The sequence below is a fragment of the Numida meleagris genome, chromosome 3, assembly GCF_002078875.1.
Source record: "Numida meleagris isolate 19003 breed g44 Domestic line chromosome 3, NumMel1.0, whole genome shotgun sequence".
NCBI lineage: Eukaryota > Metazoa > Chordata > Aves > Galliformes > Numididae > Numida > Numida meleagris.
This window is the reverse complement of record NC_034411.1, coordinates 32957186-33029274: the sequence shown is the minus strand read 5'-3', so window position 1 is coordinate 33029274 and position 72089 is coordinate 32957186. Positions and strand designations below refer to the sequence as shown.

General features: G+C 36.9%; 1 long non-coding RNA gene across 1 annotated transcript; it reads right to left on the bottom strand.

Moving 5' to 3' along the window:
• LOC110397042 lies at positions 37066-56018 on the bottom strand. The gene is made up of 3 exons (XR_002437493.1): positions 55949-56018; positions 41001-41171; positions 37066-40078 (listed from the first exon to the last, which is right to left on the bottom strand). It is a non-coding gene; the product is annotated as an uncharacterized LOC110397042 (long non-coding RNA).

Here is a 72089-nt window from a genome sequence, read left to right as displayed (position 1 = left end):
CAAAATTACCGTTCTAATTCATGCCTGTAGTCATATTCAGAAGTTCACATTCTGAACTCTGTAAAAATGCAGTGACAGAAGAACAAGACAAAAAATAGATTTTGTTGACTGAATTATAAAGAAGGCTGGCCTTGAGAGCATGAACTTTGCTTGAGCTATAATGGGTGCAGCAGTGTATAAAATTTAAACTTTTCTCTGTAGATGAATGTCAACAGTGATTTGCTCTTTTCACAATTGATCAGATAAGTACGATGGTGGATACACATAAAACCTTTAAAAATACCCTTTTCCAGAACATAAGCACATACAAAATGATGACTGTTTTCCTCTTGCCCTTAATGTTACAATGTTGCTGAAGCTTAAAGAAGACCTGAGTTGCACTCAGTTAAGTTGCAATGAGTTAGGAAACCAAGGCAGCTCTTCAGAACAGAATTTATTTTTTTTTTCTTTCTTTTCCACAGAACTTATCCTTCTAAAACACAGTTCAGCAAATAAGAACAGGTTGGGAAAAAAAAAGTCAGCTGGAAAATTTCCGTTTTGAAGGGGTAATGTGTAAAAAAGCATGCCAAACCGTATTAGTTTGGGTGAATCTTCTCAGCAAATTCTGTGCCATGGCCACAGAATACCCCAAAATAAGGAGATGCAAGGCATCCCAGTTCTGTGTCTGTCTCTCTTTTGGGGTCCACAAGACTGCCAGGATCACTCTGTGGGAAGAAGCTACTAGGTGCTGAGGAGGAAGTGTGAAGAAGAGTCTTTCTGTAATTCTAGATGCTCTCCCATAGAAATGTGAGCTGAAAACTCTGGGAGCTTCATTCTACTTATGAGGAATTCGCAGCACTGGAGCAGAGGTTGTCTCCAGAGGGATATAAAAGTCAGCTTTGCCAAAGGTTGTTCTGGAGTGAAATTATATTATCCAGAAACCAACATCTGCAGTCTCTGAAGTCAACTCCACAGCTGAGTCCCATAGCTGGGCATCTACAGAACAACAGCCCGTCTTGTATCCCACTCTCCTGGGAATTCCTCTTTATAAATTTGAAATGATTGTTGCTAGAAACAAAGAAAGAGATAATGAGGTCTATGCAGCCAGCCTCATGTTTCTTTTCTTTGCATTTTTAAGGTTAACATCATTTTTATATCATTTTTATATTTATATCATTTTTATATTTTTTATTATCATTTTTATATTTTTTTCCCTTTGACTGCATCTTTTGTATGTGAACTGTTTCTGTGGGCTGAAATTCTCATTCTGTCAAGACACAGTGCCCAAGGAGCAAAGAGAGAAGAGGCAATGGCCACACAGTGAGATTCATCATAACAGTCTAGGATGACAGAAGGATGCATGCTGGCATGCTTAGTGGCTGGATTTGAAGCACCTACTATAATCCTTCTCACTTCCTACAGTCTTTCATGAGCATGATGACGTATTTTGTCTCAGTTGCTCATATGAGTCTTATTTCTCATTACCATCCTACCTCCCTGCAAAAAGATTCAAGAGTTTCTATCCTTGCCAAGAATAACAACAACAACAAAAAAAAACCACACACACAAAAAACCTCACAGGGAATATAAAACATACAAATGGTACAACTTAAAGCTCTGTATGAAATTGTACCAAAATAAAATCCTAGTGTACATTCACACTAATCACCAACTGTATTCTCCTTTTCTTCTCCAGCAAGAGCAGAAACATCCTGTTGTTATAGGTCATTTTAGTCTATGGCCTGGAAATATTTTATACACTGTGATATGCAGGTGTATTACTTAAAACTAAAAGTAGATAATTACACCATTTACAATAACATCAAAATTCCACTCAGAATTAAAGTTGCATCTGTAAATTGGAAAAGAAAAATAGGGAATATCCAGTATGTCAAAAATTAATATTATCAAAATTTCTCTATCCCACAAAATTATGTGTTTTGAAGTACAGAAGGGTATAGCCATATGCCAAATCTTCAGTATACTTGAAAATACTGAAGAATTTTTCATAGACAGGTATCTGGAAAACTATTCATTGGGGGACATAGGTCTGTGACAACTCCTAGACTCTCAGAGTTTCACAAAGAAAAATAATTCAGCACTAAGGCTTTAAGTATATTTTGCTCACTTGGAAGAATCCATCCAGCTCTAATGAGAACTGAAGTATATGGGAGCTTGACCGTTCTCAGTGGGAAGAGGCTGAAATAATTTCAGCTTTAATAAAATGGGGGCCAAATGTGGTGACTTCTTACGTGGTAGTCAAACATGCTTTTTATGCTAAAGCTGGAAACAGTCATATTAAACCACATGGCTAGGCATCTGGATACCAACTTACATCTTTCCGTGACAGAAAGAGAAGATATGAAAGAACATCTTGCTGATCAAACTTTTACTTACTCATTGCAGATAAAGAACTACCTGGAAAGCACTTAACTGTGCTTTGTTTTGCAGTGCCTGAAATCCTTGAAGACAGTGTATGAAACAAAGGTAATATCACTTGAACATGCTTTGTTTATTGCCAGAGATAAAACATGTACTTACAGGGAAAGAGATGGCATAAGAGAATAGTGTTAGAAAGATAAATTGAGGATGGAAGCCAGTCATTTTGTAACCAAAAAGTCTGAGTTAAACCTTATACTTAGCTTTCTTCACTCAGAGCTTTATATAGAAAAACCGTGGACATTTTCATAGAGTGATCTACTTAATTCCTCTTTTTATGCAAAACTAGGCAGTGGATTTCTTTGGAAAGAAAGTAAAGATTGGACAGATGAGCGTTATGCCAGAAATAAACTATATTGCTACCGTGAAAGTAATTTAAAATCTTTCTTAACATATATTAAAAATCTTAGTATTTCCATAGGAAATGTAAAATAAATTGGAAAATATAAACTAGCTCCATTATCACCCTGGGCCCACAAAACAACCCAGCCTGTAAGGTAACAAGTGAAGAAATGTGAAAACACTGACTTTATAACAAAGGAGCAGTTATTTTCATTGAGGTAAGTGATAACATAAACTAGATTGAGGCAATTTTTGTTCTGCATCATGTAGGAGGAAGTGTGAGCTTAAGGAAGACAGAAGCCCTCATTTGAATAGAAAAATTAGTTCTGCAGAGGCCAGTGGAGACCAGAGGTGAGTGGGGGACAGAGGAATGAGGAGAAAGGACCAGGGACAGAGAATCCCAAGAAGGCTCAACACCATGATCCAGGAAACATCACAGGCAGTGAGATTCCCCTGCAGAAGCAAGTAAAGTCTCATCAAACCTTGTTTCACCATCACATAAACATTACACTCCTGGTTTGTGGTCAACACACAGTTAATTTAACACATCCTGAAGCTTTGTTAATGCTAAAGTTATTACATCTGATGACTGCCAACTGTCTGTGTGTCTGTGCTTTGACGTCTCACAGCTGACAAGATAGACATCCATCCTGCTCTAAGGACTCCTGTGTCCAGGACCTTCAAAAAAACAGTTGGTGTGGGGAGAAGATCCCACCCCAAGCTCCCGCCAAGTGCTCAGAGGGATGTAAAGCAAGGAGAACCTGCAGCTTTCAAGACGTGAGAGAAATGTATCAGGAGGAAAAGAATGGTGACATCTAAACACTACAAAGGAATGGTATTACAAGTGTCTGTGCAGGTGGAAAAAAAAAAAAGTGATAAAAACACCAGCCAACTTCTTTGTAGAACATTTCAAACACTGTCATGCAGGCTGAGGCGACCGCACCTGCCAAAAGGGTCAGCAAGCTAGAAATTTGTTTAAGGCATATGCATTCATATTTTACATTGAAAAAAAAAAAAGCAAGCAGTATCCAGGAAATTCATCCCTGCGTTAGACATTCAGCTCTGTAGGACTGTTGCTCTGCTGAAGCAGTCAGGCTGCCTGAATTTGTTGATCAGATTCACCCATGGACAACATGATACAGGTGCAGGCACAGTCTGTTTTCATTAATATCACAACGACTTGCCAGAGGAAACTAGCATGAGGCAATATCCAGCAGGGTTAAGATAAAAATCTGTCATGTTTTCTACAGATCTTACTCTTGAGAGATGTCTGCCCCCTAAAACAAAAAGAAATCTCATTAGACTTCAGGATTTTTATCCCAATAGCTGTTATTTAGCTCTTAGGAGAAATCCTGCAAGACAAATGAGACTGACTCTGGTTGAAAAAGTCCCTGAGAGCACACTGTCAAACCAGTTAGATTGCATGAGAAATTTCAAAGCACAGGCAGTGGATGAAGCATGTGACAAAAAGCCTGACATAGCTCAGGTCCCATACAAAACCTCTGTGAATTGAAGGAATGACATTAACTCTCCTAGACAGGGAAAAAATGAATATGAACAAAAGACACCTCAAGGGTGACACCTGTGACAGCTCCGGGATGGGTAAGAAGTGAGAGCAATCAGATGGGACACATGTGGAGGTTGCATCTCAGTGGGACAGTGACTCTATCTGAAATTAACCTCTATGATCTCTCAGCTTCTTCTGTAATTGTAGATAAGAGACAATGCTGAAGAAAAATGCAAGGAATTTGCCAAACTACTATCAGATTAAACAGTTGAATGCAAACATAGAGTTGTCATATTGGAAATTTAGAAATATGGCCCTGTGCATAGTCACTTACCTGTTTTATATGCACAATATAAATAATGAATAGCAGTTTGGATTTGGCACATTCCCATGAAATGTCACTTTGACTTTTTACTACTTTGCATGAATACATAAAGCAGTAAACTCTAGAGGCAGCTCATGGTAGCTGTGCTAGCTCTTGCTATTTGTAATCTCTCTTGAGATTACCCCTGTTGGTGACTTTTCTGCTTGATATCTCTGAAAATACCTCTTGTAGCATTTTTCTTTTCATTTGCAAGTAAATAATGTATTTAGGTAACTTAGTTTTCTGTACTATTTTCTTGCAAAATTGTGTCATTTTAATCATCTGTAAAACAAATATTTCCTCTTCCAAAGGATTGGGAACTTGTAACAAATGTCATGGTGTTTATTATTAGTCTTCTGCAGCACTCTCAGGCAAGAAACAGTGGACAAAGCTGAAAATGATCTCTGCTATTTCCCTGTGCCCCACACCCATGGGAGAAGCAGCAAATCTAAGGCAGGCTCCAAAAAAAGCCTCTCTGAAATATCTTCTCTCACTCTTCTTTCTCAGTCACTTACCACTGTAGCATTTAATTTTTCTCACAGTTTTGAGATTGTCATACCTTAACTCATTTCTCATTTGAATTAATTTCATCTTTACAGTAGTCAACTTGTAATTTCTTTGGTACTGGTCAAACCAGTCCTTTATTTCTATTACCCATTCACCCTTGACATTATTATTTTTTGATTTAGTAACACCTGATTATAAATCAGAGCATATTAACCCACTGTCTCTCTTTATTACACTCAAGAAATCAGTGAAACCTTCAATGATTGCGTTCCCATTCTCCATGTCAGTTAATCTTTTTTCCAGGGAAATCTCCACTGCTCCAATTCTGCCAATTGAATAACAATGCCAAGATATGTGATATGAATTTCATTTCTACAAAACATGCTGCTGCTAGAAGTTAGGTTCAACCAACATGTTGCTCAGCTATGATAATGCATCACAATGGAAGTGGTCTACAAAACTGTTCATAAAATCCAATCATTTTGTTATTCAGATTCCAAAGTTTATTCCTTCTAGGAGAATCATATCTTCAATTTTCTTGTCTCAGAATCTGTCAGTTTTGGACAGGTAATCTCAGGGAATGGGGAATGGCATACAATATGACTGGTGAAGCACTGTGCTAAGACTTAGGAGACCTAGGTTATATTCTAGGCTCTGACACTTCGGATGATCTTTGGGAAGTTTCTCACTTTTCCATGTCTTATCCCAAGCATCTTTTTCCATGTGTGTGATATCCTCATCAGTAAAATACCCAGAAAGACATGGAGGAAAAAGGTTTCTAAACTGTCCTGATTTCCTTCTCATTCTTTCTTGACTGTTCATTGTTTTTAACAGCAGGACTATTACAGTGAAAACCACATAAATCCTAACGACCTGATGCTAGTACTAGTGATTCTTCAGATTGTCCCTTAAAAAGCATTTTTTTCACCAAAATTTTCTTGGAATTGAAACATTCCAATTGCCTTTGCACACAAATGAAATTACCTTCTGCTTCCCTTTCCCTCCTTTATGTCAGCGTCTCACTCGAGCTACCCGTCCCAGATAGTATTTCTGACTCTCTGTGATTGAACCGTCTACTAGATATATCCCAACATGCCCCACTAATGTGTGAGGGAAACTGAGAAATAATTTATTTTACTAAAAGTTTTTATTTCAACTTCCTTTATAAACCAGCCAGATTATGGCCTCTAAGGGCCAGGTGTTATCTTTTTTCAAGACAGTAAACACATCAGAATTCTTGTTATAGCAACACTGAATCCATGGTCTATTTTAGGGAGGCACTTATCTATTAACCGTTCTTTGATCTAATTTAAGGATTTTTAAATATATATCTATAACATTAACAAATCATAACATGGAGAAATGTGGAGGAATCAGTAGTACATAAGCATGTTTCTTTTATGGCAAATTCCCCTGAAGTTAAATGAAAATAAGAGAAAAATCACTACCTGTATAATTAGATAAAGAAAACTGACAGGGCTGGAAATAAAAACCTTGCAGGAACTAGGCTGGATGAAGCAGGGTATACTTTATCAAGATGAGAGACACATTTTCTTATCCTGTTACTACAAATGATAATAAAGAAAAGTACTTAGAATGCTTAGAAACATAATAACATAAAATCATTACAGTTGGAAAAGACCTCTAGGATCATCTAGCCGAACTGTCAGCGCGACACCACCACGCCCAGTAACCCTGTCCCCCAGTGCAACATACACCCATTTCTCAACCCTCCGGGGACAGTGACTCCTCCACCTCCCTGGGCATCTTGTTTCAATACCTCACCATGCTTTCTGAGAAGAGTTTTTTCCTACTATCCAACCTGAACCTCCTCTGATGCAGTTTGAGGCCATTTCCTCTCATCCTATCACTGCTACGCGGGAGAAGAGGCTGACCCCCACCTCATCACAACCTCCCTTCAGGCAGTTGTAGAGAGCATTAAGGTCTCCCCTGAACCTCCTCTTCTCAAGACTAAACAATCCCAGTTTAGAATAAAACAGTCCTGACAAATTGAAGATTTTCTTTTCTTCTGCATAGTTACTCTGTGGCTGAAGTCTGAGTATCAGCTATTCCCTTTCCTTACAATTTCATATTATATGTGTTATCTAAGGTCATAAGAAGTGATCCAATCACTCTTGTGTCACTGATCTAAACATTTCATTTCAGACTCACAACCTCATATAAGAAAAAATGAAATGAGGGAAGTGACTTATACTTGGTCTCAGATAGGAGCGATCTTGTATTTACGTCCTCTAACGTGGACTTTGAGCCAGAAATCTTTATCTATTATTTAAAAATTATTGTTCTTTTAAAAATGCAACAGATGTTTTGATTCACTTTGCTTATGCATTTCTGAAGCTGAAATTTCTCGTTCTAAATTGAATGTACCTGACCAACAACCTAAAAAGAGTTCAGAACTGAGGGATACCAACAGGGTTTAGATTCAGCAAAGAGACACTATAGTACAGGGGGAGTCTTTTCTTCACTGTGCTTTTCATGAATCAGACAGTAATAATGAATGGTAAATAATCTTTTTTTAAAAAAAAAGTAGTATCTTTAATTTAAATGAATTACACAGTCCAATCTCTATTTCTCATATACCTTCATGGACTTCATTATGACCATTAAAAGGGAAAAATAACTCTTCCTATAATTTCTTACTCTCCTACTTTTAGACTAATCAAATTAAACATAATTTATATCAACATGATTATCTTAACTAGAAGTCATTTTCTTCTGTGCTTTTTCCTGTGGTTTTGTTTCATAATCTGTGTATAAGCAGTCACTGTTTTTCCAACACGGAAGGTTATTTTCCAGGCACTACTGATTTTCTTATCCACACACACATGGATACAGGCTGTTTGGCAGATTTTTCTACTTATTATTTAGTTGATTGTTTAGTGCTTCTGGTGAGTCTGGCATATCTAAGGCCGCAGGAGTTCTGCTTGTCTGTATTTCCCCTGTAGCCTGTTGTGATGAGGAAGGCATTACTATACCATCTCTTGCAGGGAACTTTCATTTTGCCAACTGACTGCAAAGAAAATCTGTTCAAAGGATCTTATAATTGCTTTGGTTTAAAATACATAGATGCACAAAAGCAAAAAGGGTATTTATACTCCAGGAACTGTGTTGGGGGAAAAAAAAAGTGAAGTAGTAATAAACTCCAAGTAAGAAGTGATATATCCTCATATACAGGTCACTCAAATACTCAAACCCGTGATTTCTTTAATTTTAATTTTCCAAAGGCTTTTGGGCTAAAGTCCTGAATACGCTTGGTTGCTCCCTGCAAGACTTGCACAAACCAAACTGAGGTAAGCTACTGGAGGGCTGATCCTTTCTATATTCTCCTTTTAGATTACTTAAATTATATACAGTTGCTATGAGTAAGATTTTCTTAACCCGAATTTGTTTGCGCAATCTTTCCATTTGTTTTGCTGTACAATCTGTCATAACCACTCTTTATTCTTCCAGTATGGAAGGTTATTTATAAACACTGAGTCCTTATCCATTTTTTTTGTTTGATTGGTCACAGTTTTAATTGATTATAGGATTACTAAGTAAGCGAAGGAGCTGCTGGCAAAGGTTGTCTGTTGGTGGGTTGACATCATGTAGAAGACAGAGGAGTTGCCATGACTTGTGCTTTTTTCATCTATACTATTCACACTATTTGTGAGGAAGCTGATCATTTATAATCACGGAATCATTTGAATTGGAAGGGACCTTTAAAGTCCATCTGGTCCAACCCCCCTGCAATGATCAGGTACACCTACAGCTACATCAGGTGCTCAGAGCCCCTCCAGCCTGACCTTGAGTGCCTCCAAGGACGAGGCATCCACTGCCTCTCTGGGCAACTCGTGCTAGTGCCTCACTGCCCTTACTGTATTATTCCTCCTTTTAGTTTGAAAATGTACAGAAAAAACTCCTGGAAAGCCAAGAACAGAATGTACACATCCAGTCTGCTGTTTCAAATATAGGACTAATATTTGACTGATAATTACTAAAACCAAACTTGCTAAAAGGGTCAAACAACTTCAAGTTTATTGTGGTACTGAATTCTTTGAGTATTAACTGCAGGAGTGAGTGTTGTACAAAGTATGCTCCCAAATCCTCAACATTCAGAACAGACTAGCCTAATAGCAGAAGAATTCCAGTATTTGGGGCACACCAGAGGAATGTCAGTATTTGGGACAGACCAAAGAAATGCCTGGTTCAGTAGTCTCTGTCTCTGTTACTTGAAGTGGAAGCTTTTGAGCATGGAAGAAAAATGGGATTCTGTGTTATTTTATAACATAACATTACAGATTAGATATGGTTAGATGTGATGTTTGATACAGTATACCACAGCACTGGGGAACTTCTGAGTATGAGGCAAATCTTCTGAAACTAACAGCTGTTAGAAATACAACCACCACTGCTTTTATCTTTTCAGTGAGTCATTTTGTCTTCATGTAATAAAGTGATTTTTGCATTTGTTTTACAGAAACAGCTACTGTGCACAAGCTTTTTTTCAATAATATTTAACACACAAAAGCAAAAAAACCTAAAAATACTCATATCTCAAATACAAGGCAAGATATGTTAATTTCTACTCTTGCATAAATATTAAAGCACCCTTATAGGAGCTTTAAACTTTAACAGCTTATCTTCCTTCAGTTTTGCAATTTACCTAACATCCATAAATAAATTACCTTTGGTCTTGGAGCATTTAATGAGTGTTTTATGGAAGATGTATGAACCACTGAAAAAAAGGAGAGGAACTTGTAAGTGTATTACATTCATAATCAGAGAAGTTATGACCTATGGCCATTCCCAATCAAAGTGTACTTTTGAACATTAAACCAGTATAAAATGCAACATAAAAACTATGTGATTTCTCAATGTGCTTTATAACTTTGGGGAAGTAGAAAAGGAATGAACATCTTTGAGGCTACTTCTTAGAAGCTTATAAGGCAAGCCAAATAAGGCAAACGTTTCTATAATGCCTGGCCAGTGATATATTTGAACATGAAATCTTGCTTTTAGAACCTGTCCTGATAAATTTACAAATGTAAAATTACTTTTTTTTTTTTTGTGAAGGTTGAAGCTTTTGTAGAAGTGACTATCACAAGCTTTTCCTTTGGGCAAAACCACTTAAATAGCTTTAGCATTAAAAAAAGGACTTTGTATTCCTGCCCCATGACCTGAATTTGAGATGAATAATCCTTTTCAACATTTTCATAAATGTAAATCAAATGCCAAGCCATAGCAGCAGTCATTATGAATAATTAAAAAGCATTTAGCAACTTTGTGGCTGAAGATCATTGGACTGGTGCAGCTTTCCATGACATCAGTTTAATGGCACCAATTATTCCCATTGGTGTTATACTAACACTATGCTGGCACAGGAGAGCAGAAACAACATTTGCTTCTTCAGGGTACAAATGGGTAAACACTTAGGGTTGTTAAGTGTTTTTTAAATCCTGTAGTTGTCTACTTTGAGGCTCTTTCCAATACAGTTGGTTGATTCCTACAAGGGTGAATGTTTCTTGGGACATATTACCTAAGAGTGTACAGACACATAATATTATCTCTACTGCTTTACTTAATTGTACATTTTATCCAGAGAATTCCTCTGAGCTATTCATCTCTCATACTGACGCTGTTTAAACTTTTTCTGTTCTGTCTCCCTATCTAATCCTCGTAAGTACTGACTCATCACTGTGCTGCTTTGGCTTTCTACTACGTGCAACTTTGCTGTAATACATGGACATAAATGCAAAAGCAGTAGAGTGATAAATCATATCTGTAATGCATGAATTATACTTTGGGTAACACATGAATGCCCCAAGCAGTGCTAAACACATGGCTTTAGCATTTAATGTCCTTTTATTTATACCCCAGTATGTAAATTACATCTTGTATTAATTACTGTTTATTTTACCTCAGAAAAATAAATAAACGTAATCCTCTATACTAAATTTTGTTTTAAGCACAGGATTTTTGTGAGTTTTAATTCTTGAGAACCTTCTCAGCTTGGACTTTAAAAAGCAGCAAGTCTTTCTATTCTGTCTTGGTGACTAGCTGGCAGTGCTGCAGCAGCAAAAAGGTTTTCAGTAAGTTAGATTGCTTGGCTCAGTTCTTCATAAGAAACTGTATAAAACACGAATCTCTCCTTTTTTTAAAACCCCACATTCACCACTCTGCTTTTTATGTTGCTATGCTTCAAACAAACAAACAAAAACACTGGAGCAATCCAGTAACAGCAGGCTTCTCCTTGAGAAGTGGAGAGGAACCCTAATTTCGTCAGCTGCATATGAAAATATTTTGAGGAGAGAAAATTAGAGTTTCAAGTGAGACACTCCAAGACTCTTGGCAGAGATCTTATTAAAGATAAGGAGAAAATAAAATATTAAGAATCATAATATTGAATGCCAAATTTTCCTGAAGGCTACAGCTAGAATCCGAACAGTCTAGAAAGGCAATATTTCACTTGCAATTTGAAAATGTTTCACCTGGGGAAAAACCTTTATCTGTCACTTCAGATAGCAAAAGAATTTAGACTCTCTTATTGAGCTTACTCTCATCTTTACTCTCTGTAGATATTTTTTTCCCAAAAAATGGAGTCTTTGTTATTTTCTAATCCTTCTGTTTTTCTCAGATGGTGATAAGAACCATATTATGAACGAAATCAGGAAGCGTAAAGGAAATATTTCATATCTAGGGGAAAATACGTTTCTCCAGATTTCACTAAGGCAAAACAAGCCCAAACAAAGAAGCTTATGATTCTGAAAGATTCATTTGCTTCCTTTAGTATGACTGCTCCAGGGTGGCGGGGAGCTTTTTTGGGTTTCTTTTTTTTTAATTTCCCTTCAGCTAGAATATGATTAATTGTTGAAAGAGAGAGAAAAAGAAAGGTGTTTGTCTTTGATTTAGATGGTGCTGAGCATATTTAGTGTCTCACTCTATAAAAACAGGAAGTTCAAAAAAAAGAGGTATTTTCTACCACTCCAGTGATGGGCTGTTATCTGAAAGCTTTCTTCCCAGAACAAATATTGAAAGAATTGTTCCACCTCCCCTCCCTAGGACATTCACTTCACTGACATACAGTAAAGGTTTCAATCTAATGAACAGTTTTATCAGGATTTGCTGTTACGAAAATGAGTACCGAGGTTTGCATTTATTGCACTGCTTAATGGGACAGAAAAAGAATTGTTTCTCATTCTTGTAAAGTGACATTTTCCATCATGCAGTGATCTCTGTAGAGCCTGCAGCCAGGTTCAGTTCTGCTTTCAGGGTGCCACTGGGGAATAAAACTTGCACAGCACTCCTTGGACTGGTCAGCTCTCCTGTTTCTTCTCATGTTCCCTTGGCATCCCAGCTCTGTCTACAAGGCACTAAGTAGGCTGTACCTGATCTTTCCCAGGAAGGAAAACATGGATGCACTGGCTCATAGGCCTATGGGCAGGAAGAATAATTTCTGGAAGGGAGTAAGAAGTCTGAAGTAGATTTATTCCTGTACAAGTTTGCTTTCATTTACTGAGGTAATGACAGCTGTGAATTTGCTGTTCTACAGCAATGCTAAAACAACTGCGGTCTGAAGGGTGGCACAGCTGCCTTTCTGTCAGAAGCAGGCTCAGCCCAGGCCTTCCTGGTGGGTTCTGGAAGAGATTAGTCCAATGGCACAGCACCCTCCCAAGATGAAATGACTGTAAGCACCAAGGGAGTTACAATGTGTGAAGGGCCTCGGAACACCACTAAAGCAGCAACATCAGAGAGAGAATCAAGCCCAGTTTGGTCCTTTCAAAGAGATGTATTATTTCCAGTGACAGTAAATTGCTCTTTGAAACAGTAGGAGGCAACTTCTGTAACTTGCTAGTAGTTCTTTGCTAGTCTCTCATTTCTGCAACAGGGGGTGTTATTAATTAACACATTAGCACATTATTAAAAATCAGAAAAAAAGATTCATTCGTATTTGGAAAGCGCTCCTGGGCAGTTAAAAATAAGCTGAATACCTGACTCTTCAAGAACTGGAGCCCCAAGTTAGCACCTAAAGATTTGATCTCTTTTTTTCATACATCTTTTTGTCTCTGCACTGATGCCTGTCCTCATTTCAAAGTTTACAAGCAGTAGCAAAACTTCCAACTTCATGCTGCGATTGTATAATTTGTCAAACCTGAGTAGATGCTTTCAAAGACATTTGCTCAAATGATTACAGCCACTGTTGAAAAACTCTGAATACTGAATGAACATTTTAGTAATCAAATGCAAGTAATGCCTGTTTTCTTGCTAACTCTTCTTGTTTTGTTGTCTACAGGGAAGAGTATTATTTTATGAGAAGTTAAGCTCAGTAAATTCATCAGCATAACCTGATTTGCCATGTGGCTGCAATAAAAGCAGTACAAAGGCCAAAAACAATTTTCCATTTATGCACATATTTAAAGTTAACCTCCAGCCTTTTCCACTTCACTAGAGGTCCAGTAAGTACAGTACATAACTTTGTGCCTTAAGCTTTTAGATGGAACTAATTTAATATTTATTAGTTGCTTTTCATGGTACAGTTACCACTCATCACAGTTGAATGTATTCTTCAGATCAGCTAATCATCTGATTTGATCCTGTATCGTGGAAAATAGATATATTGATTTTTAAGCCTTTTTTGATCATTGAGAAGGCTGAGGAAAGAGAATAATTGTTTTTTTAAGACTGTTTAAATGAAGGGAGGAGCTATGTTTAATCAGGGCCAGAATTTTGGAGAGGATGCCAGTGTAATGATTCCTGTTGGAACTGGTCCATGTGTAATACCGTGGTCTGACCCCAGTTAAGTACACAGAGCAAGTCTCATCTAGAATGAAATTAGAGAAATGAGGGTAGTTACATTAAAGAAGGGAAAAAGCTGATTTGCGAACACTTGTAGATATGTTTCTGCTCCTTGACTCTTACAGCTACCTATCAGATTTTATTTCTTCAGGCTATTCACAAGTATTCACACATTCCTTCTGTGGCTTTATGTCAGTAAAAACCTGTGCTTTAAAAACAGAAAATCTCCTTCCTGACCTAATACAATGTGTACACAAATATATTGGTGCCCATTAAATGGGCCTTGTTATGACATTCAGGAAGGAGAGAGAGTTGATTAATTTTTTTTTTTCCAGGCATTCAGTCTTAATCCAATCAAGGCAGAAAAAAAATCAGAAACAAGAAAATGTAATTTGCTATTCAGGTGTTCATAACGTATGAGAAATAATGGGCTCTTTGGTACTTTCCTCTAGCTCTGTGGGATTTTGGTTTTGTTCGAGCACAGTGCTTGCTGTAATAACTAACAGACTATAACCTTACAGGCTGTGTTGTACATGTGTGGACTTACTACACACTTGGCATTCTAACTTTTCTCATATTTCTTGCCATTTACACTTATATTCAAAGTTCAAATATGACTTGCTTTCCAAATCCAGACTTCTGTTACTTTTTCCTTCTTCTTAATGCTGCTTTTAGAAAAAAATCAATTTACATACCATTATTTTTCCTGATCCCTGATTCCTCAAAGATATTATTCAAATTCAGTAAATGGATAACTGAACGTGCTTCTGTTCTTAACAGTGTACTCACTGACAAATCTAAGTCAGTGTCTTGTAGTAGGGATTGAAGCTGTTTTTATTTCACGGTCATAACTAGTAATTTATTTTACGCAGGGTCATTCTAGTTACATAAGCAGATCTCTTACAAAACTAAATTAAGTCATCGCTGAGGAGGAAGTCTTACCATTTTACTTCACTGGGGATAGGCTCAAGGCTCTTGAAAGCATTTTTTCTAAGCCCACAAGCTATCAAAAGTCTGAAGTGGAGTTTGAAGTGGCAAATAAGCAAGACAGAGGAATTACAGAAGGCCCTGTTGCTCTCCCCAGAGGGGAGAGCTCAGCACTGCCCCTCCGCTCCCCGTGAGGAGCTGCAGCGGCCATGAGGCCTTCCCTCAGCTCCTCTGCTCTAGGCTGAGCAAACCCAGGGACCTCAGCTGCTCCTCCATGTAACTTCCTGTCTAGACTCTTCACCATATTTATTGCCCTGGAACAGTACAAAGCCAACTGATGCCATTTTTCACTAAAGGAACAGAACGTATGGATATCCTAATTAACATTCTTCAGATGTCTGGAAGCATTATATATCCATTTGGGAGAGCAGTAGCATAGTAGTTGTGTCCTACATGACTAAGAACAGAACAAAGTATTTTGTCTTACTTACACTGTTGATTTTTCATCTTTTTACAGTAGAATTTTTTTGCTTTTTTTTCCCCCCATTGCTTAAGACTTTATTGTGGAAGTTGACAGGAGTATCCCTATTGATTTCATTAGAACAAAGAGATAATTAAAATAAAACTTAAGATTTCACTCTTCTTGAAAGCAATTATGACATACAGGTTCCTCTGAGGAAGCTGTAGTCTGTTACTTCTATCTTCTTACACTAGACTTCATACCTTCTGCACTTATTTAAGAGATAAAGGACAGAAAAAAATAAAATGAAAGAATAAAACACATGATACTTCCACAGCCTACTGCATATATATATATACATACACACACACACTTAAAGTATGATTTATTAAATGGTTTCCACAATCCCCATATGAATTAGATATTCTGGAACTTAAAGCTAAGGATCTATTATAAAACAATATATGTGGAAAGTGTATGTAGACAATTAAACATGTTTAATTAAAAACCAACAAATAGGAAAACAAGAGTTTTACACAGTTCCTTATCTGAATGAAATAAAATACTGAATATATATATGTTTTTTTTTTTGAGGGGAGGGAAGGGGAAGAGGACATATGGGAGTAAAATGCTTTGTTAAAATTTCACTTACTGTAATATGCAAATGCAGAGACAAGCTTGAAATTAATTAATTGCAGTTCACCACTGTATGAAATCAGTAGTTACCAAAGTCCTGAAATGAAAACAAATCCACCTAGCTTGGCTAATTTCTGGTATGTTTTGAAATGACAACACAGGACAAGAAAAGGGGAGAATCTAGGTGAAATGAGCTCTTGGCCACACAGGCACTTAATTTCACAGCAGGTATATATTATACTGTAGGTATAATTATATGATTCAGTGTATTAAGTGGCTGGCATTCTCTGGCATCCCCTACTCTTAATCCAAAAAATTACTTAAGACTCAAGCAGCTGTGTAAATCTGTGCCAATGTCAAAAGTGCTTATGCAAATGCAGTGGGCAGAGTTATCATTCCCCAGTGAAGTTTAGGAACACTCAAGCATTTGGCTTGATTTGTTTGCAATGATATCTGAAAAGAAAACATTTATACCAGAAATATTTCTACATTTTCCCAGTGCTCAGTTGACATTTATGAGGCAGAGGATATTTTCTACTAGAAGGCTTTTTCATTTCATTTACACATTATTAGAGACTAGATAAAGTATTTTCAACACTCTATGTGGAGGTTTTGACTAAGGATTCCTGGAAGTCAAAGTCGTGACTCAAAACTAACTCTTGTTCACTCCTGCATGACTCTCAAGTGAAGACACTGAAATCTAAAATTTCTTGTACTTCTGTTTAGCAAAAGTATTCAAAAGGATTTGTTTACTTATTACACTGAAAAATCAATTACTGAATGTGCAATCATCTCTACTCTGTTCCATCTCCATTAGTGTTACCCTTGAGTGTTATCTGTTATTAGATATTACTTGGAACAAAGCCACTCAGCTCTGCCAGCTGTGCCACTTATGATCAACACCGGATGATATCTTCCTCCCTTATACAAACGTGGGGGTAAGTGCTTGTTTTTTCCCACTAAGATGACATCTCTCCAGCCATGCCCTCACTGTTGTAGTAACATCAGCTTCAGCTTGAACAATATTTTGTCCCAGAAGTTGATAATATTTAGTATCCAGATACACAGGCTGTTCTAAACATATTCATTTAAATATTTGACTGATGAAGAAATTCTCTCTTTGGAGAAAGAGAGGAGGAGGCTTGTCATCTTGCTCAGAAACACCCAGCTCTACCAGTGGAGTAAGAAAGGGTGTAGCATATCTCTGTCTTGACCTAGCCATAACGAAGCTAACGTTTGTGATCTTTGCTCTGCCTAGATCTTCACTCCCTTTAGAGATTTAATGAATGCCTTCATAATATACAATAAGGACAGTTGTAGCAACCAGAAAGATCAACACAATGGAAAAAGCATAACAAAAGAGGCGGAAGGACTGGCAGGATAGAAAGGTGCCACAAAGAAAGGGAAGTAGATCACTCACCCATATCAGAAGACTCTAGGTTCACATGGAAAAGCTTCCACTACGGAGAGATCCCCAGAAGGGGATCCTTCCTTAGTGGCAGTCACCCCTTAAATGAGGCCTAAGAGGGGTGAAACCCGACTCCACCCCTTTTGGTCTCACAGTGAATTGCCTTCATCTGTGCTCCCAGGGCTGACTGGGTCTGTCCTCCAGGTGGTTCAGGCCATGGCTCAGCAGTTCCCATACAATAGTTAACTCCTTTCTTGATATGTGTCTCTGGAAAAGACATGCTAACATCGCATCCCAAGACTGCAAATTGTGATGAAATTAGAAATAACACTAGGCAGTTGTTAAGAGACCATCCTTGAATCCTAAAGGCTTTGTTATATGCCTTTCACTCATTGTATAGATCCTTCTGTTGTGGATGAGGACCTTCCTGTAAGTTAGTGCTTTATAATGGTAGAAGTAGAAAGCAAAAGTATCAAGGTGTAATACGCTTTTCAAGATGGATGATATATTTCAAAATATCCTGAAATTATCTTTGATCAAAATTTTTGTCAAGTGCTAATCCAAAAGTTATTATCTGTGTTTGCTTATTGTGTTTCCCATTAGTTCAGGGGCAGTGGTAGATTTCTTTTCAAAGGATTTGATTCTAACATTATAATTTCTTTAAAAAAAGAAGTTATCTGTCCCCGTCATATTTTGTATTTGCGAAATCAAAAGTGCTCTGTGTATTTCAAGTCTGAACGCTTGTTGTTCATGTCAAAAATGAGACTGGGATTATGAAAAATACCAAGGGGAAAAATGAAAGGTTTCCTTTTAAAATGAAGACCCACCAGAAAGCAGAGCAAAATCAAGAGAAAGATTCTTGTTGACTTTTCCACAGATTGGATCATTTGGATAATTTTCTAGCACAATGTATTTTAAAGCATGTTTCAATATGGGATGCTAATTTTTTTCTGATACACTATATTTTTGAAATAATTAAATCTATATGCATGAAACAAATAAGTTAGATATCATTATTTCAAGAAATGTAAAACATTTTTATATGCCCTTCAGGTCTCTTTTCAGTGTAAGTTTAATGTGGAGGCAAATGTGAAAGGATAACAGTATCTTACTGTTATATTTTAGTGCATTTATCACAGTAGGTAAGAAATTGCACCCCAATATATTAGGAATAACACAGGACAATGAACACATTTCATATTTTTTTAATACAACTAAAACTGTGCCTGCTGTGTTAAGAATGGGGTTTGCACTTGAGCTGAATTAATTATGCTGACTCATTATCAAGGGTGAGGAGTGAAATGCCTTGTTTTAACATTGTGCATTTGTAACTTATGAACTGCATTCTTTTCTGGAAGCTCATTCTGCTTCATAGCAAGCACATTTGCCTCTCATTGACATCAGCAAAAGCTCTAGTGGCAAATATTAAAAATTAAAACAGAAAAAACCCCGTAACTAAACACCACCAAAGCCAACACCAAAACCAAAAATATTCTGCACTATTCTCTGGCATATCAAGTCTCAAATAACCTTCATAATCAAACACAAGATTCTACCTTTTCAACAGTTTTAAAATGAGATAAATATAAAGGATACCTTTAAATTAATTCCTAAGTTATCTTCTGCTCCCTGCAGCAGCCTTCCTTGAGAGGGCAATCACATCGGTAGAGAAGCGGCGATTTTGGCAAAGGCTATTTAGAATGTTAATTAAAGCCCTAACTGTGCTTTCAGTCTTTGTTTGTACCCTGCTGCTTACATCTGCCACATATTTACCATTCTCCAGCTCAAAAACACACCTAGAAACATCATTGCTGTCTCTAGGAAGCCATACAGAATTTAATTTTCATTTGATGAATCTGGTAATTTCTCAAGGAAGCATCCGGTCTCATTGTAATACAGAAATGTCCTTATGGGGTACTACCTATATCCCTGTGATCTTAGGGCTCATTAGAAAGTAGGGTATTCTGAGGATAATCTTTTCCATATGAAAAGAAACAACCAAAGTACCATGGTAATGTCTGAATGTTTTGTAGGGGAATATTTCCCTGACTGTTTTATCCTCTGAAGAAAACAAACAACTCTGTGTACTGCACTAGGACCCCATGGTCTTTTCCTGGGGAATATCAGGGAGTAGGACAGCAAGATCACTTTTGAAAGACACTGGAGCTTCAGGAGATAAGGTCCATAAAAAGCCAGGGATATTTGCAAAGGAAATGATTCATGGTGGTTGCTGAAGGCATTTTTTTGTGGTGCTCAGTGTGCATTGAAACTCTCTGGTCTGAGACAGTTTTACTACATGGATCTGTGCTTAAGTCTGTGCCTTTATTCACAGCTCAAGATTTAGGCTCCTTAGTTATGGTCATTGTCTCCCAGGAGGTCAGAAACATGAATGTTTCAGAGCAAGGTAACTGAAATGAGCACAGAATTCAACATAAAACTTGGAGTATATTTCAAAACATAAAGAAAGATACATTTTCAACTGTGCAATTACCTGGATTGTCCCAATGAAAAAATATTAATCTCTGTGTGTGTTAAAAAGTTAAGTCATGGCCTGTGTTACTTTATCTAGACATAGGCCTGAATACCTTCTTGTTGGCAGGAGACACTAGGTTTCTTCTCTCCATAACTTTCTGGCCCTTTCGTATCCATCCATCTGGCAAGAGGAAGTCCACAGTTTAATTTTTCTTCCATTTTCCCATCCTCTCTGGTCCTCTGTCGCCTGCTAAGGAAAACTGAATGACTGTTTTCAACAACCAGTGGAGTTGATCAGATCTGCACCTTCATATTGGTTCTTGGTCCTTATGGATGAAAGTAAGAGCAAAAGAGAGGGAGCTCCATTACACTCCTCCTCCAGCAGTTCTTGCCAGGACTATTTCAGCTCCAGTTATCACTCCTGTCACATAATAGCAACACAGCAAATTCTTCTGATTTCCTGTACATAAAACCCCTGAGAAAAGTAGTGCTGATTCCTCTTCTTTTCAGAGAGAGCTATCATTGCCTGTTTTCCTGTATGATGCCTATAGGATTGCTCTGCTTCATTACTCATTTCGTGGTTGGATTTTAAAGCAGAAAGTCAGTTAATAAATCTCAATCTAATGAATCATTCAAACCATCTAGCCACTTGGCTGATGGCTCTTTTCTCCCAGTGACCATTTTTCATAGCAATATTTTATATGTTAAGATATTTTGGTCTTTGGATCATAAAAAGTTGCTAACCAATGTATTTATTTATCCCAGAGGAAAAGGATAGTCTGCTACTTTAAAACATTTTCACATTTAAGAAAAAATAGTAAATAAGCAAGCAAACAAAAAACTCTCTTCCACTCAGGTACTATAAATTATATTATATGAGATATAATTTATCCTTTCAGTGAAGATTTTTTTTTGTTTCTTTGCTTACCTGTGAGTTCGATCTAATAGCTGCAGTCGAATTATTATCTTCAGACTGGAAAGTATTTACAGATAAGAAACACAGCTCCTACTTTGATAATATATATATATATATATATCTCCTTGGTATCACATTTTACTGTGCAGAGTCAGAGCAACAGGATCTTCTACGTAACTATCAGCACCCAGATATATTTTAGATTGTTAGAAATGCAGTATAATTTCCTGCATGGGTGTCCGCATGGTGAAAACCTGAATTACATCTGGACATCTCCTTCAGCTGGGGTCATTCAGCATCTAGGAGAATCAGATCCATGAGTATAGTGGAATGCCTTTTCCTTGTTATTCTGTGGGGTCTTATGTTTGTTTTGTTACTGCTTTGTTTTTCCTTAGCCTCTGAGATTTGATGTGGCAGAAAGAACAGGAACGTTTCCTCTGAGAAGCTGTTTTTGAAGACCTATCACCCCTGAAGAAGAAATTAATAATACATAAAACCTACTAAGAAATGTGAAGAAGGATTAATACCAACAGCTCCCTACCTAACTACACCGGCTGTGCTGTGGGTTTTATGAAAGCCGGTTGTCTTTTAAAGAGCAGTATCATTAGCTGTCATTGCTGTTTCCACTTACTTTTCACTTCTGCCAAACCTGAGAACTGCAAGAATGATAGTAAAATAAAATGAAGCACCCATTTGTCATTGTCTCTACTCCTAACAACATGTCCCTGCCATATTTCTAAAGCTGTAGCGGATGATATGGGGCAGGGAGCCCTGTAGCTGGGAAAGAAACCTGCGCAGCTTGGCCACAGTCACATCACAGGAGGCTCAAAGGTTTCTCTGGTCTTGTGACACTTCCTGAGATATTTGCAACTATATTAAAAAGCCAAATTGAAATTTTTATAATAATCATGTTTTCTTGATCTATGAGGGCTGTAGATAGTAAATAGTTTTACCTGACATTTCCCCACATTTTTTTTCCATATGAAAAAAGCCTTGTTTTCTTTACAAATTTTTCTTCATTAGAAACTTTTTATCTGGCTTCTGTGATTGTCAGGGTGATATAATCAAATGAGTCTGAGACAGAATTCTTATCAAGGACATGTAAATTACCATTTGGTCAGCTCCTAAGCTCCAAATAACCCAGGACTTAATGGCACTGTCCCAGTGGAGATGGAACACGGTACCTATGGAATTGGATCCCAGATATGGCACATCAGTCACAACCTAGATGTAAAATTTTAATCCAGATTGACCTTACTTTTCCCAAATACCCTGTTCTGTACTCACACCAAGCTATGCTACAGGAGATTTAATCATGCTTTGTCTAGCTATGTCTAACTATGGACTATTTCCCTCCTGGTACTGAAGCTGATGTGCAGTTTGGCATGGAGATCATGAGCTTTCCTCTTCAGGGGAAAAAAAAGAAAGATGCAATTGCAGTCCGTATTCTCTGGTATTTTTTTTTCAAATTTCTTCGTGGTCAAGAAGAGGTGAGGCCACAGAAGCATTGGACAATTAATGTGTGCAGTCTCTGAATATCTCAGCAGCCTCAGAGATATTATTCTCTCCCATGTAACTCCAGTCAGTATACCAGCATTGTTATTGGCTGTTTCCATAAAACACAAAGAAATGGTAAGAGGAGGGAAAAAAAAAAGTCGATCAGCAAAGAAAATACGTTCCTACTTTATTTTTGTTCAGATCAATTTTAGGATCAAGTTCTAATCTCTGTTTCATCAGTACAAATTTACTCTTCCACTGCAACCTTACCCCAGAAAACTGGAGTTTCTGTGTTTTAGTTATGTGACTGAGAGAAGAACTTGTACCTCTATGATTAGAAGTTATTTTGTATTTCAGTTGAGTTGCTAATTCTTTTGGGGACATGGCAATGGATTAGTTGAATTAAACGAGTTTTGAGAGGCAAAATGAGTTTTACAGTGATTATGAGTCAGGCCTATAGTTTATTTTGATCTCTTTTGTTTCCTTATCTGCAGAAATCTGAAAACATAAATACTGTATTGTACCTACCAGAAAGATTTTACAACGCTGACTATTTTTAAACTTGTACTGAAATAAAATGGTTCTGTATTTTCTCTTATGTACTTGAAAGTGTTATGTGTTTTTTTTATTCATTATACTACATTGTTTACTTTCCTTGCCTGGTTGGTTTTCCAAAGTCCTACAGTTTTATCTAGATAAATTACTATTAGCATGAAATTTTTTCAAGGGTTTTGTAGCACAGCTTCCTAAGGGAGCATGGCTTACATGATCATTTCTCTGTGTGTGAACTTGAAAGTAAGATACTCAGAAAAAGAAGCTTTTGAAGCTATTAGCTGGGATTAACTGAATTTGACATAGTAGCTAGGTCTTCAAAATTGTTAAAAACCCATGAGTTTGTGGAAAGTTGTCTGAGGAAAGGCTCAACTGGAAGCGACATATGTGGGCAGCCCCTGATACTACCTGAAATATCAGAGCATCCACACAAGCAACAGTCATCAAGAAAACTTGGTACTCTTCATTTATGTTCTTTGTGGAGCTTTCATTTTTTACTCTTATATGTGAAAACTCATGTTCTCTTCCTATAGAACATAGTTGTTTCTAATGCAAAACTCAAGCATCAAAAAAGTGAATGTGCACCAGATATCCTCACAGCTTGATGCAATCTGTCTTTTAAATTAATCATGAGAATTAATGGTAGCACTGTGAGTAGCGTAAAATGAAATTAGAAAGCCCTTTTCTGCTGAATTCCATGGCAAAGCTCCCTTTGTGTTAATTCTGGCATAATTTCATTCTCAGAGAGTCAAGGGTAGAATTTCAGTGAGCATTTAAAGGAAAATTATCCCATATTTCCCTCCAATGAACCAGGGTTGATTACAGTTACAGTGTGTGTGGTTTTAGATTAAGCTGCTTAAGGCAAAAAAGGCAGATTTTGTGCCTAGTTTTAGCAAGAAAACAGACTAAATTTGGTGGAACTGCTCTGCAGTGTAAATGAGACTAGCCACTGGGTTATGCTGGTCACTCTCATGCTAGTATTAAATGTACCAAACAGGGTGATTGCACTGGGCTGTATAGCACAGAAAAACTTGCCATCCTTAAGGCACTTTAATCACGAATGTATGGTATTTTCATTAGCTACAGCACAACCTGCTCTGAGTTATGTGCAACAAAAGGCAGGCATTTTTGCTTACTTAAGGAGGAATTAAATACGTTAAAGATATGAATAACTTAGTTGTATTTAATGGGTGGACTACTCATTTTCACTGAAAACTGCTATTCTGGTAGCAGAGACAAATGCCATCAGAGACTGATGACATACACTGTGCTTTGCAAGTCAAAGCATACATGTTTACAGCATTAGAAGAGTTACAGCGAAAAGGTATTGGATGGTTTCAGCCCCATAAAACCAGAAAGGGTAAAGGCCACAATGAATAACTTAGATACATCCTAGAAAGAGAGATATGCAGTTCTAATATTTCCCAGCAACACAGAATACATGTAGCTGTGAAAGAAGGCTGTGATTAAGTTAAGCTGCGGTCTCTCTGAGAATCTCTGATGTATGTGTGCATGAAATATACAGACATTATGAACATCTCCTTAGAGTCCTGGTACTGAAAGGGACACCCTTCTGCCATCAAGTCCATCATTGTGCTATTACATGCAACCAAACTAAATAATTTCTTTCACAAGCTGCTCAGACTCCATCTTAAAATTGCACAGCTATTCTCTTCTCCACACATTTCAAAAAAGCTACTCTAATGCACTTGAGTCCATGGAGGACTGCTCCAGTTCTCAGGAAGGCTCTTCACCTTGTTTCTAGTCTAAATGTGTTCATTTCTGCCCATTCGTCCATCAGCAGCAGACTCTAGCTTGAAGCACTGCTATCCTCTGATGTTTCACGCAGTGCAATTAGATCTTTCCTCATCTTTCATTTAGTTAACAAAATAAACCCAATATCCTAATGTAGGCTAATATAGCCTGCCTTTATCCACTTATTTTCTCTCCTCACAATCTCTCGTTTACTGTTCTCTGATTCTTAAACTGCTCAGCTGTCTAAGGCTTTTGCCTCCACCAGTCACAATTCTTGGTCTACTCAGAAAATACAAACCAAGGCAAGCTTGCCAAGCTGTGCAGCTTCAGTTGACAGCCAGACAATCCACTAAGCAACAGGAAAACCAAAACATTCACTTATCTCAAGGAGGAAGGATTGTTCCTTTCTAGGAACAAGTCGTATGTAGACTCTTCTGCTCATTGTTTGGAGGGCCTTGGTGAGCCATTGGTATGAATTGCACCACAGGTTATGACTCTGACTAACGTTTTGGAAAGTCTTTGGTAAACATGCCTTACATTTTTGCATTATCTACTGATGCTTCTTTAAATATTTATTTAGGATATTTTGTGCTTTCCTATCAGCATCAGAATAGGTGCTGCAAAATAATTTGCCTTAATTCTTTAATTTCTATAATTAGGAAGAATTTGTATCCTTACCATTGTTCAAAAAAAATCCACAGGGGGAAAATAAAAAAAATAAAAATAAATTCATAGAATCATCTTGACAAGAAAGGGTCCTGAGATTTGACCTTAGAATTAGAAGTGTTTGTAAGCGTTACTTTTTGCCTAAGTACAACTTATTTTCTTTTAAATACCCCCTTAAAAAAAAACCTAAAAAAATACAAGATTATTTTTATTATGAAGAATTGATTTTGATTTTTTGAGTATTCTAGTTTATGTCAATGATTTTTAATTGATTATTTATTGATAGTTATGAGTGAAATTACTGATTTTAAATATTAAACATTAGCACTGCAGTATCTAAATTTCAGAAAGTAGGTAAGGCCAGGGTGTGATACAGAAAATTTGATCTAATCCTGTGTTCACAAAACAACGTTTCCGTAATCCTTCAAGCTCTACTTAATATAATTTGATTCAGAAAGGGCTAGCTCTCACTGGTATATGCTCAGGTATATTTTTATTACTGAAAGATAGTGGCCACTATGGTAGTGTTAAAATTAAATTCAGCTACTTTAAATCTGTGGGATATATTCTGAAGAAATTGTTCACAAAACTTAGGGGGGTAACAATTAAATTATTAGATAAAAGAATTTGTTGAAAACAGATTAGTTTAATGTACGTTAGTTACCTTAGAAATGCAAACTTCTATCTCTACATCACTGCTGATGCAAGGTTATGATTTTACTTGAAGTGTTTTAAAGCACAAGAGATAAAACCGAGTCCTTGACACTGATGTAGGTATCTTCCCTAGACACTTTTTCTTGTGATTTTTCTGAAGGCAAAAGATAGAAGAACTACTTTAATGATATCAGCGTGTTTAAAATACCTTATAATTCTGCTGCAGCAACTTAATGTTTATTCCTTCTATATCCAGTTGTAAAATGTGCTGCCTGAGGCTCCCAGTTCATCCCAAGCAGCACCAGATGAGCTGGTTGCCGTTTCCTGATGTGCCTTGAATGTCTATCATGCTTCCTTAGCACTCACTCACCCTGCTTTTCTTCTCAGCTAAGCCAGCTGATAACTCTGTTGGCTGAATCATTTTAACTCTACCTGACAAAACAGAGTTGAAAACACCTCTTTTAGTAACTTGCTCTGTGTATTACGGGCTGGATCAATTCATTGAGTGGAGAAGTGTATGCAAAGGCAGAATCTGGCCCTCAAAAACACAAGGAGCCTTGGAGAGAAAAGCTGTTGACTTGTGTTTTGCCCTATATTGACATGTGTTGAGGGGCTGCTCCATGGCCCTTCTGCTCCTGCCACTCTTCAGCACATCAGCTCATTTACAGCCAAGGAGAGTTTAACTTCTGCCACTGCTGTGAGCAAGTAATTAAATATTGAGTAAATATAGTTTCATATTGCTTGCTTCCGGGAAGCTGTAGAGATGTAAATGAAAACAGGATTTGGTCCTTTTAACTCAGATGGAGCCTTGTAAAGAGGCACCTGAACATCTTCACTACATGTTTATATTTGCAATGTTTTCACCACCACCAGCAAGAGTAAACACTTTCTTTAAATATCTTTAATGGTTTTCTCCTACTGTACAGTGAACTAAGGACAACCATCTCTTTTCTGTTGTGTTTGTATCATTAACAGTGCACGTCTGTTCTTCTGATGTGATTAAGATCTGATTTGTACCAGATGTGATTTCATAAGCAGTGTTCATTCAGAGTCATGTCTTCCAGTGTATGTTATAGCTACACATTTTTGAACTATTTATGCCGACAAAAACTATTTCATATTATAGCTTTCATTTGCAAGCTTAAGGAAAGTTATCTTCTGGCGTACACACTTAAGAAAATCATTTATATGCAGTTAAAAACAGACTCTGTGTAGCAGATGTGATTTACTGCCAAAGCAGTTCAGAATCATTACTAAGGAAAGTCAGTGTTTTCCCTATAATTGCAATCCTACTATGATACAGAAGTACTCTTTTGGGGCAGATTGCATTTTAAAAAGATCGTTTCTTGGCTTTTTCCTTAATATCTCCTTTGTTCATTTCTTTAGAAAATTAAATAAAAAAGTAGACATTTGATTGAGATGATTCCTGATATTTTTAATTGGTGAAATCTCTGCTTATTCTATCTTAATTATCCTGCCTTCATTAAGAATGAAATTTAACTTCTTAAATAGAGAATGCATTCTTTATAAAGAGTTGTCTATGCCAGCTACATTATAAATATTGCTTTCCATTTCAAAATTACACTAGTGTAAAATATATTCCATTCACTTAGTAGTGGTATAAAGATGATTAAGTACATCAAACCAGCAGGAGCTGGTGAGAGTTATAAATATGGCCATATAGTAATAAACATGGCCACGTTCTTGGCTGACACAAATTAGAGTGTATCCAATGACATCAGTGTAACTTTGCTACAGTGCAGAGAAAATACTGGAGAACAGCTCATGGCAATGTGCTGTATATGAAATATGTGAGGAATTAACATGACTGTGCCTGTCTTTGCTGTAAGGAACTTGCCTTGAGATTCTCTTCACTTCTTCCAGCCTTGATCTCTTTTCTGGTTTCTGTGTCCCCTTCTAATCCCCAGCCTATCTATTTTACACTCTTAACAGAGCTGTGTATTTTAAGTTGTCTTGCACCCTGGGGTGTCGAAACTTAGGTTTTCCTTTGCTGCAGTGAAAGAGACACAGGAAAATCCTTTTGAGATAATACTTGCTGTCTAACCATCCTCTTTCAGCAACAATATAGACAGAAAACTGCATTTCAGAGAATAAGCCCTTCAGAGGCTTTCTCAAGTACTTTACATTTTATCATAAATATGATGAAGTCAGCTAAACAGAGCAATGGATTTTAAAAATGAAATATGCTGTACCCCATAAGTGGAATTGCTTTTACAAAAGCCCATAGGATTAGATTCTCAGCTGAGGCTTCAATGAAAACACATTAGAAATCTAATTACCTGGGCTGCTGTGTTGATTGTAGATGATACCAAAATAACAAACCAATTCTGTCTGACAAAAATCTCACAAACTAATGATAGTTTCAAGTATTGGGCTTATGTTTGCCTCCTTATTCTGAACAAAACATGAAAAGCTATCGTGTCAATAACGCAAGAAGATTACATTATCTGCTTCTGAAATTATTAATGCTTGCTGCAGAATGCCTAGTTAAATCAGTCAACAGAATCTTTCCCCTGAAAGGATTTGTGTTGCCAAATAAAATCTGGTAATGCACATTGACAAATCATTTTTCTATTCAAGATAATGCAATTAAAGTTGATTTCCCATTAAATTTTCCCCTTTTCAGAAATCAGCAAAGAAAGCCCTGCAGGTTCAAACTTTAATTATTTAAATACTTATAAAATATACAGCTTGTGAGGTCTGGATGAGCAAATAAAACGAGAATGCTGAGCCCAGGCATTTCAAAACTCTTAGGCATTTAGAATAATTATTAGTTAAACTTGGAAAGCATTCTGAAAAAGGGAAAAAATGCCAGAGGGATGTGTCAGAAACAAGGAATCATTGTCTAACTTTATTACTTATATTTTTCACTTGTTAAAAACTATGAGGAAAAGAAAATTAAGGCTATATTTGAGATTACTGATTATGTAAGGTAATGCAGAATACCGTAAGGTAATCAGTAAGAAGTATTTTCTGTTGTTAATCCAGACAGGTTTCTTACTGGCTACATTTTTCAGCTAGGTTTACTGTACCAACATTGACTGCATGGACAAGTCAGTGCCTGAAAGCACCAATTCTTAGATGCAGTTAATGAATTGAAGAATAAAGGGCTTTATCTGAAATCTGGCCTTAGTGCTAAAGTTGTCTAGATCAGGATCCCAGTACATTAACATGTTTTACCTACCTCTTTCCTGCTTGCCTCCTATTAAAGCTGGTTGTCGTTCTGTCCCTATTGCTTTGCTCTCATACAACAGGCATTCCGAATCTAAGACTACCCTACGGCTGCATGAGTTTGATGTAGATAACTTACATGCTTAGCAAGCCTCCACATGTCTCTCAAACTAATTCCTGAGGAAATGGTTTTCAAAACTAAAAAATTTTCTGGCCTTGTCAGCAATCTCATTATATTTTCACCATGATAGGACTCATTACTGCCATACAGGAGCTAAAGAAAGGAATGTTATCCTTCCTTCCACAGAGGCAATGGGTGGAAGAGTGCACTAGTGATTTATGTAGGGGAATTCAGATAATTTGGCAAGAGGGGAATTCCCTGAATTTTTTTTCTTAACACCTAGGCATCATTGGTACCTGTCGTGTTTTTAGGGCTTTGGCTTTTGTGACAGCATTACATCGCAGATCTCATTATACCATGCCATAGATACTGAAGCAGTCTTAAAAATAATGGTCACTGAATAATAGAATAACAGAATAATAGAATTATAGAATTATAGAATCATAGAATGACTTTTGTTGGTAGAGACCTTAAAGACCATCCAGTTCTAATCTTCTCAGCCATGGGTAGGGTTGCTCCCCACTAGATCAGTCTGCCCAGAGCACTGGGCAGATGAGGGAAGATGCAGAATCACAATCATTGCATGTAATCAAGGTAAACTAATGGGAAGTGTGTAGGAATCTATGAATACCAAATTCTAGTGGAACAAGGAGGTAGAGTAAATTACCCAAGTGATTATCTCTGCTCTCTAATATCTACTGATATTGAGTGTCAGCAGAAAGAAAATAAATCCTGATGCAACACATGAAAACATTGTTCAGTGAGTACAATTTTAAAAAACAGTGGACTGAAATCCACTGTTGCTTACTCCATATCTAGTTTATTAATTGCACTGACGTGGTGTGGGGAGAAATTAAGGGTTGGATCATCCCTGATTTTGCTCACATGGAAAACCTCTGTGAGAAAGCTACAGGGTGGGGTGGGAGAGCATATTTCCAGAAATTGTCCACCCTCTCTTCAAATATTCCTTTGATGATAGTTTCTCCCTGTGGAGCAGGTCATGAGAGACATCTGCAAGTTGTCTGGGAGCAGAGGGGTAGTCATGTCCTAGCCAAACCTTCCCAAGTGGTACAACCCCAAGGTTTGGTGTGGTTGAATGTGTTCCAGGGCTACAACACTCCCAAGATAGATTGTTAGTTCTGTTCTACTCCTGCCCCTGAAATCCCATGAGGGGAGTGGAAAGGAGAGCTATTTTCATGAGTGGTACTTTTTTCTGTTTGTTTCTGAAGTTTTTGTTTGTTCTGAGATGCAAGGGTGAGGGTAGTGGAATGGAGGTAAGTGAGAACAACTCAGAAGAAAGAGAAGTAGATGAGGGAGCATGGAGAAGGCTGAAGGTGCATAGAACAAAGGGGAACAAGGTGGGCATGAGATGGGATATATCTGGATATATATATCTGGAAAAGAAATGCCAGCTGCAAAAAAAGGAATAAAAGTCAAGGGGGATAATCTTGGTGGAAGGATGGGGCAGAGAGAAAACAAACTCCAGCTTTGGAAATGTGTTCAGTATACTAAAATAAATAAAGTGAGGTAACACTGAATTTTGTAACTATTGCTAAGGACAAGAAGTCATTCAGCCTACCCGGAGTCCATGATTGAAGATGTATTCAGGGGAAATGGACAGCCACTCTTACAAGCCTGGAAGCCTGGCTGTGTCAAAGGCAGCCAAACCGCAAGCAGAGACTGGCTATCAACTTGTGACAAATTGGAAATAAAATCAGATATTTCTAGAAGTGGTCTGGGCTTCTTTTACCATACTGGTTACACCATGACTTGCTTCACAAATTTCCACCAGACTTCGATGAACATTATGCTGTTGGAAACTGCTGTCAGCAGTCATTCCCTCAGAGCAGAAAGGAGCTCTGGTATTATGAATAATGCTGCCAACAGAGTTCAGGTCCTCTGGGAGCTCCAGGGAGGGTCTCATCTTTTTTGAATTCTAAAAGTCGCAACATAAGATTTTCAGTGTACTTTGCCTCATTCCAGTACTCCCAAAGATGGGTGAAACTGTGGTAGGTTGTCATGTGTGGAGAGGAACTGTGAACCCTTATGTTCATGCCTGCTCTGCCACATACTACTCTGAAAAGATGTTACAGTGTTATCTGCAGAATAATTCCTGTGGCACAGATCATTGGTGTCTCATGGTGAAGCTCATAATTTGATTTTTGCAGACTCATTTTGTATTTCACTCTGTAAAAATCAGATTGAGTTTTGTCTGAATGAGCTCGAGAATTTATGTCATGTCATCTGGAAGATTTATTGTACCTTTTTCTCACAAAATATTTAAGTCTAGTAAGAAATTAGTTCCTATGGAAGATATTTACTGCGCCAGATTGCAACACATTCACCTGTGCCATTGCTGCATAGGCTTCTTAATGTTAGTACAAAAGCAGAGTATTTTTTGCTATATCCTCAACCAGATAACAGAAAAACAAAAGACCTGCATGCCTCCATTGAAAAGTGGGATGCCATCCTCAAATCTCCAGAAATTACAGAAGTTAAATTTTTTTACTCTTCAGTGTGTTACAAGTGTTGGAACACAAGATGAAAGCATTCACCGTTATTTATGAGAAATTCTATCTGAATTCTACCTTTGCTCCAAAGTACTTCTGTTCCACTAGTTTCGTGGTAAGCAAGCAAACACTAACAGTCTTACCATATTTGGTTTTTTGTTTGTTTGTTTATTTGTCTGTCTTGTTTATTTTTATGCATAAGAAAGTGCTCTGAGTGAGATTCTGGCAGAACTAGTGTCAATGGAAATATTATAATTGATTTTAGTGGAGCAAGGATTTCATCTGTTATATCCTAACAAACTTCTTAACAAGCCAAAAGCTACTTCGTGAACTGGCTTCTCTCAGGGCTGTGCTTCAACAGAACAGCCTAAAAGAAAGGCAGCTTTACCTGCCAGTTTTTCTTTGTGAAGATAACACTAAAGAATAGGTGGATTAATATAAGACATCATTGCAGTCCAACATGTTGCTTCTGTCAGAAAATTGTGACAAAAGTAAGCATTACTAATTAATAACTGTTGAAATTAATAGCACAACAGCTTTCTTAATTATTACTGGGAAAACTTGTGGGTTACCATGTGATAAACATTTGCTTATGCAAATAATTCACATAAACCACTACACAGCTGTTAAATTGTTAAATTGTATGTAATTAGACTGAACTCTGCCCATCTGCTAAGAGGATTCCATAACCCTATAGAATAAGTGACAATGCAAAGCTTGCCTGCAAAAATTAGTGACAAGGTGTTTAATCAGTGCCAAAACAGATGTCCATTTGATTGTAAGTATAGATGCTTGATATATGTATTTCTTGATGTATGTCTGAAGAAGATAGGTTGCAATGAGAAGTAACCTCATGAAAAGGGACTAGATTTACCTTTTGTAAATATTTTGATTTTTGCTCTTGCAGTATTGCTAACTTTGAAGCATGGATTTCTTTTCCTTTCTGCACTGTGAAAACGGAAAGCAGACCCAGGAGACACTCAAAATTTCAAGAAACAGCTTTGACAAATTAGCATATGCTAATATTAGAAATGCTTAGGAGTCCTGAACACTAACCGAACCTTAGTTATCATTTTCTTCCTCCCTCTCCCAGCATCCTCAGCATCCTATGGTCCATAAAGACCACCATTGTGGTCTGTCAAGATGATGAAAACAACATCTTTATTGAAGATTTAGCTAAGCAAATGTACTGAAATAAAATGTTTGGTATGCATATAGTATAGCTATGCATGCAAACTTTGAGTATTAATGAAGTTCTGTATGAGAGCTTTATCTGAGTGAATGTGCTCCCAAGAGCCCCTTCTTCCTTGACATTTCACCACTCCCTGATCCCAAGCCTACTTGCAAAAGTCCCTCCTGCTCCTGGATGTTTTTTCCACTTCTCTGCCCCAGCCTCCGTCTCTTCTTTCTTTAGACCATCTGAGGATATTATTCTGGCACTTTGCTTTCAGGAATTTATAATGATATTTGACCTGCCTAAGGCAGCAGTTGCACATGAGAAAGCATACTAAGAAGATCAGGAAGGGAAAATTTAAAAAATGCCAAATATGGAAAACATACATATTGTTCTCCAAATGCAGTTTCTTCCCTGACTTCATTCTGTGAGAACAGTGACATTTATTACTAAAAAATTATCTTGTATTACATCTGTAATGGAATCTCATTAAGAGACTAGACTTAGTTCCTCAAAATTTGTCCCAGCTACTTTTTAATGTGCCCTAACTCTCACCATGAGTGAACCAAAGTACACAAAGAGACAGCTCTCCTTAGCCTCCAGTGAAATTTTGTATTAATTTAAAACATGTAGCCAAGGAAAAATAGTGTTCAATCACCATTAAAATTTAATGTACTTGCATAAGCATTTCATAACGGTGTCAGGCTGAGGATACGGAAGTGTAGTGACAAATGTTCAAATATGAAACCTATATTTGTTCTTTTCTTTCTCTCAAACAGAAAATGAATGTTTAACCTCAAGGTTGCAGCATCATTATTACTTTACATTCCTTTTTCATTGCTCTTTCTAAAAGTATTTATAGGGACACCTGTCTGTATTTATACAAACATATTGTATCCATATGTTTAAATATAGCATTAGGCATAGAGTTAATGCTTAAACAGACTTAAGTGACTGAAAAGTCTGCCTAATTAGTTTCCAAAAGGACTATGAGATTTAAGTAATTTAAGTGTTATGAAAAAATTATTTTTGAGTTGCTTGTTGGAATCAAACATGGGATGCTGGTTGGTGATGTGAGCTCACCTCAAGAGCATGCCTTAAGAGCTACTTCTAGAAGCAAAGGGGGATTGCCTTGGCTACTCCTTGGAGTCAGGATGAGCTATGTCTTTGGTGTTGCATCTGCCCCTGCATTTCTGGGTTCAGACGCCATATTTGCATTTACGAAAACACTTCTGTCTTGTCCTGTTTGGAGTTCTCTGTTGAAGACAAAGAGATGTGAAAGGGAACTTAAAACCCTAAATAACTGCTCTGGAAATAGTAGACCTCATTTTCTGTTGCTCTACATGAACCATGATTCCAAGAAGTTTCCTACTATTATCTCTTTTCTTTGCTTGAGTGTTCTCAGAGTTGCATTTGCATGCTGAGGATTCTTGGGACCAGACCAAAAGAAATAAGCTTTTTTCCTATTGAAATTTTTGTGTGGTATTTAAAGTGTTGTTTTTTTTTTTTTTAAATAGGAATTTCATCATGTGAACTACTGTGACCACAGCAGAGTTTCTGAAAGGAGAGGAGACAGCCACTATGCTCTCACCAACAGCTCAGAAATGGCAGCATTGTAGAAAATCCATACGCACAGTCTCCTAGTCATTGCACAAATCAAAAGAGTCGTTGGCTATTCTGGCTTTATTTCTTAGTTTGGGGGCTTGCTTATTTTTGGATGTATGATTTTGAAGGTCTCCAATTGTACGAAGAATGGGAAGGAAAACTAATCTTGCAGAGATCTAGATGTGGAAATCCTCCACTTCCACTCCCTTGTCCTTCCTAACACTGTGTTTTTTAGTAGGAATGCAAAGAACACCAGCCTCCCAGCCTCCATGAGACATAGGAGAAGGAATTTCACCTTTAGATCTGCTTATTTCTTCTCCTGAAGAAGTAAAATTTTGCCTATAGTTAGGGGGACTTTGGAAGATTAAGGTAAACAAGAGACTGAGTGAACAGAATAAAATAATTGTTTGGTGCCTGAAAGTATACTCTTCTTGGGGAGGTGCACAGTCCCAGGGCTACTTGCTTGCTCTTACAAAAACTCCACTGTGGTTCTACTTCTCCTCTGCCAAGCTCCAGCTGGTGCCTGGCTGTCTTGACAGCAAAATTTCCCTTGAAGTTATGGTTGCTTTTAAGATCCTCGTGAACTGAATGCACAGTATTAGTGAATAAAAATTTTTAATCAGATTTTTTTTTGAAAGCAAATATGTGATTTCTTTTTTAATAGGAAAAACAAACCTGTGCATAAAAGCTATACAACCAGAGGACAACCAGGGATGTCAGACAGTTCCATTTTCCTCTTTGCACAGGTCTTCAGTAGCACAAATATAGGAAGTGATCCAAGATAGATAGTTAGAAAAACAGTTACTGAATTGTGGATTTTTTTCTCTGAGTCTATCTACACAGTTAAATTTCAAGTTAGAAAATACATTGCTTCATGTTGCCTTGATTATTTTTCCTTCATATTTTTTTTAATCAATTAGTACTCTTCCTTCAGAATCACTGCAGACATGTATTTTCCTCTTGTAAATTTGCCCTTTGTCTGCTATTAGCATTTAATTACTCTGATGTACCTTCATCTAGAGTTAGATAAGTAATTTTTCGTTAAATCAGAAGAAATGAAAGTCTCAGTCTGAGCAGTGCATACCCTGCTAATCACTATAGATAGATCTTTGGTTTCACCAGGAAATTTCAGGTTCAAAGTACTAATAAATCACTTTGAAATTACTCCAGATGAAATACAACAGGCATGTTTCTACTAAGTTTTTTGACAATTGTTTCTCCTTTTTCACAGACATCTATACATTCAGCCAAAGTGTATCTCTACCTAATTTGCAGACTTTTCAGGGAAAAACAAATAAACAAACAAAAAACAGACAAAGCAAACAAAAACAAACCACCTTTACTTCCTTTGAGTTGTTCCTTTCCTTCTCCCCTTCAGTTCACAGTTTTCTTTCTTTTGAAAGAAAACACTTCGAGATACCTACTAGGTGAAGACAAAAGTTACTTTCCACCAGCACTCTTCTCTATGAGGTGCAAGGCATTCTAATAGTGTGTAGAGAGACTTCAATATCTTTTGAACCTTCAGATGCTTGCAAACTCTGAGCCCTGTCACAGTGACTCTCTAGTGAGTACACAAGTGAGTCTTCCCCCTCAACCATTGAAGGATGGGGAATTTTGAATTCCACAGGAAAATCTTTGAAGCTATCAGACACTCTGGCAGTGCTGTGTCACATGTGCAAGTCAGGGGTATGTGAAAAGAGTTCTATTCCTAGTGGTAAAATTAAAAAAAAAACATAATAGAAGTAAAATGGAGGAATGGAACATTTAGATCAAAGATAAAGCTGAAGAATGATCTCAGGGCAGAGTTCATATCTGAAGGACAGATTCAATAGAAAGTGTTTTACTGTGTAGAAATGAGAAGAAAGTTCTTTTAGGTCAAGGAGCATAAGGAAGTCACACTTGCAACCTTTTCTTAGCTGAAGGATTCCCCCAGGAATCCAGGAACTGTGAGGGCAATGAAGTTCAAAGTCCTTGCTGGACTTGTGATGCATAAACTTCAGAGAGTTGGCATCAGTCTAACACATCATTGAGGCAGCAAAAGCCACTGGAAAAAAAAAACTGATAATGGTTCTACTGTTTACATATACATGTATGGCATGTTAAATTTTCATTGAGGAGCAAGGAAATTTTCATTTTGGAGCATCTTATTGTTTTCCGATGAATTAACACAATGATTTGCCTAACTGATGAAACAGTGAAGCCTTGCCAGAAAGTTCAGTGAGTTTATTTAATTTCATCTGGGAAAACTGCTGTCAGTTCACATCACAGCTCTCCAGTTTGAAAATGCATCATACATCTGGGATAAGATCCTGATCTTGCTTTCACTACGTGCCAGCTCAAACCATTCCTTTGACTGCAGTAAAACAACGATGACACTGTGGTACTGAGAGGAAATTTGGACGCTATCACCAACAGTTTGCACAGATTTTTGTTTGCTTCCCTGTACATGAACAAAAGACTGACTTTTCATTTTATTTTTATTTTTTTAATATATTAAAAGACAGAAAATATTACTACCCCAACAATGGAAGTTGGATATTTTTCTTGTTCTTGAATGAATACGGAAGTATATTCACAAAGCAAAATGCCTTAGACAATTGCCCATTCCTTCAGTATGTTTTTGGAAAGTCTATGGTATTTTCTTTAGTAGTAAACTCCTCTTTCCATGTTTGGTCCCAATTATAGACAATAGACATGAGAGTTCAACTAGTTCTTTGAGACTGACAAATCTAAATCACATTTTAGTCTGCCAGCCAATTACTTAAAGATAGGAAATCAGACCCTCTTCTTTATCAAAGCTGTAAAACTGAGATAATCGTGGTTTTTTTTTTTGTTATTCAACAAGTTTTTTTCAAGAATCAGTTCCTAGCCTTCCTCAGAAGCAGCACAGCAACACTAGTGATCTCAACCAAGTGTGGTTAACTCCATATTTGTGTTCTTTCCTGATGTAAAAATGAAACCTGTACAGTCTCCTGTGAGTCCTGCCTGAAAAAAAGAAATATGATTGCAATCAAGGAATGGAGATAAAAACCTTTGGCTAACGTTCCGTCACCATACTTTACTGGATAATTAAATATGTTCAAGATTGTCTGGCATGGCCTGAGATTGTTTAATTTGGGAAATAACAGCAAAGATTTAGCTCTTCAGAGCTCTGATATCTTGTTAAGCTTCCTGTATCTTATCCGTCTTCCTGTATCTTATCCATCATCCTGTTTACCCTGAAAATGGTTGAACTGAAGAAATACAGCATCCTATTCTACTCTGTTGACATTCTGATGCACTGACTACATCCAGGGCCCATTCAGGAATACATCCTATGCACATCTGAGCTGAGGACTTTTAAAGGGTGCTATGTCATCTCCAGTGCTGTTTCAAAGTCAAGCAAGAGCTTTCCTTTGCCATTGCAATGAAGTTGCATTAAACAAGTGCAATTGTACTTTAACTGTTTCTAGTCATTATTTGCAGTTATTTTCATGAACTTATTTTTCTGGGTAAAATACATCTTCAGTTCCACCAAGTTCAGACAAGTAATTTGATACTGCTTGTAGATGAAGAAATGTAGATTATTGCTTTACCTCTTCAGGGTGGCAAAGAAGCTGCATACCCCAAGTTGCTGCAAAGAAACAAGAGACAGGAGGTCCAGAATATATATTATCTACATTGCAGCAAACATGTCATTGAATGATAATACTATGTAGAACTGAAAATAAGTGGAGATTATTTCACAGGGATTTCTTCTTTCAGAGGACCTCTGCTTTACGGATAATTTTTTTTTCCATGAGTTAATCAGAGACTTGGCCCTATATCTTTGTGTCAGAGGTCTAACTTGCACTAAGTTCAAACCCCTCAGATTCATGTCTGACAGTCACAGCTCCAGGCAATTTAGCTGTTTCAGAAAAGTGCCCAAACCTTTGAACACTTCTCTGCCTCAGACTTTAACCTTTTTGAAGTTCACTCAGCCTTACTACTATATCTAATCTGCTCATGAATATTCATCCAAGGTAACAGTAATTGTGACGCTATTGTGTCACTTCTAAATAACGAAAGGCTCTTCAGCAACACCTGTGAAACTTGCCTGACTTTTAAACTAGGCATAGCTACCTTTTTTATGTTTATATTTTATTATATCACAAATACCGCCCTGGGACCATGGTCAAACAGATGATTTTGAGAGTTACACTCTAGAAGAACGAGGAAAGCATAAAAATATTCTGCAGGGAAAGGTAAATTAGGAAGATTGGTTTCATTAGAAGGCATATAAGCTTTTGTGATCCATCTGTTGGCAGTAGCTCTCCTTATTAAAGAGACCTGGATGATCAAAGCATTGCAATCTGGAAAATCGGAACTGTTAAATATGTGTATTGGAGAAAAAAAGAGAGGAAAAAAAAAACCCAAAACAAAACAAACAAGCAAACAAAATCTTGAACAAATTTAAAGTAGAACAATCTGTGAGAGGCAGAAGTTAGACAAAAACAATACTTGCATGTTCTTGCATTTTTTGCAGAGAGAAAAAATAGGATCTTTCCCATGCAGGCTATTTCTATTTGTCTGGCTAGCTAGAGTTATGGGAGATGATGACACACACTATTTAACCATCCTTCCAAGTTGGTACCCTGTGGGGCTTCTTCTTGCCTTCACTCTCCTTTAATCTTATTTCTATACATCATACATCTGAAACTTCACAAGTTCATACAATAGGATTGATTGTAGAGAATTCCACAGATTCAAAGCAAAAGAGAGAAGATCTTGGCATTTTTCATGACTAAAGGGAAAGAGTTAGATGTACGAAAGAATATCCATTCAGGGATGGTAATGCTGTTGGTTGGAAGATGTGAAAATCATTTAGGTTAATGGTATGTAGCTTCAATTTTCAATATATGAAATGGTGCTTTGGGAAAATGACTGTTAGAGAAAGAGAAGTGTTATGCCCATTGTAATTTCTGATGAATATTTACATGGAGTTAAACAGAATTACTTGAAATAGAGAGATGTGCTAAAGCATTTTAGATAGCACTTCAATGGGCATGTGAGAGAAGCAGAATGAAAAAATATATTTTTTGAATACACTGCAAATAGCCACGTTATTGGGATGGGGTGTTTAAATATTCTACAGGAGGCTGGATGCCAAATCTATGAATGCTTTAGAACTTTGATTAAGCTTAGAGAAATTGAGCTTTAAACTCTGTTAAAACGCTGTTCTTCAACACCCTCATTTTAGACTCAGAACAGTCTTAAAATACAAGCTCTTCTGGATCTGCCAAGATGTAGAGCCAGAGAATTAGCATTAGGAAGAGTAAAACCTGTAGTATTTTCTATCCCCAGGCACTCGTATTAGTCTGTTCCCATGTCTCTATCTTCAGTATCTGTAAGCCATGTATGTTAGCATAGATTGGAGACAACAACCATATAGGTGACTTCATTGCAAAAAAAATCCAATCTGCTAGGACTCTATATGGAGGAACTGGGGAAGAGTCGCTTCTTATAAATTCTTTCTTCTGGCTTGCAGAATACACATATGCTCTGGCCCCAGACTGTCTTCAGGCTGCCCCTTCTGGTTGTAGGTAGCAAACAGTTCAGCACAGACTCTTGGGTGAAAAACCTGAAAGATCCACAAAGGACAATGCTCTAGGTTGAAGAAACATGTGCAGTAAATGCCCTTAAATTCCTGATTAGAAGTCCTGTGATAAAGCATTTCATCCCTTTCTTGCAATCTCATCTGAAATGGACATCATGAAGGTAATCTAATAAATATTTCACAGTTCAGTAATCTTTTAGGCAATGTCACATGAGAATAAAATAAAAATGCACTTTTGAGCTACTACAGTGACATGTCTCCAACATGCTTGACATACAAGACACAGATCATCTCTTAGATGATTAGATAACTGGGTTATTTTTCCTCTTTGATGTCTAGCAGCTTCTTGCTCCCATTTTGAGTTCTAAATGCATAATGTATAATTTCTTCACTTAGTTCAGTGGTAAGGTCTGAAATGGTTCCTACAATCTTCAATCAAATATGAGTCACGGACCAAATCTACCTTAGACACACTGTAGAGCTCAAAGTATACAGCTCATCTTAAACGCAGTAGGAATATTTCTGTTGACTCCAATAAAAGCTTTCAGTATGTTTCTTGGAGGAAAATTAATGTATCTCTGACAAGCCAACATTAAATCTTTCAGTCTTGTACAACTTTTCCAAAAAAATTAAGTAATTATTTTCAAAGCATAAGTGGTGTTTTTGGTTGCAACAGAATAATAGTAACACCAGCATGGAGTCATTTCAGCCCTCTTCTATTTAATTGTTCTACTCTGTGCGTAGAACAATTTTTTCCTTGGATATTTTTTTTAAATCTGAAACTTCTATTAAGCAGAAGTAAGACTTTAAAACAAGTAGATGACATTTGCTTAAATTGTTATTTTGCATTTCAAATGGTGGAACTGTGTATATCAATCTTGAATATTGTTTAATACTGCATGATATAGAAATGGCAAATAAAAATTGTTTTTACATATGCACATACATGCCTTCCTGCGATGTAATCTGTCCAGTTTCATACAGCTGCAGTTCATGAAGCTTGGGAGAAGAATGCCTTGAGAGCAGCCTTGCAGAGGAGGACTTCGGACTCCTGGTAGATGAGAGGCTGGATGTGAGCCAGCGGTGCACTCCTGCAGCCCAGAAGGCCAGCAGTATTCTGGGTTGCATCAAAAGAGAGGCGATCAGCAGGGATAGGGAGGTGATTGTCCCCCTCTGCCTTCATGAGGCCCCATCTGGAGTACTGTGGTCCAGATCTGAGACCCCAACACAAAAAGGACAGGGAGCTGTTAGAGAGGATCCAGAGGAGGGCCATGAAGATGGTCAGTGGGCTGGAGCACCTCTTCTGTGAAGAAAGGCTGAGGGAGCTGAGCTTGTTTAGCTTGGAAAAGAGAAGGCTCTGGGGAGACCTTTTTGCACTCCTTGGTATTTGAAGGGATCTTATGAACAGGAGGGACACTGAGTTTTTACTTCATCTGACAGTGAAAGAACAAGGGGAATGATTTTAAACTAAAAATGAGGAGGTTTAGGTTAGATGTTAGGAATAAATTCTTTACTCAGAGGAAGGTGAGGCTATGGCACTGCTACCCAGAGAAGCTGTGGGTGACCCATACCTGGAGGCGCTCAAGGCCGGGTTGGATGGGGCCCTGGGCAACCTGATATGGGTGGCAGCCCTGCCTACAGCAGGAGTTGGAACTGAATGGGCTTTAAGATCCTTTCCAACTGAAGCCTTTCTGTGATTTTAATGAAATCCATAACACATAAGCTAATATTTTATGTAAATAAAGTAAAACACTATATCATAAGATAATAACAGATGGAACAGATCTGAAAAACACATGTACAGTCCGTCTCCTTTTGAGGAAAAACATCCTGCTTGATTTTAATGCTTTCGATCTGGTTATAAATCTCTGAAGCTTCAGTCCTATCTCAAAGCGTTACAATGAATTGCAGCTTTTCCAATGATGTTTTAACATTTCGATCAAATATACCATTTTACTTTCCTCTTTAAGCATCAAGTTTTCAAGTTGCATTCATACCACTTCCTTTTAACACTGTCACTAGATTATTTTTGGAGCTGCATTTGCAGGAGAAACTTTCAATGAATTTTGAAGTCACTGTTTAGAATAATGTGGAGCTTTAAGGTTTGCTGAAGTAAGTTAAGGTGAGAACAGTTTTTTTCTGACACAAGAAAACTGAAGCCAATTAGCATGAAACTATCAAGTATATTATTTTGAAACTGTTCAATTTGTCCATTATTCTGAATTTACTCTTATACAAAAACAGAGATTAGAGAGGTTAACACATTCCATTAGCAGACTATATACTGATCAGCTTTTCTGACATGACCAGATTCAGTTGCAGACCTTCATCAAAATAAAGGAAAAGATCATACACTTTTGTCCAATTTCTGTATTTCATTTCCCTCAAATTTGGTAGAAATTCTAATATCATATTTCATCAGTACCTAGATTTCCTTGTCTTAACTTTCTTCCATAGTTAAATTAAGCACAGAAACTCGGAAATATTTATGAGGTTCATTGAACGCTGACATCTGCTCACCAGCAGCAGGCATTTGGAGGATTCTATATTGTTTTTTATGCTAATTCAGTCTACCTTCAATTTCCATCTTTTGTTTTACAATTATCCCTTCATATCCATGCATACTTTCATTCATTTTGCAACAATACTGAAATCCCATAGTCCATGATCTTATCAGTTTCTCTTTAGTTTAATACTGCGCTGAGCTGAAATCTGTTCTGTGATAAGAATAATTCAAACTCTTCAGTCAATTTGAGTCAATCATTCCACAAAATCAATTTGAATGGAAGAGAAAAAACTGAATAAAAGCTGACCAGGGAGTTTAAGTATTTGTCCTGAAGTATGCAGAAAGATATTTTCAATTTCTGTGCACATAGAAAATTAAATAATATAGAGTGAAATAACATGTACAGAGGAATTGTCCATGATGAGAGATTTATATATTCATAATGCAATGTGGGAAATAAAATAAATCACCTTCTGCAGTAGATAATTTTCCCCACACTTTTTCTAATAGTGACACTACACCAAGTTCCACAAGGCATTCCTTCCATTATCATTAGCAACTGCAAATTTGACCTGGGCAGGAAACAGTCACAAAGTTGTCCCAGTAGTACAATATATTTCTCAGAAAACATCAATTTAGCGCAATCTCGAAACATGTGAAAGAAATTAATTGACATAGTAGTGTTTTGATGTATTTGATTTCATATCTACGAATGAGTTAGTTTAGTGTTTCCAGAAATAGGAGTAAACATCCTTTTAAGCATGAGGTAGCTGACAAAAAATAAAATGGAAAACTTTCACTTGTCAGCTAGATTTTTTGTAAGAATCACTTAATGGTTTCTAATAGTTTTTCAGCTGACTTTTTTTCTTTTGAAGAAGATTTCCAATCAGAATTTTCTATCAGTGTTGGAAGTGATAAAAGTAAACAGGTAATTTTTCCCATTCTAACTTTTATGGCCACTGTTTACTCAAAGAAATAAAATCATTTCTACTTAGCGACATACACCTTTGGTTTTCTTCTGTTTTCTGGTCCCAATAGATTTTCAAGCAATTTATGTTTAGTTCCTTAAAGAAGAATGAGATTTAAAAAAATTCAGTAAATTATTTATTTTATTTACTTGTGAATACAGCAAAAGTATATAGATCTGCTCAAATAATGGACCTTGTATGTTTTTGAAACATTAATTTCAATGCTCTCTCAAAACCAGTGAGAACTGAATTTCATGATAAAAATCTTTCTTAAACAAAAAGAATATTTGGAGACTTTTCGTCAATTAAACAAAACAAACAAAAAAAACAGTTTTGATAAAATAATTCCACATAAATTTCACTGAAATGAAACATCACTGAAAGAGTGCTGATAATAAAATATTTTCTGGTAAATAAATAATTTCATTAAAACAAAAACACACAAGCTCACTCACTACTGGATTTTCTTTTGGGAGCACACACACTACTTGAAGTGCAGCCCATATCGATATTTATAAAGCAATCACTTCATCACGTACTACTTACCACAGACCAAGAGCCATTTTTGCACAACTCTTCAGATGTGCTTCCAATTAGCAGTCTGCAAGAATGCTGTTTATCAATCACACACTCAACAATCAATAGCTGAACCTGTGTATGGGAACATAACTAACGACTGAACCTAGATACAGCTCAGGCTCTATTGAAAATGAGATATGAAATTGTGATGAAATACGAATTCTAACACCTCTGTAAAACCCTATCAATATACAATTAACTTTGAGTTCTTTTATAACTATGAGGAGTTAACGACATTTCATCATCTATATCTATACATAAAGCAGGGGAAATTATTGCCATAGAATCATTTCCTTGCCTAATTTTAATTTTTGTTCAGCCTCAATCTTTAGCCTAATCACTCTTAATTTTCCTCTAAAAATAATAATTTTGTTTGGTGTAAATTCTGATATATTACTCAAGAAAATAAGTTTTAATCTTAGCATACTACATTTGCTACAAAAATATTTTTTCATCAAATGAAAATCAATAATAATTGGCATAGATTGCCTGATTTGTTATAGCTGTTGCCTATCCTGTTAGGAATTTTGCATGTCCACTGTGCAGCAAATTATACTTTGACTTAGACACAGCCGTTTCCTTTTATTAATTTTGTTGGTGCCATAAGGACTTTGCTGGTAACTATTCTGGCAGTAATTAGTGAACCATGAAATTGGAATTGCTAGTTGAACCTACGATGCTTTTTCGTGGTAGATTTGGAGAAAGTAAAGAGTTTTGTTCTTAGATGGAGATGATTCATCTCATACTTAAATAATTTTGAAAAGTAATGATATATCATAAATCAGTTTCATCATTGCTGAACCATCAAATGGTCTAGGGGATATCTTAAAAATTCTTTTATGATTTTATGCAATGAGGTAAAGAAAGGGAAGTTCACCGAAGACAAGACATTAGAAGTTTAGGTGAAACGGAGATAGCTCTCCATTTATATCAGGGTTGGCAACCCTCCCCATGACAGGGAGGTTGAAACTGAATGGTCTATAATGTCCCTCCAACCCAAGCCATTCCATGATTTTATGATATTAAGGAAACTACAGGTGCCACAATACCCAATTGTTGTTCAGAATTTCTATCAGCAGTTTTCAGTCTTTCACAAAATTACGCATGTGGGTGCTACTAAAGATGCAGTTTAACTTAATTCTCCACAGAAGACAAGATGTCATGGAACTGCTTCAAAGAATGTCTCAAAATACTTCAAAGATCTGCCCTATATTTTAATAAAAACAAGTTAGTGAAACAATGAAGCTCTGAGTCAGAGTCTGCACGTGAAAAGAACATATTAGAAACAAAATTCATTTTTCTTGACAGAGATACTGTGTGGGGAGAGAGGAATTGGAGGATATTCTTATGGATACATTTGCTTATCTCACATCCAGAAATTTATTTTAAAATATGCTCATCCAGTTATTTGCATCATATCTCTTTGGCAAATGATCATCAGAAAGCAGGTGCTATGGCAGTAATCATACTGGCAGTGCTGTTTTTCTGATCTGTGTTTTTCTACATTACTCAGACTAGTTATTTTTAGACTTCAGATATGTTCTTGAATAATAGTGACATTTTATTAGAATGTATCTTAGTAGAATGCATTTTAAAAATATCCTATTTTTTTTGCTACAAGCACTGTGGGTGAAATTGGTAAAGCAGCTTTCAGGAGGAAATATGCATTCTTTGAAACAGACTTATTTAAATATTTATGTATAACAGAATTTAAACATGAAAATATGAAGAATTGGTAATAAAACTACTAAATCTTGCTGTGGCAAATACCTCATGACAGCATCCTTGTCTATCCTGCTATAAATCTAATAGCCTCTACTTTTTGTACTTTGTCTTCAAAAAAAATTCTAAATAATACTCTAGATATGTTGACACAAAAAGCTTCTGTACACATGTTCTCACAGAAGGGAACATTAAGGACATAAAGTTACTGGACATCATCTACTGACTGTTCCAGAGCACTATAACATAGAAATTCACGTTCCACATTCAACAAGTTGAGTTTTTGACTGTTGATTTGGTTTGTTTTTTTGTGGGAGAGGAGGAAAGAAAAAAGATGCCAAGGCAAATGAATTAGGAGAATCAACTGGAGAGATATTATAGTTAATTGAAACTCCCACAATATTTATGCAAAAGAAAAATGCCAGATATTCAACAGCTATAAATCAGCAGTTTTTGTTAACATCAATTACACTGATTTACAATACGTATTTTTTTTTTTTTTATCTTCTATTGTTATTATGAAAAGGATGTTTGAGGCTGGGAACATACTTTGAAAGATACATCTTCCATTAGTCAGAATATCTCAGCAAAACTTCTTTTGAGGCCATAATTTCCTTAGTTGCTGAAAAGAATCCTTTAAGTTCCCATAGTTCTGTTCTCTGAAGTCCCCACAGAGTTTAATCATCATGAGCAATTTCACAGTTCATTGACAAACGAGAGAGACATATCATAATGCAACTGCATACAGTACTGGAAGCAAACAAAAACAGAACAGTAGCACTATTACCAGACATACTAAAGAAGATACAACTCTTCAGAATATTCTTTTGCCTTAGTAACAGAACTTATTTTTCCATAATAACTCTGCTTTCAAACTTAAATATGCACATAAATACTGGATTATTATTATGAGTGATTATTTCTTCTTGGCAATGATCCCAAGAGTCACACTTCTACCCACGTAGGCTAGTTTTAGGCACATGTAACCCAGACATCAGTGAGGTACCCCATGATTTATTATTAGGTAAATATGATGAGTATTTCAGTCTGAATATAAGCAGTTCACACTGGATTCAATAGGAATTTTGTTTTGCAGAATAAGACCTTGAATCCAAGTCAACTGATACAGCAAGCACTTTCTGTGTTGCTCACACAGGAGCTGAGGATGCTCAGAGATCTTTGGGATGAGCTTATCACCTTCCAGGACTATGCTCTGATACTGATGGGAAAAGCTTCCTTAGATCTGTTACCACAAGGCCTGGCCATTAGAAACCATGGACATGCTGAGCAGCAAAACAGTGATGGTACTGGAGGTTTTACTGCAAATATCAAAGAAATGTAATGAGTATCAGCATGGGATAAGTTGTACAATTGTTCAACAAAAAAGAGGAAGACATGCAGATTGCACCACAGAAGCATGAAACCAGATACAATATTTCTGTGATTATTTAGTAGTTTATTTTATGACAGCGACAGCCTTCAAAAATTAATGGATGCCTCCAAGCACTCAAGTAATAGTGCTCTCAAAGCTGTGCTAGCTGCATAACTCAGTGAAATCCATGGGGGAACCTTAATACAAACAGAACCCTGGAAAATGTTGTGGTCAGCATCAGAACACCCAAAACTGCAGTAAAAATGGACAAAATTTATGGCAGTGAGTGTTTCAACTTACAGTCAGCTATTAGATGGGATTGTTCACATCGCCTTCTTCAGTGCAGTGTAATAAAAGTCAGCATTTTATTTACATCTGTATGAGAGGAATATTATTTGGGGAGCAGTTTGTTAAATAGCTGTAAATAGCATTTTTACTACCCCCTTTGCATTGCTCTATATCACTTTGTTTTTCTGGAGAAGAGTGAGCCCATGCAGCTCTGCTGCCTCCTGCCACTGGCTGCGGGATCCTTTCCAGGATTTCTAGGGAAGGCAGAGTACTGGGCTTTCTGTGCTCCTGCTGTACTCCTATTCACATCAGCCTCTCAGCTCTTAAGACAGCTGGAGAGGTAAACAGCTGCTGAATACTCCCCTCCACAGTACTTCTGCTTTTTTTTTTTTTTTTTTTTTTTTAAATGGTGCTCAGAATCCCCTATAGCTAAACATAAATGAAATCTTGAATTTCAGGTCTCTCTTGTTCCTTTATTTGCTGTTACTCCCCACATTTCCAGATGAGGCTTATAACAATATTCTACACATACACTCTTTACCTTTCTTTTTATCATTTTTCACTCTACTTCCATCTATATGTCCTTTCATTCTCAGTGTCTCTTTACTCTGATGTTCCCATTGATATACCTCATCTCTGGGTGGGCTGTTCATCCAAGCAAGATGCAAATTATGTCACACACACAGAATAGTGAGTACAAACTGAATCAATAGCCTGATAAGACACTGGATATACTGTCAATGTGAACCTTTATGGACATGCAAAGAAATATAGGACTAATGTGACAAAAATAATCCTCCTTAAATTTGATGTATATACTTTCTTTTAATCTACATCCAATATCCTCTAGCTTTAAATGGGAATGATAATAACGTTGGTACTGCTGAAATGCACCTCCCCTCCCAAAACAGAAAAGCCAACACCCTTAAAGATTCTCCATACAACAGTGCACCAGCTTTGCCAGAACAACTTTTTCCTCTGGCACACTGATTTGCAGTATTCTCCAGGTTTTGTATTGGTCTCCTGAGCTATACAGTAATGAAAACCTAGAACTATTTGTAACAACCAGTATAAATTTTATTTATTACTAGGTACTATATTATAGGACTACATAGAGGTCACAGTCAATGTCTTATCCCCTTGAGCAAAAGACTGTACAAATCCCTAATAAAGTATACTCACTGACCCTGAGATTTTAAATAAACAAGATGCAGTGTGAAAGGAAGAAAGATATGTCGGTCTTATTTACATGCGAAAACTGAGAAATTTAAGAGGCTTACCAAAACAGAAAGATTATCCACACAGAAGTCTGGATTTGAAGCAAGTTTCAGAGAAATTTTTTTCTCTTGTGAACTTGTCAAATACATTTGAACATTTTGTTTTTGAAAAGAGAAAAATGAAAAGTAGATGACAGAATATGAGAAGAAACATATTAAAGTAGCAGAAAAGGAAGAAATATTTACAAGTTTCCAAGCAAAACAAAAGCCCAATTACCACCGGCTGTACTCAAAGAGCTAGAAATATACAGTTCTCTGAAAGACAAGATTTTAAAAGCCTACAATGCTTTTTGGAACAGGACAAAACTCGGATATTTCCAGTGCTGTTAAAGCATTCTCAGTTTTCTTGAATTCAACTTGAGAGGTTGGAATGGTAATACTCAATTGAGATGTTTGATTAAAATGTAACTGCACTGCCTCAACACCTCTATGCACCTACACCATATATTGCCATGCCTGTCAAATGTATAAACATATCCAGTAAAAATACTTATATTATGATGTCAAATATCAAATGGGGGATCAGAACCAGATTTGCATGAGAAGACAAAACAGCATTTTACAGAAACAAATGGCTATACAAATATCAAGCAGAAATATTAGTATAAATATGAGCAGATGCCATGTTTTCCCTTGAATGACAGCAGGGAGTCTCCATTCTCTGTCATTTTTCAAATTGACAAGTAGGACTGACTCCAGCTGGACCAGATGTCATCTGGAATTGCCAACCAGAAACCAAAACTGTCCAACTGCACAGACTTTACTAAAGACGAGCACAGAAGTAAGGAATATGACAGAAACAGCTGGCAAGTCCAGTGCTCTAAGAGTATCGCATCCAAATGTACACACAAACACAGTTGCCTGTACAAGCAGTCTGTAATATTTGTGCTGTTGAGTGAACATAAGCAGAACTGCACTCCAGCCAAATCTATGGTAAAAGGTAGTGGCTTTACTTTTTTTTTTTTTTTTTAAATTCCATGGCAGGGGTGTTGGAACTAGACGATCTTTAAGGTCCCCTCCAACTCAAGCCTTTCCAATTCCAACTGACCGATATTGTGTGTACATGGCTTGTTATTCTTATTTTAATAGAAATAAATCAATTTCATATTCTCTTATTTGGTCTAATTTCCTCAGAAAAGTATTTAAGAAACCAACTAGCTCTGTTTACTGTTGTGCGATGGTTTTTATTAAAGCATTTGGAGCTTTCTTTTATAACCACAGTAAAGATAAAGACAGGAGTCTATATTTTTTCTTTAGTGTTCCCCTTTTGGGACAGGATATATTTCAACAGTTTTATGCATTTACCAGCTGTATTTTTACTCTTTTTCTCTGTACACAGAAAATAAGTGACAGAACAATTTTCTCCATACCTTATCTAAATAAGAAGTGAAAGAAAGTCTTGTGCAAAATTTACTAAATTTTTAGCCAAAATCTCTTCCTATAAGCTTGCCTAAGTGATTTGAAAACGTGAAAATCATTGATCTTAGATTTTAGTGGATAGTATTTTCAAGCCTAAATGACTGAAATATTTCACAGAAATGCGGTGAAAGAATATTTCACCATTTAATAATATTCATTCAGAGGTCAAAAAAGATCTGGAAATTAGTTTTGACGAAACAATGAAATACATATGAAGCAGAGCTCCCTAGTAATGGTGTGCATGATGGCATCTCTCAGAGACACCTTCTGTAATTTTCTCTTCTGTACTGAAATTACATCTAAATACATTTAACGCAGGAAACCTTTGTTCCCACCACTTGGGCCATTAAATACATTCCTAGCCAGAGAACAAATTGGCAGTCATGCTGCTTTATATTTCAGAATCCTGAAGTCCCTGACTTCTCTGAAGTCTTGAAATCCTGGTGCTGGAAGTACTGTGATGAGGCTGTAACCAACTGGAATTTGCCTATGAGAAGTTTACTAAATACCCCTGAAGGGACCACAGACATCCAAATGAGGTAAGTGCATTCTATAGTCTTTCTATTTGCATCTATACCAGAAAGGAATTTAAGAGCCCTAATTACTTCTGAAAATTTTATCCTGATTTTCACTGGTTTTCAGTCTCTGAATCTTCTACCCAACAGTGATGTTTCCAGTAAATACAAATGAAAGCAACTGTAACTCAAACTGAGGAGCAATCTCAACATATCAATGAAAGATCAAAATTAATAAGGTCTTGAGAAATGAGAAAAAGAGATGAAATCACATGAAGGCAGCGATGCTTCACTACCTTTTCACTGTCCCATTAGTGAAGGTAAAAGGCTGAATAAAAGTGACCAATAATCATATGAGTTTGACTCTACCTTCTCGTTCACTTAATGCAACTCTTCAGACAGACTCTACTTTCCACCAAGATCTGTAAGGTGATAGATTTTAGGTTTATAAAAGGTCTGAAGCTATGAATATTAAAAGTAATAAGCTATGTTTTAATATTTTCACTGAACTGATATTCACTTGTAATGCAGATGTAATATGCTGCAATATCATATCTATCCAATACTGCAAGTGCTGAGAAGAACATTTTTATCCTAGGAAGCTAACTTGCTTAATGTTTAGGAATTTCTCACATTATTTATATGATTTTAAAATTGGTTTGATGGGCTGACACATTTGCCACTGAGAGTTAGCAATAATGAAAGCAGAAACGTATCTTCAGCATGCAAATAAGGGTATGGCCTTAGGAAAAGGTAATAAAAAATTCTAAAGATTCTCCCGTCTCTTCTTCAGAGATACTTTACAGGTAGACTTCATTCACTTACAGGTAGTGATCAGAAGGATCTGCAAGTACACCATGTCCCTATTCTGTATATACAAAAAGATGGTGTCCTGAATGTATGTGTGATAAGTTCTTTACTATATAGTCTGTAAATCTTTAAACTGAGTCTACCAGACTCAGGTCAGTTGAGTATTTGGTTTTCTGCTGAAGAACCTAAGCATTTCCTGTTCAAATAAAAGCTACACTGTTCATTTCTATTACCTATTTCTACACTATTTTTTGTTGCTACCTTTTTGAGATAAGTTGACAACCTCTGATACTGTGCTTATGAATTCTCTTCTAGCCTTGATGAGTAAATACAGTAAGACAAAAAAAAGCAGCACAAACATCATCTTTCAAAGAGTTAACTCCTGAGGTAAGAGCAGAAAAAAAAAAGCAAGAAGTCTAAAAGCATTTGAAAGTTCTTGTAATATTAGTTGTGGCAACATGATCCAGCAACACATTAATTTTCATTCAAATGAGATTGAATATATGCAGGGTTTATTAATTACTCAGTTCTAATAAAACTTTTCCTTGTCTTTGCTTCTACTTGACTGTCAAAATGAAGAGCTCTATGGTAAAAGCTTCTGGCTTGTCCTTTGACCTCTGAGAATATCAACATGAAAGCTCTATCACTGAAAGGTTAACCAGTCTGTGAAAGTACAGGCCCCTTTCATTTTTTAATACACATTATATAGCCTGACATTAAACCTCTTTGGGTCCGTCAATCAATCGTAACTCAATGCAAATTATGGGTTGGGCAAATCAACAACAGTTCTGACAGCTGATATGCTAACAGTAATTAAATTGCTCCAATAATTTTTTTTAACATTAAGTTCATTCTCATTTGACAAATCTAGAATGACTTTTTAACAAGGTTTCTGATACTAAAAAGCATGCTTTTTACTAAGGATAGAGAGGAAAATTGGAGTCTACTTCAAATTTTATCAAATTAGATTTTAGTTGCCTTTTTCTTCAGGTTTTCTGCATTCTGTTTTGTAATCTCTCTATACTTCTAGGATTATTCTGAGAAAAATTATTTATAAAGGAAGGAAACTCAGTGATACAAAGTATTATTTTTGTATGTTTTCAATAGAAAATTATCTAAATAGTAGAATATCCTACTAACAGGGAGTTAGACGATTAGGAAGGCCTCAAAATGTTAAGGCCTCTATTTCCTGCATGGGGAACCTCTTGTTTTTTCTCCCTCCCCTTTAATGGGAGGAAGAATAGTAAGAATTATATAAGAGGCTGTGTTCACATTACAAAAACTTCATCTAAATTCCAAACTTTATATTCTCATACTTAGATTGGCTCATCTCGCTATATAATACAAGGGCACCAATGTAGCAATTATTTTGCATACTTCATAACTCTTCTGGTTCCGAGTTTTTGCTAGGTTTTGACTGAAAAAAATCTGTCCTATTTCCCATCACCTAAAATATATTAGAGAAAGGTAGAGGAAGATGAGAGAAGAGACATGTATTTGAATTATAACCATCTCTATTTATCTTGCAAACTGTTAACTGGTAATAGTAGAAAGCATATTTTGAAGCTATTCTGCAATAATTTTGTATTCTGAAGCTCAACATTTTAATTAGAAGTGTCTGTGTGAACTCTCTGATTTAGTGTATTTTACTTTTTCCAAGGTTTTTGAGGAATTAGAGGAGAAAACATCTTTTGACAGTTGAAGAGACCTAACACCACCACCAACAGATGTCTAAAGGCAAAAACAATAAAAAAGAAAAAATAATTAATGTATGCTCTGGAACAACTATTAATTTGTTCAGAGTATTAATCATTGGTGTGACAGATTGTCAGTTTCTGACTCTTTACATCTCTGTGTAGTGGATTATGGTCATGTTATGTAAATATTTTTGTAAGTACTGCCTTTTGAAATGCTGAACTATTTTTTCCTCTTTAGATAAATTAAAAGAGCATATAAGCACAATAGTAAATTCTGCATTCACTCCAGCTTAAAGCTTTCAGACTAGAGCATATCTAAGTAATCAGTAATATATTTGCAGCATTCTCCCGTTTGACTTCATCTCTGTTCTCAATATGTCATAAACTGTAAGAAAGAGACATGGCTCTGCACAGAATAACTTGGTAGGCAATGGCTTCAAAATTTTCAATGATTCATCATCTACTTCTTCAATTCCTTCCCCTAAATGCCTTTCATGCATCTTCAAAATTCTTTAAATTGTTTGTGGCTTTGGTCCCTGTTCTGTTTCCAGACTGGTTTCTGCTGGGGCTGGTATTCATGTCTCCTTACTAATCACACCCTTATTTCCCCCACTCTATGTTAAAATGATATCATTTCAGTAGGTGTTTTTGCAGACAGACCAATAATTTTCCTCATACAGAGTATCTCACTTCTTTGTCTTTTAGGAGTTATGACATCAAACAATGTAACAAATTTTTTCATCAGTGAACCTGTCTGTACAGTCCAATATTTCCATTTCACTTTAAAAAATTCTTCAGATGAAGTGGAAACAGTCTATTTAAAAGTATCTAACCTCTGAATTTCTAGCCCCTTGCCCTAAGCTACTTTCATGACTAAGCTTAGCCACAGGTCCAAGTGGCAAGCCGAATTAAGGTTTAACTGCAACACACAAGGCAAATAATGTCATAAATCATCATAGCCCTACCAAAGCCCATAAGTCATCTGAGGATTCAGCCCAACAACCTCTGCTGATAACACTGATTGTGTGATTAATAATACAGGATTGTTCCTTAGGGACTCTGGTGGTTATCTTAAGCATGCAAGTCTCCTTCAGAGTGGTTCATGTTCCATCAGTCTTGCAATACAAAAGTTTTATCTAATGTAATTTATAGTTTGCTGCTACAGTTGATAAAGAAGAGATGAGCATCTTAGAAAGCTTGGTTGACTAGTCTGAATTAAATTTTCTGTTAGGTATCCATCTCTGAGTAGTATTCTAGAATCACATTTTAAAATACTAGGTAGTAATATAGTCTAAGTTTTCTCAAGGATTAATAAATATGCAACATTTAATCAACTTATCTCTGTAATTCTATAATCAAAACATATGCTTTGAATGATTTATTTTTAAATACTAGATCTGCTATAAGGATATCAAGAACCAGAACAATTTACAGATGTCATAATTCACGACACATAGATGGCAGAAAATGAACTTATATTAGATGGTTATGCATATTGGGAAGGATTTGAAACATACCAGAAACTCCAAGCAAAAACTTCTGAGTTTCACAAGAAACATACTGCCCCTTCCAGCCTGTCAGTTAAGTCTGACACCTCCCTTTCTGGAGAGGTTGCTGGCTCCCACAGCATGGAAAAGGAACCAAAGGGAGAGGCATCCACTTCCTAAGCAGGAGATAGCTTTTGCCTCAGAGACCAAATATTGTGACAGTCTTACTAGTCTCTTCGTATCAAAAAGATAGTGAAGAACAGAGGAACTGCCATACCAGATCAGCTCAGCTATGTGCCTGGCTCAGTAGCCTGTCCCCACATCTGAACAGCACCAGCTGTTTCACAAGAAAGTGAAAAAGTTCGGACAACTATACAGGTCTAACTTATTTATTTATTTAAATAAGCCTTGCTGAAGTCAAGACTTCAGTTAAATGTCACAGGCATGAACTCAAGAATCTAGCCATATATTTCTCATGCAAAGTACTTTCATGTGCTGGATTTTCACTGATTTTGATTTTATAACCCCAAAGGAAAAACTTTAAAATTTAATTTACTTTCCCTTTTATCATTAACAAATGACAGCTGGAAACAAAAATACTCTTGAGCAGAGTGAAGGGGGGGTTAAATTCTCTCAAAGTCTGAGTGTCTTTAAAAGAGTTTGAATCTGTCATTGCAGAAGCTCATCAGGTCTGGTGATTTCAGTGCTACGAATAAATGCTTCCCTCTCTCTGTTGGAGACAATGCCTAGAAAAGTTATTAAATGTGTAAAGACATACACACTCCAAAGACGTGATGAAAGTACTGTTGTCATTGGTCTAGTTGACAATGAAGTGTTTATTAACAGCGGTGGAGTAAGTAAAACTTAATAAAAAGAAGTTTCTCTGAAGTCTGAATATAAATTTTCTCTTTTACAGCATCCTATTAATTACTTATCTAAAAGGAATAATTTGAGTCTCTTATTCGGTTGAGATTTTTTAAAAAGGACTCGACAGAGTTTGGGCTTTGCAATTGGAAACACCTCAGGGTAGCAGCTAAGGGAAGAGAGAGGGAGAGGATACAAGATTTTCACTTTCTCATTTATTACCAAGGCAGATACTAGGTCTCTCAAAGTCCTGCTTCTCCTGGGACCCTATTTTAATTGTTTTTGTAGAAGACTCTTAGAGAGAAAGGTGATACAGCTGCTCCAAACCAGTTTAGGATCACCCACAGAAGACAGAGGTCACAATCCAATAATACAGAAGGAATTGCTTACCCTTTTCTGATCAGGGCTCACCAAACACTCCAAAGGAAGCAATCTCCCAGAAGAGATTCTTCCCTTCCTGTGACCAGCCCTTAAATGAGGTTAGGGAGGGGTGGACCTGGACTTCTCATCACACATGTGAATTGCTTCTGCCTGTGCTCCCAGGACTGGCTACATGCCTTCACCAGGTGCTCAATCACTGGTTCAGGTCATGACTTAACAGTTCCCATACAACCTTTTACAGGCTCCTGAAGGAAGGTTTCCTCCAAAGGCTAGCCCACATCTCTGTGCTCTTGCATGGGGTAGGACTTTCTAGGCAGCAGCAACATCAAGTGCAACTCCAGGTGTGCAGGTCAAAGCCTTTCAGAGTCTTGCTTCACCTCTCTGTCACCATCTACTCACTTTGCTTTTCTTCTGTGTTTTTTTTTCCTCCCCTGACTTCTTTGAAGACACACACACAGTTCAAGAAAAACCTCACAGATCCCTCACGTTTGCTCATCAGTTTGTTCTGGACACCTAACTTGACACAACTATCTACTTACTCCTTTTGACTGGAAGAATTTTCTGAAATCAATCATTTTCATCTTCTGAAAATGCCACAGGCATAAGCGGAAACACACACAGTACCTGGCCTTAGTTACATGCATGGAGCATTAAATATTTGGCTGATTCTCTGCCAATTCTACAGGAGTTACTCTAGATTAACACCAATTCAAAATTTTAGCTTGCTTTTTATCCCCTCTCTGGGTTATACGCTGAATACTCAAATTTTATAACTGTAATTGTATTGACTTTGGGCTGAGGATCTCTTAGACAGAATAGATAGGATAGGTTGGTCCTCTGAATGATATTGAAGCACACTCACATACTTTGCCATTTTCCTTCACTTAACCATAGCAAGATGTAACTAGAAATGCTTTGCAATTGTCTTGAGGAGATACACCATTTTTTGCTTCTTGGGAACCAATGGATCCTGTGTCAATTCGCAGCACATTTGTATTTCTTAAAATCTGGTATATACAAGTACTTAATCCAAAAGATAGTTATACTTTTGGTTCTATAAAAGACAGCCATATTTCTCCATTGTGCAGATGATGGTAATACCTATACTTTGTTCATGATTTGATACCTTAGGTATCTATCATATGCCTTCGATAAACACAATCCCCTCTTCAGAGCACAGTGTAAAAAATGCTACATAAACAGATACTTACATAGGCAAGAGCTGGGACCTCCTTAGTTTAGAAGGCCTTGTAATATTAACTCTCTGCCTCTAAAAGCTTTTAGAAATGTTTTCAACTAAGATGCATTTTCATTAGCATTTTTATACATATTGTCTTCCAACTAGTGTCATGCCCTGTTCTGCACACAGATGCTGTCATGTGCTATAAACAGCTGTGAAGACAAGGCCAGAGGCATGCATGCTAAGAGTGTTGTGCATGGTATGTATTTCCATACAATCTGTTTTTCAAGAACTGCGACCTGTGTGAAGGCATTTGCAGAGGTAACCCTGAATCTTTAAAAGAGTCTGGAGGAAATAGCTCTAGTAATACTTTTTAAATCAGGGCAATTGTTACGCATATACCCTCCAATTTCTGTCTCACACCTAGAGCTTCTGTATTTCTTGCCATACACACTGGCTAGTGATACGCAGTTCTAACAGACCATGCAAGTTAAGGCTACATTACAGTCCTTAGGTAAGATGTACATCCAGATTTCAGACAGAAATTCCAAAGGCACAGTTTTCAAGTTCATTAAATTTTAGACAAATATTTTTCAGTATTAAAAATAATAATTAATGCTATCATACAACAGACACTAATTGAAATTGTCATTTTACAGTGTTGGTTTTTTTTGTTGTTTTCCAAAGAAGTAACCATGTTGGAGTGGAAGGTGAAACACAAATGTGTCTATGACCTGTAAACTTTAGTGTTTGCTTTTTGTATAATGTAGAATGAAGATCAAGGCCTGTTAGTTTTTTTCCTCTTCCTTTAAATATGTTTGTTATGCATATACTAGGAATATCTAATGGTTATAGTTGTAACTATAATCAGAATTAAGTTCCTTCTTTCTGTTTCAGGAGGCACGCAACAACACACAAGAAACACTTTTCTTCCAAGTATAAAGATACTTAAAAATTCCAGTATGCTGAATATTTGCTGGGTTTGTTTTTTGTAATTGCAGTAACAAAATTTTTTATTAGATGCCACAAATGTCAGAGAATAAACTTCAGAATTATCAATATATATATTTTGGTTGTACATGCATTTGATTACTGAAACTAATGCACTTCTATCTGCAAAAGACACAATGAAAAGCAATCCTGTCTATGTAATATTCATTCTGTGTTTATAATTGGAATACATTTTTATATTATATAATACTTATATACTTAGATGTATGTGTATATACAAGCATACATAAAACAAATAGAATAGGATATTCTGCAGAATGCAGTGGTGAGCCCACAGACCCACTGTACTGGCCAAGAAAGGCAACAAATACTGGGTAGGCACTCAGGTTTCCATGCCATGGCCTCAGGGCTGGGACATGGGAGGGAGGCATTGTGTGAGAAGTGTAGACTGAGACCACAGCTCTGTACTGAGTAGAAAGTATCCATTTTCCATTCAATACACTGCAGAAGTCTGAGCAGGGACCACAAATACACTTACTTCCCACTATCTGTTCTGGGAGAACACCATGCATATAGGAATAGAAAAGTCATTATACGCCTTCTGGGAAGAAATGTTTTCACTTTTTTTTTTCTCCTCCTTTTCAGACAGACTACATTTACGTATCCTCATGTTTTTCCTCCTGTGCATAATTTTATATTTATTCACACTGAATTTCATATGATATTTTATCACCGACTACTCATTCTTTTACAATCCTGCCTCTTACAGAGTTAGAAAGAGTTAACCCTATAGGCCACATTTAGCCTTTGAAGAACAAAATACAGAGTAGCTTCAGCGTGAACCAGCCCTGATCCAGACCAGCTCTAGGTATCTCCAGCCAGTTCCCAACTCTTTCCTTCCCCTCAGGCAGATGGCCTATCTGTCAGTGCCACCAGGACTGCCACTGTCCCTGCTCGTGATGTGTTTTCCCAACCAGATTGAGGACTTCAGAACTGTTCCTGCTGTACATCAAGACAGGAGACAGATTCTCATCTCATAGCTTGTTGACTGGAGGCTCCTCCAGTTTGCTTGTGCCCCAGCAGGAAGGAGGCCAAGAGTATCCCAAGCTCTGCCTGATTGTTTTTTGTGTTTTACGCTACCACTATTTCGCCCATACTCAACAGTGATAGTTTTGAAGAGTCCTTCTCAGAGAATGGTAAATTGAAGCTACCCTAGCCTCACAAAGAAATTTTTTTTTTTTTGAAGTGACTTAATATATTTTTTTTTAATCAAGAAAAAAAAACAACAAACATTTACTAAAAAAGTTCCCAACCCAAGCTATGCACAGCAAGATCACATGTTTTTTTTCTAAGCTATTTTCTGGAAATAGTAAAGACATATATTTTCAGCAGTTTTCCTATTTCTGATTTGCATCTGTGTGATTTCATTAACTGATAATTGCTTTTGATGTGAAATGCAGAGAGATAAATGGCTCATGAATCAATAAGTGACGAGATTTCAAACAGAGTAGCTTATTGATTTTTATCTCCAATTTACTCTGCATTGAGTTTAATTATAACTATGACACACCATTTGTTTGAAAAGACTGCATGCGAACATTTGCATGCAGTTTTCTTAGTGCAATTATTTCAGTTGTTTTAAAGTAAGTTATATTTTTTGAGCTGGAAAAAACACCACTGAAATTCCAGCTCTGGAGAAGTATTTATGCATATTATTCCTTAATCACTGTGTGGAAGCATTTGATTATTGTTATGAACATTTATTATAAATATATAAAAATTTATGCTTATTTACAGGTTTTCATCACAGTAGCAGTAATTCTACTGAAATTTGCCTAAATTTAAATTCATAGGATAAAGTTTTAGTTTGCCTAAATTATGCCTTTTGTGTTCCAAAACATTTGTAATTTAATCTAAAATCATTTTCTTTGAGCATTGGAATTGGTAAAAAAAAAAGTATATTTTTCATTCCATTATGGTCATATATTTTTGACTATTAACTGAGTAACAGATTTTTGCTCAACTGTAGAGAGATTTATATGGATCCAAGGTTTTTAAATGAAGCTGATAATTCTACTGTCACATGAAGGATTTTCTTAGCGTAACAGCTAGTTTTCTGCTAAACCCAAAATTTATGTTATCACTACATTTCAGTAAATTTTCTGTTAGAAACACTGATCCAGAACAAAGATTTACTATTTTTTCACCAATGATTTAATACAGGGACCTGTTTTACACAATATGACAAAGGTTTATCATCTTCTGTATGAGATCCTTCATGAATGCATCTACGATAAAGGAAAATGATTAAAATTATGGTCATGGAAATACATTCACTTCATTCCTCAGGAATCAAGGAAAGGGCACACAGTGTAGAGTGGCTCTAATCTTGCACACATAGAGTACCTCAAAAATAAAGTGTCAAAATTCTGATATTCCCCTTGATTTCTGAGAGCAATAGTCCTATGGATAGCGCACTTAAAAATATATTGTTAATTTGTAGGACAATCTGCTTTCTTTTTTTGCATCAAAAGCTTAAAAAAAGGAATATTTTAACACCTTTTAGCAAGCCTAGTTTAAAAGTGAATTAAGATCAGCTGGAGCACTTCCATGAATTTAATTTGGCTTTGAATGAACATCTATGACCTGACACACATGAAAAACACCATGAAAATTTCAGTGCTTACAGAACTGTGTTTGCAGGTACACTTCAAAAATGGGTCAATTATTACGTATCGGCAAGAAATAGCAGAGACAGTATTAAAGTTTATTTGATTTTTAAAATATTATTACTAGAAGTGGCTTTTCAGTAGAATACAATACTACTCAGGAGGATGTAAGAATGGAGACTTACAGTATCTTTTGAAAAAAATAGAGCAAGCACTTTTTTACATGAAGTATGGAAAGGAATATAGAGATGTTAATTTGTTTGTAAAATTTCAGAGACTCGCATAAGTTTCTAAGAAGGCCCATATAAAAAAGTATTTTGATTTGATTCAAATGAAATAACATAGGTGATTCATAGGGTGGTTTGGCAAATTTTACTTGTGGATCAACCACTTAATTAAAACCTGTTTTAAAGGTTGGGGAGTATATATTATAAGCTGTGGTAATGTTCTTCTCAACATTAAGTTTGTTTTGGCACCTTTTCTATTGATACCTCAAACCGTAATAACACTTTTACTTCATTTCCTAAGAAAAGGATCTAATGGCAGACATTTATCCATATAATGAGGTAAAGACTGATGAAAAAAATAATTATTTGTTCTGCCCTCACCCTTTCTGATGCAAACTTCACTCTTGACTAGTTCAAGACCAAGTCTTCCTCAGGCTATCAATTTCTCATTTATTAAATGACTTTGTAATTGTTTTATCACTTTTAGCCTCTTCCCTGCAAATTCTCTCCCACCTTTCCTGCTTTTCTCTTGTAATTTATTACTGTTTACTCTCCATCTTTTTGGCCCTTCTTAATCTTGATTTCTGAATAGGTTTAAGCAAGTTTCAATTCTTTTCCTAACTTTTCCAGATTTTCTGAAAGACTTCTATTATTGTTTAGTTTTTTTCTGTACTTTTGCAAAGAAATTTGATTTGCACTTTTGGTAAGTCTACATTTCTCTGCCTATGAAACTCCTACAATAAGTGTCAAGATTATAGTTAGACACTGTTTTGCATTTTGTCTGTTACAGTCATTTTTCACCCTTTTTGCCTCCCTGTGTCCAGGACTAGAATTACACATAGTAATATAGTTTACCTTATAATTTTCTGCCATCACATTCAAGCAGACTCTTGATTTCAGCTGTGTCTGGAATTAATGTCTGTATTATTTTGGATGGAGAGAAGAACGGCCTCTTCCACATTGTAAAGCCAGTTGTTCCAAAGTGATTATTTAAGCTGCTGAGACATGGCTTCTCTAAACCATGTTCTGCTCTAATAATGGGCCTGTCCCTGTGCATGCAGTACAAGTATTCCTGTATCATTCTGTTGTTAGACCTAGCTGGTATTTTGATTTTCCTTAGCAGGAATTCAACATTCTTGTCATTGTCACAAAACCAGCAATCTAACTCCACTAGTACTCTTCAGAATCTAAACATACAATTAGCAATATTCTTTTTAATCACAATTTAATTTGTCAGCTGGGCCACAGCTATTCACTAACACAGCCCAGAAAATTGACATCATTCATGATTGCTCTGCTCAGAGTATTTCAGCTTCCCCTTGAATAAGCCACATGTGGAATCCTATGATAAATGCCCTGTCATAGGCAGAGAGACTCATAACTGTCCTGTTAATAAGCTAAGGAGTTTCATTAAAACACACAGTTCCGTCTAGATAACATTAACTCAGTTTCCTTGTAGGAACATCACTTATATTTTCTCAAAGATCTCACTAGGTACAGATACGTCACATCAACTGCCTCTTCCAAATAAGATGGTAAATTTCTCAAAACAAATGTGAATGTCTGGGCACTATTTGTCTTCAAAAACTCATAGCAACTCTTTTTAATCACCTTATTACACTACAGATACTTCTAAATAAGTCTTATTTAATTGTCCTAGTATTTTTTTCAGCATTTGAAGTTGGTTGGAGCGAGGATAGGCTTCTGCTGTTTCTTCTGTTTGTTTAAGCATGGAAAGTACAGCTCTTTCAGTATTCTGAGGTATTCCCCACGGGCAATGAGTTCTTAAAGGTAATAGCTACTAACATACAGAGGGCATACAATTCTACAGAGTTACACTGATAACGCAACAAAATCCATAACAGTACTGCATAATATATTCACACAAGTAGTAACATTTTCATTGGTTGGTGACTAAATTTAACGTAAAAACTATATAAATTGTCCACAGAAATCTGGACAGATCCCTTTAAGTAGTAACACAAGTTTGCTCATATCTTGTTTCTCAGTACTGTATTACTAATCAACACTTCAGTTAGAAGGTGCATTATTGTCAGAACAAGGAAACCATCTGTAGGGTATATCTGCATTTCCCCTGTCCTTCTTTTTCAACTCTTATTCAGAAAACCAAACATCTTTAAGAAAAATTTATGTTTAGTGTTTGGTTGGTGTAACAATCAGAAAGATCAATGTGGAGAAATGGCATTACAGGAGGTATAATAGCAAAAGGAACTAACACAAATGAAAAGTATTACAAAGGAAAACTGCTACCTGTTGTCAAAATCTAGGCTCACGGGGAAAAACTCCACAAGGGAGCAATCTCCAACCAGAGATCCTTCTTCAATGGATGTCAGCCCTTAAATGAGGCCTAAGAGAGGTGGAGCCTGGCTCCACCCCTTCTGGTCACACAGGTGAATTGCCTTCACCTGTGTTCCCAGGGATGACTTGATCCTTTCCCCAGGTGCTCAATCAGTGGTTCAGGCTGTGACTCAATAGTAACCACACAGTTGGTGTTTTTTGTTTGGTTGTTTTTTTTAGTGTGTGTGTGCCTGGAACGTGCTAGGTCTCCATCTTAAAGCACTTATGTCTGTCTTAACCCACATTATATTATAGAAGTTGTTGTATTCAAACTAAATAATTATGCTCAAAAATGGTGCACATGAAGATATCTTCTGTTTTACCAAATGAACTATAAAAATAAAATTATAGTGGTCTAATAGTGAAGGATGCAGAAGTTCGTACACAGGCAAGAAAAAAAATCAAAGATATAATTTAAAATGAAGAGGAGATGCAGAGGTGAAAAATGTCCCAACATTAAGCAGGCACAGTAAGGCAAAAATGGAAACCAGATCGACTTTTAAGACTCTTAAACCTGAACATATAAAACCTGTGGTCTATTCTTCACAGCCCTAGTAATCTGCTGTGGGATTATAGACACACTTCTTAATCAGATTTCTTCACCTGATTATAGTAGCTGTATTTATCCATTTTTACTACAACAAGAAGACCTTGATTTAGGGTATATGTTTTTGAACAGCACATAATGTGACCTTGAACTCAGATTAATCCATCAGGTTCGAATGTAGTAAAACCAAATAATAGTAAGAAAATCCCATATTTTTCTTTATGTTTATAGTAATACATTTTTCTTTGCATACCAAACATATAAAAATACTACTTTTATCATCTCAGATGTAAAAATTGCAGCTGACATTTTCAAAATAATCAGATTCAACAAGATGGATGTCACCAAACTAAATAATTAGAGTCAGATATTAATAATTTGTGTTATTCCCTCCTTTACAGTATTCTTCAGTCCTAGAAACAGAAAACAGACTGAACAAGCTGAGCTAAAAAACATTAGTATTTTCCTATATGTGATATTCAAATTCACGTAAACTCAGTGGAAGCTGCAGAAAGAGATTTAATAGCAAAGGAAGACTGAACAAGATTTTAATCCTTCTTTCACTGTCCCATTAACATTGCCTGGTGTGAGGTGTCTGTATATAAGGAAGGAAAAGTTGTATGATTAGAAGACCTGTGTGACTACATCCAGCACTAGATTTATGTAAATCCCATTCTGAGAGTGTCAACAGCCTTCTTTCAACATTAATAGTGTCTGTGATTCTTAAGCTTTCAAAGGAAATCCAGAAAAGGCAGCCTTTATCTGAGAAAATTAAATTATTCTCAGCTGTGGAGTTTGAGGATACATGGAGTGTTTTATGTCTGTATATAAGAGAGTAGTAGGATTTAATTAAATAAAAACAATGACATTCTTGCTTATGAAATTTTACATGAGGCCCTACAGAATTGTGTATCTGTGGTGAGTTCTCTAAATTGCCTTCAAAAAGGTCATCCGTTCATATTAAATTAAATAGGAGCAATTTTTAAAACTGAGTTTAGATTTGCTTGTCTTTATTGAGAAAGCAGGAAGAGTGCTGAAGTTTTTCCAAAGCACCTTACCCAATAGGATTGCTTCTACAAACTTCAGTGGGAGCAAAGTCCACCTAGCACTGGGCAAGATTTAAGGTCACACCTGAGCTTTAGAGATTTTAAAATCGGTCTTTTCAAGTTTGACTCTTACAGTGAACCTGTTGGGGGGTTCTTCTACCAGACAAACAGTCCTAAATTTTTGCTCCAGCAGGTCTGATATTTGCTTAATTGCAAGCACCTAAACCGACCAATTCTTATTCCTTTATCATTTCAAAATCAATTGGCAGTGTGTGTGCATCTGTGTGCGTTCTAGGGATCTGAAATCAAAATATGCCATCAAGTTTGGAGCTACTACAGTTACCAGAGAAATATTCAGCCTGTCAGGTTTGTTTCTTTGCTGTCCTGGTGAAATACAGTGTGCTATTATGGCAAGGACAGATCCATCCTTTGATATACCTTCACTGAAGCTTTCTTCAGATTTGATTAAAAGGTTCCTTCATTGCTCCTATGAGCAGTTTATTTGCCTTTATTTCTTCCAGATAGTGCTGCATGTCTCTTGTCTCCCACCAAGGCAACACTCCATAAGGACAACGCCCATTTAAACAGGGGAATCTGGACATCAGGACATTTTCTATGAAGCAGTTAATGGAGGTAGAAGAGCAGCAATAAGACCTATCCATGTCAGGAGTGGGCTGCAAGAAGAGTTAGCAGAAAAAGACTGAAATACAGGAAATGCAGAAAATTTGCTTAGAAAATATATTTTTATTAACGTATCTCATTACTAACAGTCTGTGTGTAGACTGCTGGAACCACGGGGTATCAAGGAACTCTCAGAAGCAGGACCCTAGGACAGCCAGAGCACACTGTGGGCTGGGGGCAGAGCCTGACAGCCAACATATGGCTGCCCTATTTTCCCACTTTTCAACCTTGGTTCTGTACCGTGGTGAACACCTGATTGCCTGCAGCCAACCATGTGCCATGGCTGGATGCAAAACACATACACAGCATGCACATGGATGGCAATATGGCAGGGGCAGCTCGTGACCTGAGGGATCTGCAAGGGGAGCACACCAAACACGAGAAGCCTTACAGCATACCAGTGAGGTGTCCTGTGCTTTCCCCTTAGCTGCTCTTTACTGTGAATCCATATACTACAAAATTATTTCTGGGTTCAGATGATGAAAAAGCTGAAAGAAATATGGAAGTGTTCATTGAGAATTACTAGAGTGAGACAAAAAATGTGAACTGAAGAATGATCCTTTAAAAAAAGAATTGCCTTGGAAAAATGTCCAGGGTCAGAGACATTTCTCTTTTTCATAAAAAATGCTAGACCATTTTATAAAAATATTATTATAGATTTTATCAATTTCATCTTGTGTTGTGTAACAAAATCCTGCACAAAGGAAAATGCAAAGTAATTGATACTATAACAGTTTGTCTGCTATCGCAGAAAACACTGTGGATCAAATCAATGGTAGGTGTGTCTGGTCATTCTTTTCCCCATCCTCCCTGAAGGTTGACCCTTCCTTCTCTGTTCTCTCATTAAGGAATAATAATGAGTACTTAATTATGTACAAAACATTACAGGTTGTTGGAAATTACTTATTTCATTTTATGGAACTAGAGAATCATAAACTACCCCAAATTGGAAGGGACCCACAAGGATCATGAAGTCCAACTACACACAGAACCACCCAAAATCCAAACCCTATGTCCAAGTGCGTTGTCCAAACACTTCACGAACTCTGGCAGCTCAGGGCCATGACCACTGCCCTAGGGAGCCTGTTCCAGTGCCCAACCACCTCTTCGGTGAAGCACCTTTTACATAAATCCCAACCTGATCCTCCCTTAACAGCGTACTTTTAAATCAGATGCGAGTCAGTTAACACATTACCCAGAAGAATAAGAATAGTTCTCCCTCTTTTAAATTCTCTGAGAATTAGAAAAATACAGGTTTGACACTTGCACTTACACACACGGTGAGGATGCCACCCGAGTTGAAATGGTAGCAAACCCTTGCTCTGAATGAAGTACGTTGGTATCAGAAGTAGTATTCTGGCTCCATTTTAGAGGGGGGAACACTGTGAGGTCCAACCAAAGGTCCATGAAGACAGCTTCAGTGTGGAGCCAGGACTAGTACTAAGAGCATTCACTGCCCTCAAGCCCACCTGCATCACCCTGCAGCTAGAAAACAGAAGACTGTACTGAGCACGACTGTACCAGATCCCACGGCATCAGATTTGGCTTTTCCTACTTCCCTCTGCACATCAGCCTGCAGGGCCTGTGCAGAATACCCTGTGCTGTGGGCATGGCTCTGTCAGGGCGTGCCACATTCCTTACTCCTCATATGACCTCTCCCTTGCTTCGAACCTCTCAAGCTTCATATTACACTATTTGTCCGGTCTGTCGCTTTTGATAACCTTGCATCTGCTACATCCACTTGCTTTTAATTACTCTGCCATTTAATTTGTTTCAAACATCTGTGTCCTGTTTCTATCTGGGGTCACTTTAGTTGTTTATGGCTAATCGATTTTGAAAGAAATATGATTTTCTTGTATTTCTTTCTAAGATAATCCATTGTAGTTTACTATAATCATCTGCTGCTGTTGATTTGCTGCCATACAAATGATTTCATTTACTAGAGATCACTATTATTACCATTAAAACCCCATTTATTAACTGCCATATCAACAATCAACCCTGTTGCTTATTGATCAGAAATCTCCCAAGCAGCTGGTCTCTAGGGGGAAGTTTCATCCTTCATTGAAATCTACCAGGCTCACTGGAGTCAGGTAAAAGATGAACCTGGCTCCTCTGCCATGCTGATCTCCTGCCAGTGCTTTTATTGAGATTCCCACTGACTGTGCAATCACCTGATTCCATCCTGCACCACTTTGTAGCTCCATTGATTCATGATTCTGCTGATGCTGATTGGCCATTTGTCACCACTATTCTTTACTTTCCTCCTCCTCCTCCACACATTATTTTTTCCCTTTGGTTTCCATCTGCCTTTTTATTCCCTTTTCCTTCCTCTCCTTTAAGCCTTCTCTGTTTTGAAATTGTTTTCTCCATGTTTCTGTTACACGACCTGCAAGAACCTAAGGCATGTCTACCTTTTCCTCACATCAAGCATTAGTATATAATGTTTCCATTCTTTGCTTTGTGTTTTCTAGACACAATTTGCATTTTGCACTTACTGCTCAGAATCACCTCTCCTTCATCCTTCTTTGGGACACATTAGGATTTTTTTTCTTATTCACTCCACCACCTTCTTCCTGATTATTATTAGTGTAAAGCACAGATCAAACATACACAGTGTTAACTTAGAAAGGTGCTTTGTGTATGACAGGGTAGGTATGATATATTTCCTCAGTTTGGAGGTAATAAAACTGTTCCCTCATATAAAATGCTTAGATGACGTTAGAAGAAATGCTATAATAAGGTGGGAAGCATTCAATTTACAAATATGTGGCCTGTCAGGAAAATCTGGATTCTACCGATGCCTACCCAAAACACTGATTTCCTCAAAAATTACATAAATTACACATAAATATGAATAATTCTACACTTTGCCAAGGATGCCAATATAACTATTAAAACAAAAAAAGGCAACAACTCAGCACTGACTTAATATTGACATAAGTCTGAATTGGAGCTAATACACAAGTCTTTAGGATATGCATTAATGTCTCTCGTGACTTCTGATCAATAAGTTCAAAGCAAATATTTGTGCTCCTCACAAATTACTGTTTATACTAGGTATAGGCTCACACAGTGAAACTGTCGCTTGTCTCCTGTTCCCCGACACGTCAGCATGATCAGCTGTTATAAACAGTAATTGAGACTGCATTGATGTTTAAGAAACCTCATGTTTTCACTCATGAATTTTCCTAGAAAATAATAGCTCACCATGTGACTTGAATAATTCAAATAAGTGGTAACACAAACAACGCAACAACCAAAATATTTGACCTCCCTTGCACATATATTTAGAGAATCTAGGGACTCTTTCTTTTCATTTAGTTATACAAAAGCACTAACAATATTACCTTGAAAGTATTTTTTATCATTGATTTTAAAATTATTTTCATTTAACAGCAAGTCCTCATTTTTGCAGGCCTTTCTGGGTTCATGCTACTGAGCTTCCACAGTTGGCAATGACTGCTGCAAACATAAGAAGCAATTAATAGAGATTTTCTATTTGCACTGACCTTTGATCTGATGGTAATAAATCTGAGTGATTGAAGATGACCGCAGTCACCCTGAGGAGCGCTGTCTTGGTACTTCACGTGCTTCCCCTAAGCAAGCTCTCTGTGCATAGAGGCACAGGGCACAGGGGAGACTCCTATTAACATTAATGACTATTCTGGGGCTGGGGAGGGGTCAAATGCCATTTTCCTGCCCTTCATTAATGCTACTAATTCATTACTGCCTTCCTCACTCTGGCAGAGCAGTTCAAAGTCTTTTGACACCAATGCCTCTACATATATCTCACCAGTGAGCGAGTCAATGCAAGAAAGCACCAGGGCAGAAGGTTATGGAAATATGAGCTCCAAAGAAAGAGTCCTAGCCCACTTGTGTTAGTGCTGGTTAAACCCAAGGGCATTAGGATAAACCTTGGCTCAGGCATCTTATCCCCAGGCTGCACACACAGGCTACCTGCTCCCTGTATAGAGTGGCTGATTTTCCCAAAGCTGTTTAGATATGGCTTGACCTGTGTTTTGTGAGAACAAACCTGGCCTGATGATTACTGGGGAGCTAATGGGGGTTAAGCAGCTTCACCTTGATTTGTCTCTTCTTCCTGAACAGCAATTTAAACTTGGCCCCATACATATTCACTGAGCAACAGCACATTGGCTGGCCCTTGGAATTCAAGCATGGTCTGTGATTGACTGGGGACATCTAATTACACTGAGAGTGCAGCTCTATGAAGCTGTGGAGGATAGGAGAAAATGATATGGTGATGCATACTGATGGTGCTAGGTTACCAAAATCCCTGAACCTTCTGGGCTGATGAAGTCAGACATCACAACAAGTAGCATCGTCACTCAAATTAAATGATCACTTTTTTTTTTTCCATGACAGTGGATCTGCTCCATGCAATTCAGGATCAGGTAAGACAAGGAAGAGGCTGTGTTTGGAACTGCTACCAAGTGAACCAAGAAGTTGCTGGTAGCACAGAGTAGCCTGGGGACCAGGCCATATTGCTTGTCCATATTGCTTTGGAGTCAGACTAGAGTGTAGGCCGCCAACAAATCCTGTCTTCCCTCACAATGGGATAAATGGGGCTCTGTGAAGGACAGTCAACCTCTGACAGAAGTTGTTGTGCTGGGGACAGACTGCAGAGCAGGTAAAGAACCTGAAAATTCAGTCACCCAAAACTCCTCAGGGACATGAAGCCAGTTCAGTGAGCCCAGCAGCCATGCTACCCCTCTAGAAAGGGAGACTTGGAGCCTGCCTTAAGGTGAATCCCACTGAGCAGACAGATTCAAACCTGCAAGCTTTGAGTGCAAGTGTTTGGTTGAAGATTAACCTCAGTAGAAGGAGAGAGCACCTTAGCACACGGACCCACACATGGCTTCTGGCAGCCCCAGAGAAGCCAGCTACCCTGGCACAGATGGACCACCCCACTGGGCAAGAATTAGACCAAATTAAAGGAACAACATTCCAAGTGACTTGTAGAGAGCTAGACTTCCAAATAGGGGGAGCAATAGGTGGAGGATTTTTTTCCCCTTACAAAAATTTTTCTTGATTTTTTAAATTGACTCATAAAGGGTTTGAGTATGTTGTTATTTAGCATACTGGGAACCACATTTATTACATTGCCTGTGAAAGAATCAGCATGCATTTACACATCTTTAAATTAACTATGTTTTTGTAATTATGCTTACTGAATGAAAAAGTGTATGATTTCAGTATTTAGAAATACAAATGATTCAGCGGTGTTGTATTTGTTTCCATAAGAAGAGATTTACTCTTTGACGAACATGAATTCTCCCAAATGTTTTTTAAAAAGTATTTGCCTGTTATTGTTTATTCCTCACTATTTTCTATTTAAAAAAAGAAAAAACAACATCATTTATATTGATCAATATATGTTAATTTTATATCACAGCACTCTTTTTTTATTATTTATATTTTAGTCAGCAATGAAATAGGAAGGCATTTAATGCCAAACATTTAATGAAAGCAAATAGAGCAAACATGAATTGCAAGTCTTGTAATGAATAAATCTGAATAATAAGAATCCCACTGGAGTGTAGAGGCAGATAGGTTAATCTTTTCACCGGAATTTTAATACAAACTGAAAATAATATCAGAAGGAATTAACACCTAGCTCACCATTAAACTCAGGGAAAAAAATAGATTGTATTATTGAAGTTTGGTCTGCAACTATATTTAATTAACAGAATCAAAGAACGGGTACTTATAATGCGGTCTCTGTAACGTCAGGGAGGACGGATCACCACATACACAGCTGTGTTGCCAGTATGACTCATGGCAAAATGAAATGGAGGAATGCTCATCAAACTGATTCTGAAATGTCATTTTGGCAGTGTAAGACTGACCTCTCTCCCCAGCACTCAGAGCATTTCTTCCAGCTAAAAGCCACAGAGAAGGGATTAGAAGTCCTGCTACTCATCATTTACTCTTCTACCCTTTGGGACTTCTCTGTGGTTCTTGAAAGAAAAACAAAAAATTAGAAAAAAAAGGGGGGGGAAAAAGCAACACAAAAACCAACCAATCAAGGAACAAAAGTTCAAAAAATAACTTCAATTTGATTTGACAGCTAAAATGAAAGTAAAACCTGACATTCCTCTTCTAAATTCCAATTTTCCTGCATCTCAGAAATATCTCAGTACCATTATTTGTGCATTTTGAAATTTGCTTTCGTTTTTCATCATGAAACATTGCAAAATGAAGCAGAGAAGTCTAGATCTGAAGAAACTATGATTTTTTGGTTGAATATTTTTAAGCATCTAATAATGTTATAGGGAAAAAGTCGGATTTCCATCAGTATGTCAGGGTCATATATCCAGACCCATGCCAAACTCAGCCTTAGAAAATTTGTTGCACATCCTATGAATTCAAGGAGTGCAAATGTGTAAGCATTCCTGACCATTTTTATGACACTCTGTTTTGACCTTGTTATTTGAAAGTAGAAATAGAAAGCTAATCAGGATCATTTC